General features: G+C 33.3%; 2 protein-coding genes across 3 annotated transcripts; both read right to left on the reverse strand.

Moving 5' to 3' along the window:
• Positions 1-31471: 31471 nt before the first annotated feature.
• Positions 31472-37950, reverse strand: LOC134718828 (uncharacterized). The gene is made up of 6 exons (XM_063581616.1): positions 37831-37950; positions 37139-37347; positions 36160-36366; positions 34718-35299; positions 34220-34394; positions 31472-33042 (listed from the first exon to the last, which is right to left on the reverse strand). The coding sequence occupies exons 2-6, from the start codon at positions 37334-37336 to the stop codon at positions 32354-32356; spliced, it is 1851 nt and encodes a 616-aa protein (XP_063437686.1). The 5' UTR covers positions 37337-37347; positions 37831-37950; the 3' UTR covers positions 31472-32353.
• Positions 37951-38440: 490 nt separating this feature from the next.
• Positions 38441-44144, reverse strand: LOC134718829 (uncharacterized). 2 transcript variants are annotated; one of them, XM_063581617.1, is made up of 5 exons: positions 43474-44144; positions 41081-41151; positions 39705-39797; positions 39003-39077; positions 38441-38557 (listed from the first exon to the last, which is right to left on the reverse strand). In XM_063581617.1, exons 1-5 carry the CDS (start codon positions 43820-43822, stop codon positions 38501-38503), a joined length of 645 nt encoding a protein of 214 aa, XP_063437687.1. In that variant the 5' UTR covers positions 43823-44144; the 3' UTR covers positions 38441-38500. The 2 variants fall into 2 exon arrangements, with proteins under 2 accessions (XP_063437687.1, XP_063437688.1); XM_063581618.1 differs by lacking the exon at positions 39705-39797.
• Between the last annotated feature and the right edge of the window lie 27945 nt (positions 44145-72089).

The following is a 72089-nucleotide window of genomic DNA, read 5'->3' on the forward strand; positions in this document are numbered from 1 at the left end:
GTGATTTGAGAGGAGTTGCGATAACAAACTGTTGCAGTAGTACATAAAGGTAAATAAGATCAAAGAGGCGTAACTCCTAGAAAAAACATTGAATCGCAATTTCCCGTCGATATGCACAACTACATAGTACCGTATAGCGGGTTATTTTCGCGGGGTGTAAATTTTCGCTTATTTTCGCGGATAGAACAAAATCGTCAAAGTAAATTCCGCCAATTTAAAAGTGTGCATGCACAGGTAATGTTAAAAATGTTGAATCCGCCAAAATAATAACCGCCAAAATATTTCGTATACCTTATTCAATGAAAATCGCGAAATGTTACACCCGCGAAAATAACCCGCTATACGGTATGTCCTTGTTATCTAAAAGGGTTTCGTGAAATTCTTTTGTGTGGTTTGAGAGGAGTTGTGATGACAAACTGTTGCAGTAGTACATTAAAGTAAATTAGTTCAAAGAGGCATAACTCCTAGAAAAAAAATTGAATCGCAATTTCCCGTCGATATGCACAACTACATAGTATGTCCTTATTATCTGAAAACATTTCGTGAAATTCTGTTTTGTGGTTTGAGAGGAGTTACGATGACAAGAAACAGGACTGACGGACGGACTGGCGGACGGACGGGTCAAAAACATTATACCCTCCGCAACCCGTTGCGTGGGGTATAATAACATTTATACTGGAATGGCCCATTAAGCTTGTAAAAAAATATCAATACTTGATTGGTTAAATTGTTTTTGTCCGTTATATCATTTTCTTTTCGGCTATGATGTAAGTAACTTTTTATTACGTAAAAAAAAAACAGTAATAAGAATTTACAGTATTTTGTTTTCAGTCTTTTGAAATAACACGAATACACATGATACATGTGAAGCATGCTTTCCAATATTCAACTGGTTAAACCCACTACAATTTGCACCTTAATCATTTAGTGTTCACTGTGTGATATAGGATATTGCTGAAAAAAAACACATTTTACAGTAACTTTTTCATGGATTTTTTTTTAATGTGTACATACCGTTTGAGTTAGAAATCTTCTCTTTCGGTAATTTAATAAGATCAGGAAACAGCTCACATCTGTCACACTTGATATTGTGTATGTGTTGGCATGGATTTTGTAAGAGTGCATCACTAGGGTCACTAAGTGCCAAGTTAATACAGTTGTCAGCACACTCATCATTTTGTTTTATATGTAATTTATAATCTGTTTTCATGTAAAGTTTAGAGCATTTGATTTGCAGCAAAATTTTGTCAGTTTCGTCTTTAGTCAACACAGATTTACTGGCAATATTCTTTACTAGCTCTGTTAGATCATCACAAGCTCAAGAACCATCTGCAGCAGTATTATCTAAACCTCGAAGGTTTGTTTTTGTGGCTGATGAACAGGAAGAAAGAATTTTGTAGAGTGTAGAAGAACTCAATGGAACAAATTCATTCTCTGTACAGTAAGAAATGTACATCTTTACCAAATTTGAGCTGCATGTTGATCGTACCACTTCTGGAATCATTATTTTATCACCATTCTCTAATTTAATTTCACGGGTTCCAAATGATGACAGTTGAATGAACTGTGGGTCAAAGAAAAAACTTAAGGCATGTTCCAGCTTTTCTGGTTCCATTCTTGAACGATAGAACTTTTCTGCCTTTTCGTTCATGGTACTACCTGGTCCATGTAAAGAAGCATATTGCCTAGCCTGGTCAGTCTTATATACTGTTAATCCAGGTATCATATTTTGAAGTTCTCTTTTGGTATATTTTTCAGCAATCATTGATAATAGTTGATATTTTACTGTATTATTGTTTGTATCATTGAACAAAGTGAGTATGAGTTTTGTAAGTTCTGAGTCTTTCTCTGGTTCATTCAAATTCATAATACCCTCTGAGAAAATCAATTTCTTTAAATCTGAAGATTGACCTGGTGCAATAAAATTAACGGTAACAATTTTCCTGCACCAGATGCACATTTCGGCAATACATGTCTCTTCAGTGATGCTCGTGGCCAAAATATTCAAAATCCAAAGCTTATATAAATGATGAAGAGCTATAATCCAAAAGGTCCAAAAAGTATAGCCAAACCCGTGATAGGAATCAGAGCTTTGCATGACGGAGATACATTCCTTAATTTCTAATATTTCGTAACAGAAAATTTTAATAACACAAAAAATCCGTATTTTCATGCCAGTACCTAAGTACTGGCTACTGGGCTGGTGATACCCTAGGGGACTAATAGTCCACCAGCAGAGGCATCGACCCAGTGGTAGTAATAAAATTAACGGTAACAATTTTCTTGCACCAGATGCGCATTTCGACAATACATGTCTCTCCAGTGATGCTCGTGGCCAAAATATTTAAAATCCAAAACTTATATAAATGATGAAGAGCTATAATCCAAAAGGTCCAAAATTATAGCCAATCCCGTGATAGGAATCAGAGTTTTGTATGAGGGAGATACATTCCTTAATGTATAATAATTTCTAATATTTCGTAACAGAAAATTTTAATAACACAAAAAATCCGTATTTTCATGCCAGTTCCGAAGTACTGGCTACTGGGCTGGTGATACCCTCGGGGACTAATAGTCCACCAGCAGAGGCATCGACCCAGTGGTAGTAATACAATTAACGGTAACAATTTTCTTGCACCAGATGCGCATTTCGACAATACATGTCTCTTCAGTGATGCTCGTGGCCAAAATATTTAAAATCCAAAACTTATATAAATGATGAAGAGCTATAATCCAAAAGGTCCAAAAAGTATAGCCAAACCCGTGATAGGAATCAGAGCTTTGCATGAGGGAGATGCATTCCTTAATTTATAAAAATTTCTAATATTTCGTAACAGAAAATTTTAATAACACAAAACATCCGTATTTTCATGCCAGTACCGAAGTACTGGCTGCTGGGCTGGTGATACCCTCGGGGACTAATAGTCCACCAGCAGAGGCATCGACCCAGTGGTAGTGATAAAAATAACGATAACAGTGCAATTAAATCTAACAACACATCAATTGATTCTGTTGCTTTCCTCTTGATATATCGGAGTGTACTCTCCTTAACATCATCTAAAGGTTTTGACAGCTGAAATTGTAGTGGACTAATATATCCTCTTCCAATAGTACTCAGAGCTTGATTAATTTCATGAATATTAGTTTCAAAAATATTGTAGACTTTGGTATATTAGTTTCAAAAATATTGTAGACTTTGGTATATTAGTTTCAAAAATATTGTAGACTTTGGTATATATACATGTATATTTGTAATAAATGATATATAAAGCAGAAATAAATGAAGGATCTTTTTTTGTATAAAGTAACACTTTTGGTCAGATGAACTTAAATGTATAAATGAGGTCATGATCAAATAACTGAAACCAATCCAATAGTCATGTACATCTTTAAATCTCTCCATACATGTATACCAAATAATTTAAACTTTTTGCTAACAGCATTAAGAGATTTAAACATAATCACAATAAATCAACATTACCAGTGAAGTACATGTTTATAGCAACCACTGACTTCTAAATATCCCTCAATTTGCTGACCAAACTCAAATCAATGTGCTGGTAATATGAACAACTATGAGGGGGGAAAAATATCGTCAGATATTTCACAACTTATTAATTCTCTAGTAGAAATAATTAATATTGCTTACAGCTCTGTTGAAAGAAGAACTCCCAGACAAATTTTAAGGTTGTATAATCAAACTTTCCTGTTCGCTGTATTGTCTAAATCCATCATAGGAATTCCAGTAAAGATGACACAAAGAAAATTTTACGGCAGTCATTTCCATAGCTTGGTTGTGCATCAGCCGGAGATTTATAGAATTATCAATACGAAATCTATCCTTGCCGAGCAGGAAGAACGAACTTTTGGATCACTAAGGCGTCTCGCGGAAGGTACAACTAATCGAAAACCTGGTTGGATTGTTGACAACACCATTTTAAGATTTAACTGTCAGCAAACTGACAACCGTATCTGCTCCTTCTCAAAACTGAACTCTGTGATAAGCCAACAACCAAAATTACTTTCAAAGCGGGAAAACACCATCTTTCCTAAAGAGATTTTTAGAATCAAGTCGTCTCTTTTCCAGTCACACCTTGAGCGCATTGCTGATTATTTGATTCCAGGATATAAGATTATGGTGGCACTACAATGGCACTGAATTAGTCTTTCACGACTCTGTGGATGAGCCTGAAGTCCGAAAGCAAGGTCCTGATACTGCAAACTTCAGATCAACATCTTTGAAGAAAGAAAGAGCTATCATTGATGACATTTGGCAAACCAGTGTGGACAAGGCTGCATCATCTGAACTTGTCCTTCCATTATTGCATGTCAAAACAAGGGAAGATGGAAAATTGATCTATTAATGATCAAATCTGAAGTCAGGTATGTTATACAATATATATAGTATATATATACATGTATGTTGTAATTTGAATGAAAAGAATGATACATATATATATGCATGTCAATCTGACTTTAGGGACTTCCCTACTCAGTTTCAAAAGAATTAGCTCTTCAAAACACTAGTATTTATTGATAGGTGATCATTAGTAAAGGAATCAAAAGAGCAAGAAAATATCTATGTGCTTGTTTTCGAGATATTAGCCATGGAAATTTTGGTGGGAGTTTTTACAAAACAAATTTTGAAGATCACTAAGGCGTCTCGCGGAAGGTACAACTAATCGAAAACCTGGTTGGATTGTTGACAACACCATTTTAAGATTTAACTGTCAGCAAACTGACAACCGTATCTGCTCCTTCTCAAAACTGAACTCTGTGATAAGCCAACAATCAAAATTACTTTCAAAGCGGGAAAACACCATCTTTCCTAAAGAGATTTTTGGAATCAAGTCGTCTCTTTTCCAGTCACACCTTGAGCGCATTGCTGATTATTTGATTCCAGGATATAACATATGGTGGCACTACAATGGCCTTGAATTAGTCTTTCACGACTCTGTGGATGAGCCTGAAGTCCGAATGCAAGGTCCTGATACTGCAAACTTCAGATCAACATCTTTGAAGAAAGAACGAGCTATCATTGATGACATTTGGCAAACCAGTGTGGACAAGGCTGCATCATCTGAACTTGTCCTTCCATTATTGCATGTCAAAACAAGGGAAGATGGAAAATTGATCTACAAATGATCAAATCTGAAGTCAGGTATGTTATACAATATATATATAGTATATATATACATGTATGTTGTAATTTGAATGAAAAGAATGATACATATATATATGCATGTCAATCTGACTTTAGGAACTTCCCTACTCAGTTTCAAAAGAATTAGCTCTTCAAAACACTAGTATTTATTGATAGGTGATCATTAGTAAAGGAATCAAAAGAGCAAGAAAATATCTATGTGCTTGTTTTCGAGATGTTAGCCATGGAAATTTTGGTGGGAGTTTTAACAAACAAAATTTTGAAAATGGAGGCAAATAAATTTCTTAAAATACAATACTAGATCAAGAAAATGAAACCAATATGTAAAACATTCATGCTTTTGTTTTTCAATGTTTACCGATGTTGTTTTTTTTTTTAAATACATTTGAATTTTTTTTTTCAGTCATGAAACATGCAACCAGTCCTACAAATAGCATCAGTGATCAGGATGAAACAAATGATAATCTTGAGGAAACAACTGAGAAAGAGACAAATCAAGGTAAACTCATATTGAGCATTGGTATTAACAATTAAGGAACTTCTAACGAAAAAAAAATAATTTTAGGTAACTTGAAAAGACAAGAATTATAAATAACTTATACTATTTTTTTAATTATGCACACCATAAAACATTAATTTATGAGGTTCTCATTCATACTGAATTTATACTATATACGTTTATTAAAATTAACAATTTTTCATGCATTATCAGGACGAGAACAAGTTCTTAATAAATAAAATAGGTAGGTTGATACAAGAGGCCATCTGGGATGATGGTCGGAGAAATTTGGGCTGTCACCGGAAAATAAGGGTATATTGGATAGGGAAAGAAATATTCCTTGCAACAGGCAACATACGGACCCCTCAAAGAGTTGTTGCAAGGGTTCTTAACGTGCAAAGAGCGTGGCACTCTCTTTACACGAGGCATCGGATTTTACGTCCCCCTTCTGACCGGACGTGACTGCGAACTTGATACATCTCGCACAGCCAAACGGACGCCCCACTTCGGCAAGCGTTTTCCTGCCGGTCGGGAGAAGACCAAGTGACCATATTCCTATACCCCAGTCACCCTTGGGGATACCTGTCTTTGTGATTGAAGCCAATGATATTCTTGTGTACCTTCGTACAATGTTCCGATTCGGGCTTCTTATCCTAGGAAATGACAGGTTCAGAGTTTTAAGTTCTGATTTTCTCCATTCCCTTTCTACCAGTAGTTTGCTCAAAATCAAAAGGAACAAAATGGTAAGCTGTGAATATTGAACCTCTTCTTGAATCATGATCTTATCACTTGTTCGAAATTTAACTACCAGTAAAGAAAATAAAATTTCGGTAATGCAAGTAAGGTGGATCTCTATGTTCCTCTGTAGAAGTGGTCGAAACCGTATAGAGGCAAATAGATTAACATAATTTACGACACATTAAAACAAATGTCTTAAAGATTAGCATTCCTGTCAAATTACCAGCAAAGCATGTTCCTGGTACCTCATACATTATGTTTATCTCGTCTTTAATATTTTATGGTGTACATTATTTACTAATATCTATATAATATGGTATATTTAAGGTTTCATTTAATGTAATTATCCTAAAAAAAGGTTAAATGAAATGAAAAATGTAAATTTTCAACTAAGTTGTGTTTGGTTCACGTTTATATCTTGTACAACTGTCAGTACATCTAATAAAATGATCTTGATCAAATGATCGATTTATAGCAACATCAAACACAATCATCTAAAAAATTGTCAATTTTACAGTAAAATGTAAAAAATTATCTATACACTAATTGCAGGTTTGTTGTACATTCTGTGCAATTATCCTTAGAACGTGGTCGATTAGAAGTTACATCTAATATAAGTATCCTTGAAATTTACAGTTAAATTTGAAAAATTATCAATACACTTATGGCAGGTTTTGTGCACATTCTGTACCAATATCTATAGAATATGGTCGATTCCTAAAATTATCAAAATGTTGTCAAATTGACAATCAAATCTAGAAAAAGAAATTATTAAACCAATGGCAGGTATGTTGTTATTGTCCATAGTTATCATTAGAACATGGGAGATTCAAGGTAACATCTAATATAATAGTCCTTAAATTATTTGAAAAATATAAATTCTCAACAAAGGCTGTGGTTTGTTTAAGTTTATTTTTAATACAATTGTAAAATTTTTTACCAAAATTATCTTGATCAAATAACCGATAAAAGGTAACATCAAACACAATAATAAAAAAAAAATATAAAATTTACAGTCAACTGTGAAACAGTATAAATACACCTATGGCAGGTTAAGTGTACATTCCGTACCAATATCTAAAGAATATGGTCGATTTCTAAAACTTTTAAAAGGTTGTCAAATTGACAGTGAAATGTAGAAAAAATATTATTAAACCAATAGCAGGTGTGTTCATATTGTCAATACAGTTATCTTTAGAATATGACGAATTTTAGGTTACATCTAATACAAATATCCTAAAAATGGTTGAATCAACTGAAAAATGTATTTTATTAACAAAGCTGCGGTTGGTTTAAGTTAATCTTTAATACAATTGTAAAATAATTACGAAAATTATTTTTAACAAATGACCTATTAAAGGTAACATCAAACACAATTATCCAAAAATGAGCAATGCGAAAAATATCAAAACTGAAATGACAGGTTTAGTGTATAGAATATGCCACGTCCAGTGGCAAATATTTCATCAATATTAAGGACGAGAACAAGTTCCCAAGAATACAATAGGTAGTCTTGTCACAATAGAGGCCATCTGGTATGATGTTCGGGGATATTTGAACTGCCACTGGAAAATGAGGGTATATTGGAAAGAGGAAAGAAATTTTGTCTGGCAACAGGCCTCCTATAGACCCTTCAAAGAGATGTCACAAGAACTCTTAACGTTCAAAAAGTGGGCACACTCTTTACACGAGGCCACGGATTAAAAAGTAAAATCACAAAAATACTCTTGATTCAGAAATGGCCAAAGCATTTAAAGATATTCCAAGTGCACAACCTCCAACTATAACTGTAATACCCTTTAACTTTGACATGGATAGCTGGGACAATGAAGGTGAAACACTTATTGTTAGCGGTGTGGAAAAAAATCATAAAATAGGCATCACATATCAACCCTATTTAGAGACTTATTGATTGATTGTTGGTTGCGTAACGTCAAGTGGCAAATATGTCATGCATATTCTGGACGAGAATAAGTTCACAATAAATACAATAGAGGCCATATGGGGTGATTGTCGGGGAAATTTGGGTTGCCACTAGAAAATGAGGGTATATTGAACAGGGACGGAAGTTTTGCCTTGCAACAGGCCACCTACGGACCCCTCGGAGAGTTGTCCCAAGGGTTCTTAACGTGCAAAGAGCGTGGCACTCTCTTTACACGAGGCATCGGATTTAACGTCCCCCTTCTGACAGGACGTATCTGCGAACTTGATACATCCCGCACAGCCAAACGGACGCCCCACTTCGGCAAGCGTTTTACTGCCGGTCGGGAGAAGACCAAGTGACCATATTTATATACCCTAGTCAACCTTGGGGGCGACTGCCACTGGAAAATGAGGATATATTGGATAGAGACGGACATTTTGCCTTGCAACAGGCCACCTACGGACCCCTCAAAGAGTTGTTGCAAGGGTTTTTAACGTGCAAAGAGCGTGCAGTTGCAAGGAACACATTGTGGTTCATCTTCATTTTTTAAGATATTCGTGTGTTAACTGGGGTTCACAGCGTCAAATCCTTTCCATAGTCGCCAGGTGTCTTACAGCGAATTGCATGCTTTGATATCAGATTTTGGTGGACGTTTCGTCCCCGAGGGAGTCACCAGCCCAGTAGTCAGCACCTCGGTTTTGAAATGAATATCAATTATGTGGTCATTTTTATAAATTAACTGGTTACAAAACTTAGAATTTTTCGAAAAACTTAGGATTTTCTTATCCCAGGAATAGATAACCTTAGCTGTATTTGGCATAACTATTTGGAATTTTGGATTCTCAATGCTCTTCAACTTCGTACTTGTTTGGCTTTAAAAATATTTTGATATGAGCGTCACTGATGAGTCTTATTCAGACGAAAAGCGCGTCTGGCGTACTAAATTATAATTCTGGTACCTTTGATAACTATCATTTCGTTACAATTATGGTGCAGCAAGGAAACATGCCTTATCTGTAGGATCTGGTCAAAAAGTTTCAGTAACTGAAATAACACAAGAAGGTATCACAACTGAACAGATAAATTATTTTTTTATACTTTATAATAAGTTCAGCTATTATTACAGACATAACCTTTGGTGAATCGAATCTTAAGCTTTCTAATGGATAAGTCATTCGTGTTCCTATTCACATCTTTGGCAGTGCACCCCAAGATGCTGAGACATCAAATGCACTTCTTTGTGCTAATACATTATAATTACTGGTTTTTAGAGTGTCAGAGCTGTTCATGAATGGAAAAAACATATTCTTCGCTCTGTAAATCTGGATATGGCTCGATATGGCTCGTAAATCTGTCCTAGAAAATCTGAAAGACGAAATTTGAGTCGAACGTGATTAGGCCATGAAGTTCATGCCAATGCAGTACAGAGAATCGCAATCTAATTGGTTCGATAAAAGGGGAATCAATTGGCATGTTAGTGTTGCAACTTTCAAATAAAGTCAGACATTGGCAAGGCATACTGTTACTCACATCTTTGACAGTGCACCCCAAGATGCTGATACATCAAATGCTGTTCTTGGGAACAATTTAGAGATTTTTCATCAAGTTGATTCTTGCCTGACAAATGCCTTCATTCTTTCTGATAATGCTGGACGTTTTTCATGGAGCAGCATCTGTATGTGCCATTTCTTTCATCCATTTATCAATGTAAAAGAATGGGTTTTGCAGACCCTCACCTCAAGGTGGAAAGTCCATCTGTGACAGAAAACATGTCCATGTCAAATCATACATCAGAAGATACGCCAATGAGGGCAATGATGTAAGTACAGCAGTGGATTTAAAAAATGCATTAATAAAATAAAACATGGAGAACGTGTCCGTGGTTGTTGTACTTCAGCCTCCTTAATCTGACAGCGAAAAGAAAGAACCTTCTGTTTTTAAACTGCCAAATATCACAACTGTTTATAACTTTTCGTTCAAAAATGGTGGAATGCAAGTTTGGAATAGGACAACGCTGTCATATTCCTACTGTTGATACGGCAACTACCAAAACTAACCATTATTAAAACTTGTCTAAATCAATAGACAGAAACAGAAGTTAGACAAACAGGAATCATAGAAGCTGAAGTCCCTCTTCAGGAACCTTACCTATAACACAAGAAAATGAAATTGAAGTTGAATCTTTAGTTTGGCTCATAGGTTTACCATTTACTACTGAGAGTGTATACCCTTTTATAAATTATTAGCTTCCCTATACTTAAAGATTGTGAAAATACAAAGTTAATCTTGTCCAAGATAAGTTGAATACTTACAACTGTTTCTTGCAGTAGGATGTGTTGGTACATAATCTGACATGATGCTAGTGCTGCATTGGAGATACGATTCGATCATATTTGTCCCCGCAGGTAAAGTTAGAATATATATCACAACCTCATTCTAGGAAAGTATGTGGTAGAGGTGTTATCTGGGTCACCCATGTGTACCATTTTGTGGACTGGTTTCATAGATTCAGCTCGGCTGTTAATTCAATATTCAACTTCTTCGGTACTGTTGACCTTGGCAGAGTTGTAACAAAATCATCATGCTCATCCTTAATACTTTCAGTGTCAGTATCTACTTTAGCATACGGATTAACGTGTTGAAGAAATTTATCGAGAATATTAGCTTGCGGAAGTGATTTCTTTAATTCATTGAACTCTGAACCTTGACTAGCTTTATCGATAACATATAGCTTGGCTTTGATAGCCTCTAGTTCACGTATTGTTAGTATTCTTTCCAATTCTAATTTCGCCTTTGCCTCGATTTTAATGTACTTTAATTTTGCCTTCAAGTCTGCGGCTTGCGAAGCAGTTTGTTACCGTTGTGATGCACTTGATCTTTGTGAATGAGATAAATGACTAAATATTGACCTACATGTATATGAACCTCTTGTTTCTACATTGTCTATCAATTTCCTGAACATGAGTCGTTATCCTATCATGAGATCTGCGTGATAGTTTTCACAAGTTTCGTATCGCTTAAATATCTCAGCGACACTAATTAATTCCGAATGACCATGTGACCCGCTTTCATTTTCAATAAGATTGATTAATTGTTTATAAACACTTTTTAAATGCTTCATGTTTTCAACTAATATTTTTCGATGTTCGCGAATGATATTTGTGTCTTACTAGTTATCAAAAGTACCAGGATTATAATTTTATACGCCAGACGCGCGTTTCGTCTACATAAGACTCATCAGTGACGCTCAGATCAAAATAGTTAAAAAGCCAAACAAATACAAAGTTAAAGAGCATTGAGGACCCAAAATTCCAAAATGTTGTGCCAAATACGACTAAGGTAATCTACTCCTGGGGTAAGAAAATCCTTAGTTTTTCGAATAATTCAAAGTATTGTAAACAGAAAATTTATAAAAATGACCATATAATTGATATTCATGTCAACACCGAAGTGCTGACTACTGGGCTGGTGATACCCTCGGGGACGAAACTTTGTCAACATGTTGTTGCAATCTGTAATTGTTCATTAAATGGATTCTTCAAATCTGTGTTGCAATCTTTACACGTGAGAAATGTCAATGATAAAGAGTTCTTACTGTAGCTGTGGGCGTCGCAAAGAAAATACACTGGAAGTCCTGATACTTTATTCATGTCGCAATTGTCAAATTAACATACAGTGCATTGCATACATTCGCCCCCAGTTGTCTAACATTATACAAAATTCATGGTATACGTTGTTACGCAGGTTTACGTAAGAACTGAAAGTAGATAAAAGAAAACATCAATAATTTTCAATGCAAAACCCCTGTTGCATATCAAATATAAACAAATCGCAGCATAACCTTAAACAATATTATAATGTCTATGCGAATATATCAATTATGTATATTGAAAGACATTTATTACATTATTAACGTACAAATAACCTCTTTGGATAGCATCGTGCTTCATTCACGGGAATCTGGTATATCGGGGAAAGAAACAACAATTTACTTAAAAAAGAGGGACAAAAGATACCAAAGGGACAGTCAAACTCATAAATCTAAAACAAGCTGACAACGCCATGGCTAAAAATGAAATAGACAAACAATAGTTCACATGACACAACATAGAAAACAAAAGAATAAACAACACGAACTACTTAGTTTATAATCGTAATATGTAGTAATAAGCCATCTCCACAAAGAAGATCATCTGTGCAGGCGTCTCCTGATAGAAGTCTACCATTGCAACAATCTTTGTGCATAGGTTCTTCTGTGCCACAACAACCATCTGTGAGTACAGATTCTGTAACATTAGCTAGTACAGCTACCCAACAAAGACAATCAAAAGAACTTGAAGCCAAACGTATTAGATTAAAGTGTTTAGAAACTGAGATTGAGATTCGGAAGCAAACAGCAGAGTTAGAGGCACTGTTAGAGTTGAAAAGTGCTCAAAGTGACTATCTGTTAAGTTCAGATGATCATGATCAGACTTTAGTTAAACAAATAGATTTTGATGAACGATTTCGTAGTGACACAAAGACAGATTCTAATAACAACAACCATGTAACTTTTTCATCTAGTACTCCACATGGCAAGCCTAGCCAAAAGTTCACAAGTGATAATTATGAACAACCAAGTCATATTGAACCAGTGTCAATACTTAATGCATCTGCTTCAGCATTTAAACCAAAAACAATAGATGATTCAACCTTACAATCTGCCACTGGACTAAGTCGTTTTTTGATTAAGAAAGATCTCATCTTAAATCGCCTATCGAAATTTGACGATAATCCCATGCTATATTTTTCATGGAAAATTAAGTTTTAGGGCATCATGCTAGAATTAGACACTTCTTCTACAGAAGAACTCGAGTTCAAAGATAAGAATAAAGCAGGTTACAAAACACCCCTTGTACTCACTTACCATCCATTGTTCAGAAGCATTGGAAAATCATAGAAAATGATTCAAATCTAAAAAAAAAAAAGTATTGTCATCACCACCAGTCATGGCCTTCAGAAGACCCAAAAAACATCCGTGACAAATTATTGACATCTGTATTAGCAAAGCAGCCTTCTCCATCTCCCGGTTGCTACAAGCAATGTGGTCGAAGGAATTGTTTGTGTTGTAAAGCTGCCAATAAAAGCAGTTCTTTCATCAGCTCCGTTACTACACAATGTTATACCATCTACTCAAATCCAACTGTAAAACGGAGAACTTAATTCATATATTAACATGTGACACTTGTGGCATTCAGTATGTCGGAGAAACAATGGACACATTTAAAATTCGGCTTAATAACCATCGTTCATCGTACAAAACCAACAAAAACTGTCCTCTCACAAGACATCTTCGTTCAACGAAACATCCTTTTGATAATGTTACTTTCCAACTCATAAGCGAGAAGGAGAAGGAGAAGAGAAAAAAATTTGAATCCACCAACTGCTCACTTTAGAACCTAAAGGTGTTAACGAAAAAGACGAGAAAAGAAACAGGAAAGAATGAATAAAGCATCGTCCTTTTTATCCCGTAATGTTAGCCAATGGACGTTGCTAATAACTTCAACTACCAATTATGTATTTTCAAGGCAGCTAAATCCGAGTGCAACACATACATAGAGCTGCAAAAATGTTCTTATTTTCAAGGCAACAAAATTGTAGTGCAACATAAACATTGCGCTGCAAAAGTTTCTTATCATCTACATCCAATTTCACCTGGATATTTGCACGCTTGTTAAAAAAAAGAGGGAAGAAAGACACCAAAGGGACAGTCAAACTCGTAAATCTAAAACAAACTGACAAACGCCATGGCTAAAAATGAAAAAGACAAACAAAAAAAACAATAAGCTACTTGGTCTAGCGAAATTTTGCGTATATTTTCTTTTCTTTGTCTAATATGTTCTGCTTTTTATTTGTATTGTAGTCCTGTAATATTTTGTTTTCACTTCAATGTTATATTTAACTGTGCCATTAAAGTGCGAGGTTTGGCATGCCTTAAAACTAGGTTCAACCCACCACTTTGATTCCCCTTTAAAAGTGTCCCGTACCAAGTCAGGAAGATGGCCATTGTTATAATATTGTTCGTTTCTATGTGTGTGTTGCATTTTAACGTTGAGTTGTTTCTGTTTTCTCTTATTTTTTAGATAAGACGTGGCACGGTACTTGTCTATCCCATATTCATGTATTTGGTTTTGATTGATTGATGGTTGCTTAACGTCCAGTGGCAAATATTTCATGCATATTCAGGACGAGAACAAGTTCACAATAAATACAAAAGGTAGGTAGATACGATAGAGGCCATCTGGGATAATGGTCGGGCAAATTTTAACTGCCACTGGAAAATGAGAGTATCTTGAATAGGGACAGAAATTTTGCCTTGCAACAGGCCACCTACGGACCCCTCAAAGGAGTTGTTGCAAGGGTTCTTAACGTGCAAAGAGCGTGGCGCTCTCTTTACACGAGGCATCGGTTTTAACGTTCCCTTCTGACCGGACGTGACTGCGAACTTGAAACATCCCGCACAGCCAAACGGACGCCCCACTTCGGCAAGCGTTTTACTGCCGGTCGGGAGAAGACCAAGTGACCATATTTCTATACCCCAGTCACCCTTGGGGGCTATTTGGTTTTGATGTTATATTTGTTATTCTCGTGGTGTATTGTCTGTTGCTTGGTCCGTTTCTGTGTGCTGTTGCGTTTCGGTGTTGTGTCGTTGTTCTCCTCTTATACTTAATGCGTTTCCCTCGGTTTAGGTTTGTTGCCCCGATTTTGTTTTTTGTCCATGGATTTATGAGTTTTGGACAGCGGTATACTACTGTTGCCTTTATTCATCATTGTGTAAATATTTCAAACATTCCTTGTTACATACTAATTAGTGTGTTAACATGACATTGATCCATAAATTTACTTGTGTAAGTAAATTACGCTTTGTATAGATTAATCCACATTCCCATATATTTGTATGTCATGTGCTACTTAATTCTTTTCCGTCCACAGTGCAAAACCATCAACGACAAAATTATTTTCAATCTACCTGTGTCACGTGGGATATATTTATTAGGATACCCAGGCATAACTTAGTACAGGCATCGCACATGGTCTTTATGTTGTAACTTCAATATGAATCGGACTACTAAACTTTCATTTGGTTTATCTTTTTTGTTCAAGAGAACACTTTAAACATATCAAATTATATTTTTAAAGCACTAGCGGTTAAGTTACCGGTCCGAAGTTTGAAAAAACATTAAAAAAACATTGACGTTCTCAGTTTGTTTTAGATTTACGAGTTTGACTGTCCCTTTGGTGTCTTTCGTCCCTCTTTTCGTAATCAATAATGGGGTTGGTGTGCAGTAAATATGTGTGTTGTCCTTTAATTATAACACAGTGATAACACCTTTTCGGCAACTTCATGGATTGACAGTTTCGCGTGCTTGAAAAGTGTCCATCAGGGAGTAGGAAGGTTCATCCTAAAACAATTCATTGACTTGCCATCATCAGTAGCCTTCTGTTGGTCCTGTGTAATGAGGCTCGTGTCTTCATTAAAGATATGTCCATGTTATTATTGACGAGTTGAGGAGTAATACCCCAATAATACATGAAGTCACGCGTCAGTGTACAGTGTGTGCTTATTACAATACTAAACTAATAATCCTTTGAGGTGGAGGCTAACATCCATTTGTACGGTGTGGCTGGTGTTGATGATGGTTGTTCTGTTATAGTAAACCCCTTAATTAACATCAAAACTTTTAACATGTACAGTTAGTCTTAGTCAAATGTTGTCATTGATAGGAAACGTGCTTTTCAGTGTAGTATCACTGAAAACTCAAAGCCCCTTGAGTGAGGGTGCATAGTTATAACCCCCCTTCCAAATTGGGCCATAAATATGAGGGGGTTATAAAATATTGGGGTCAAAGTCTTTTTCTTTTTAAATAAGAGGGTTATTAAATATTGGGGTGAAAGTCTTTCTTTTTAAATAAGAGGTGTTATAAATATTTTGAGGTGTCAGTTTAAGCACTTTATATATGTTCACTTTTATATTGTTTATTATTTAAATGTCACAAATTTAATGTTTAAAGTTTATATGGCAATAAATTTTTGAATATTGAATATTTTAAACACTCTAATAATACACTGATGCAATGCGAACCTCCTCAGCCTATTTTGAGTAACTGACACTCCTTATAGATTTACACTTAAAAGCATTAGCTACATAAACAGATGTTCCAACACCTGTGTGAACCCCCTCCTATACACGTTTTATCAGAAACAGGTGCCTAAGCATATGACAAACCCAATCCTTTAAAGGAACGCATTGTTTTTCTTCTTCAAGAAGCACAAGTTAAAACAGATGTCCTAAAACCTTAGCAAACCACTACTAAATGCACCCCCAAACGCATCGGTCTAATCCTTTATGTATGTATATCCAGTTGTTCTCTGAAAAAACAAATATAAAAATAAAAAGAACAAAACAGACATATATAAAACAAACACTGATCCAACAAAACAGTTATATCATTGTCTATTAATTAAAGACAAAACACGCATATTGAGGAAAAAACACCTATCCAAAAATGATTTTTACCACAAGTTATATATAATTTAGACAGATAACTCCATATTTTCCCCCCATATAAACAATGTAGTTGTGTGTATCTGTATCGTTGATGGTTACAATATCTTTTCCTTTTAATGCTTTTTTTTCTCACTTTTGCACTGTAACAACGTTCTAAGATAATAATCGATTATCAGCCAGGGAGTTGTTTTTTTCCAGCGCTTAATCTTAAAGTATCCTACCCCATTAAGGTCATATCTCGTGTTAGTTTCATATGTTTAATAAATATACTACGTGATGACATTAAATCTTGATTTTTGGTTTGTAAAAAAATGAAAAAAATATAATAAAAAAGCAACTTACCTTTTCGTCATTTTGTCATTTTCTTTATCCTCTTTTGATAATTGTCTTTCCACCCCTTTTTTGCTGAACATAAATAAACAATATATACAAAATTGATTGATTGGTTCTTGGCAAATATTTCATGTATATTAGATACAAAATAAATTAACAATAAACACACTAGATAGGTTTTGTAAAAAGGAGGTTCACGGGAGATCAGGGTCGGAGAAATTTAGACTACCACGGGAAATGAGGATATATTGCATAGGGACAGAAATTTAGCCTTGCAACAGGTCACCTACGGATCCCCTGGAAGAGTTGTTGCAAGGTTTCTTAACGTGCAATAAGCGTGACACTTTCTTTACACGAGACATCATATTAATCGGCCATATTCTGACTGGACGTAACTGCTAATTTGTACAACATAGACCGAAATTTCACATAACTAAAACTAACCTAGGTTATTTCTTTTTTTCTTCAGGTGATAATAGTAAACTCTCTTGAAGAGTTCACCTCGTAGAATCTCTTTACACCACTGCAAAATTAAACGTGAAGTTCTGAATATCAACGAATGGTTAATTTTTATGTTTATTCTTGGAATGAAAATGAACTAAAAAAATATTTTTTTCCATAAATGTTAACACATTCCCAGTTTTGTGAAGATATAATGTTGTAGTTTCACATAACAGATAGAAAATGCATTATATACATCCAATATTTATTTTTTCGAGAAAAAATATAGACTATGCAAACGTTTATACCTGCAGTTACTGACATTTTTATCTATTATTCCGAAATAGCATGGGCTTAATCATATTGAAATATCTCCTCCTTTTAAAGTCATATTGGGACATAACAATGATATTTTTGTGAAATAAGTCACGAGTTACAAAAAAATTATGTTGTTGTCGATACATTTATGTCCCAAATTCTTAATTTTCGTTTATTTAGGTACAATATTCCTACAAGAATACAAGAAGAGATGAAGAAACTTACGATATTGATTCTTCTTTAAAGACCGTCCCAAAATGAATGGGGCTGCTCTCCTCCCCTCTCTTATCTCCCCTACTCCATCGGAAGTCTTGTAAGAATAAATCAGTCTGCGAAGTAAAAAGCGATAAATCATTAATGTTTTCTTGTACTTAAACTAAAACGTGTTATAGGTAATTGAAAAGATATCAAACTTCCATTATTCAAATTAATTATTTAAATTTGTGTATGCTTGTAAAGGTATGTAACAATTTTGTATGATTTAAAACAAATGATATTTCTATCACTGACAGTCATGGATTTACTGAAAACATTTCTATGATTTGCATTTTGTAAGAACAGTGTTTACATGACATATTAGTTTGAAGATCTCTTGCTCCGATATTGATCAGCATATTCTCGGGGTTCATTTTCATTCCATTGTTTTCTATGAAATCTTCACAAATCATTGCCTCGAATAAAGTGTTGTATTGTTTCTCCCATATATAGGTGTAAATTGTCTTGGTATAATGCGCCGGAGTATTGAATCGCTCAATATCAGACAATCTGTTTTGTTGATTGGAGAAATTGATGTCTAAGAGCTGGTCTGTTCGTGTGATAGTTTGGGTTCTGGCTCTTCAATGACTTAATTCGACTTTCTTAGATTTAATGACAGGTGTATTAGCTGTAGCCTTGAAAAAAAACCCAGAGCTTTCATGAAAATGTAACATTTTGTTCAGCAAATTTGATCTCTATTGTGATAATTGTATTTGATGTTACATAAAATCGGTCATTTGTTCCATTTATCCCAGTTAATGATCTTACATGAACTGACATTTGTATGATTTTTAAACATGCGCACCTTTGTTAAAAACCCAAACCAAAAAAAACTACGGAACAAATCATTGTAACAAATTATAAACAAATCATATGATTTCTTTATGACTTGAAAGTGATAAAATTTCACATGCAAATGAGCTAACAAATCACAATAACAATTCACAAACACATTGCTTTTAATTCACTAGGAAATCACAAACAAATTACAAAGGAATCTTAAATATGCAAATGGTCAGAACAACAAATCAGAAACAAATTGCTTTCAAATCATGAGAAAATCACAAATTACACAGAAATCATAAACATGCAAATGAACAGAACAACAAATCAGAAACAAATTGCTTTCAAAACATGAGAAAATCACAAATTGTAAAGAAATTACGAACAATTGGTTTTCAAATCACACACAAATTGTACAGTTTTAGTCATTAAAAAAATTGAAACCCCACATTTTCTTATTTTCAAACAGAATATAATGGTAAAACAGTTTGCCTGCAGTAGGATTTGTCATGCCAAAATTATGAATTATGCATATAAATTGTGAGAAGCAACATCTCTTTATTATGTGATTTTATAATTTTCTATCATTAGCTGCCTTCATGTTTAATTTTGGATATTAATATCACATTAGATCTAAATTGTAAAATATGTAAAAAGCTACTAATATACAGGTTATTTGAGTGACAGTTAGTGCCCCTTTAAGGAATAACAATTTAAATTATAGACTGATCTTTTTGATTGGCTGCTGACATCTTTTCATTCAAGGCTTTTATGAAAACAGAACTGTTGCATTATAAATAAAGCTGAGCATATACTGAAAAAAAGAAAAGAAATTATTATAAAGACTTACTAAAAGAATCAAGAAAACATGTTTAGTAAGGTAAATGTATAACTAGATAAATATTAACATGTTGTGAAGTTGCATGAATATATCGACAATGCGCTGTCAGTGTATGTTGTGCTCTTATTAAATAGAAATTTAAATTCTTTTCTTAATGTGATTTTATCAGGTTTATACTCGTTTTTGACTTTTTGTTATATCTGAAGACCGTTTTTTCTGTTGAATGATGTTGATAACATGTTATGTACTGTTTTATAATGCATGAGCAGTGAGAAGTGGTTTAACATTATGACCCAATGTAATATTTGTTTGAATAAATGACATGTATTTGAATAAATCAATTTAAGTGAGAGAAAAAAAAACTAACTGCTTGTTAAAAAATAATGCATTTATTACTTACACATTAGTGATTAGAACACAGGATGATCAATGAAAGCTAAAGAACCACTTTTAACTTTCAAATCCGAATACTAAAAAAAGCCATCTATTAGGTGCTTGATAACTAACTGCTTGTTAAAAAATAATGCATCTATTACTTACACATTAGTGATTAGAACACAGGATGATCAATGAAAGCTAAAGAACCACTTTTAACTTTCAAATCCGAATACTAAAAAAAGCCATATAGTAGGTGCTTGATAACTGCAGATGGTAATTATGCCCTTTTGCCAACAATTATATAAGATTACACTTCTTATAAAGCATTTACTTGAAAATTGTTTTTAAATATAAAAGATAAGGCATACATGAATGCTATGAGGTAATTTCTTATGCTGAAATAAAATTTTAACTGAATAAAGAAAACAAGAGTGTGTCCCCAGTAAATGGATGCCCCACTTGCAGTATCATTGTTTATGTTCAGTGAACAAAAAACAAACGTACTACAAACGTAGCTTGCTCCTCTGTTTTTTGTGTCAATTTAGCAATGAATTGCAAACCGCCTTTTTCAAACGCACAAGACCTATCTTAAGTTTCTATCACCTAAACCCTATCTAAACGTCCAGATGTTGTGAATTTCATTTCATTCAGCACAAGACGACAAAGCATATTCAGATTCAGGTCCATCATCGGAAAACAAATAAAAGAAATTGGAAGTGGCGAATAACATGTTACTTTGGTCATCAATTGAGAAATACATCATGTGTGATTGTTTGGGTTTTCCTTTTGGATACACTTAAATAAAGGCAACAGTAGTATACCGCTGTTCAAAACTAATAAATCCATGGACAAAAAACAAAATCGGGGCAACAAACCAAAACCGAGGGAAACGCATTAACTAGCATAAGATTTGAACATAACTTACTGGTGGCAGATACTTGACCACAAATTTGTGTGCATGCTGTGTTAACTTCTCCTGATTCATTCTTCCCCTCGTGATATTCAAATAGCGACAGTTGCTTGTCGACAAGAATATTTTAATTGCAAACAGTGGCTATCCGGCTTTATCAACCATTTTTTCTTTGCATCATGACTGATAGTTGTGGGAACATAAAGTTGTGAACATTCAATCATTTAGTTAGTTCTTGTACTAGTATTTGTAATAAGGGTATTTCACACTTCTTTGGCCATCACCATATGTTACTGATAAAAGGTATCTTCTGCAGTTAATTCCAATTTTTAATTCATCCTTTAAAGGTAACTTCTGAAAAAGCAAACCTGAAAAATGCACTAATGTATAAAGTAATATGAAAAGCTTGAAGTTAAATTATGAATTATACCACTCATAGATGGTATCAAATCAATTCCTTAATTTTCAATCTAGTTCATATAATTGAGATTTTTATTTATATATACATTTACATCTATCGTAAATGTAAATGCTGCAGGTTTTCTGATAGAGGCGGTAATCCAACGTCCAAACGAAACAGTCTCTGTCTTATGATTGGCCTATTACGTGCAGGAAGAAAGCTTCTGCCTGCAGTGAATATATTGCTGTCTTCTCTCTGGTTAAAACTTACAATACAACATGAAACATGAAGTCGTTAACTTGACCATTTTCTTTATCAAACGATGCAGGTTCTAACTTGAATCTTTCATTTTGAGTCCAGTAATAAAAAAGATATTAGGATCAGAGCGCCTGCAAAATTCACGAAGAATTTTTCGCCATCCTTGTTTAAACTCTTTTAAGGTGAATGTGTCTTCCAACTGCCTGTGTCATGCTGAAAAACCATTCAGCATCATCTGTGGTGGATGCCCTTAGGTGTTCGGGATAATATAAGTTATTTTGTCTACGGCGTTCTTGGCTTTCGATATTGGCTGTTGTATCAATGAATGTTTCACGTGAGAATCATCTTAAGATTTTCCATTGGTCTGAAAAAATAAATAAAAAATTACTACTACTTTTCCTTGAAACAAATTTGAACAATAAATTTTCAGTAAAGCATGTGCCGATGTATGTATTAAGGATTGACACATTTGAGTGACCTACTGAGGTTAAAAAAATTATAATTTTTTTTTTGTATTTGTTTTGTATAATTTATCTTAAACAATAATGTGTCCCTTGTTCACGGATTCCCCACTCCCACTATAATTTTCTATGTTCACTGGACCGTGATATTTGGGTCACAACTCTAATTTGGCATTAAAATTAGAAAGATCATATTATAAGGAACAAATAAACTAAGTTTCAGGTTGTTTAAACTTCAACTTCACCAAAAACTACCTCGACCTAAAACTTTAACCTGAAGTTGGACAGACGAACGTATTAACGGAATGGATTAATATATTAATGTATAATATTTGAGATAATCATCACTGGTTGATGTTGCAGTTGGTGTCTTTGGTGTCTGTATGAAGCCGAAATCATCAAATGTGGATAAGGATTATTCGTAGTTGATAAAAAAAAATGGTCTTCTGCTTCATCAATGGTTGAGTAGGTAATTCTAAAATGGTTGACAATTTTTGCTCTACATGAAAATGCTGAAAAAGAAATAATACATTATATGGAAATTTACAAAATGTTGAGTCTGTTGTTTCTTGACTAGTACCGCTGCTAACAGAAACCATTCAGATACTGCTGTCAACTTTAGCAACTGATTCACATAATTCTGTGACAAGTGAAATATCTATTTTTGACGGATTGTAGAGTTTATCGTAGACCACGGATTTCCTATATGGAGATATGAAATTGTATCCACAAACAACATCATCAACTTGACTGCCTTCAAGCTTCTCACCTGTATATGCCAGGTCTGAGGCAAAGAAGTCTTCAAGATGTCAGATGGAATTGATTTTAGATTTGAAGCTTTCACGTGTGCTTAAGTGTAAGAAAGACCAGTTATATCGCCACAGTAATATCTGATTTTCCGATAGCACAGGAACTATTGCTGGACTCTAAAACAGTTTTTGAAGTTTATCAATTATATGCATAACATACCAAAAATTAATATTTGATATTAAATATATAACATGTACTTAAAATTGAGAATGGAAATGGGGACTGAATCAGAGAGACAACAACAGAAGGTCACCAACAGGTCTTTAATGCAGCGAGCGAGAAATTTACACGGCCGGAGGTGTTCTTCTGTTTGCCCTAAACAAATGTATATACTAGTTCAGTGATAATGAACGCCATACTTAACTCCAAATTGTACACAAAAAACTTAAATAAATATATACATATTAACTTTATCACCATTTATTTATTAATAATTTCAAATATTTGGTATAAGACAGGTAAAACTAAATGATATATCTTGTGCCTACTGTCATTTATAATGAAAGAAAAATATGCGGACTACATTTTTTATTTACCCCTTTTATTTACAGATTCACTTTATTGCCCTGTGAGCTCATTTGAATACGTAAGTTCCGAATTGTATAGAATGCTAAAACCAGCTTACGATCATTTTTAATGGAAAGAGGATTGACGATAGCCGACTATAATTTCCAACAGTTGAGAGAACTTGCTTTTAAAGCTGCAGAGTTGTAATTACAACACCAGATGACACTGACTCATTTTTTTCAATTTATAAATACAGTTATAGTTAATGGAGAAAACGTAACTTTTCCGACTGTCTTTCAGTGTGACTAATGGGAGTGGACAGAAGCTCTGAAAAATATTCCAATATTTAGTAAGTAGTAAAAAAAGACTACAGTTAGATGTTATATATATAAATCAACTACAGTTAGATGTTATATATAAATTAATTAATTCAGAGTTCTTGTTATATCTCTTATGCTCACTTCAGTTGATAAATTAATTGAGAGTTTACCAGCTTAAGTAATTTAGTAATCATCTATGATCTTTGAAAAGTTTAAACTTCAAATATTGCTTTTTCCTCATTTGATACTGAAATATTATTGTAGGTCAATATACAGTTCATTCTTTATGTAATACTTTCAAATAACAATTTAAATGAAAACCTTTCTCGTCCTCAACATGTTTCAAAACTGTGATGAATAATCTGTTAGAAGGAGTAGCATAAATTTTAGAGGCATTCCAACCGAAACATGGAATAGTACGGGAATTCTAGAGAGGCAAGTTTTACCGTAGGAAAATCTGATAAAAAAGCATGAATTTCGTTGTAAATTTTTGTCAATTGATAAACATTTGAATTATCGTTTGATTTTGAATAAATATCTTTTGTAGTGAGATCACACGTTTTTAGCTAATTTTAAAGTAATATTTTAGGATGTATCTCTAATTTAAGGTCCAAATTGTTTCAAATGTACTAGAATTGGTCGTTCGCGGCTGCACCAATTTAAACCACCACTGAATTTTCCTTTCTGTCTCCGAAATCTTCATTCTGTAAAAATCTTGCTTTACTAGCACTCAAAATTACCGGCGTATAATCAAAAGGAAAACTTGTCTGTGATGGCCCAAGCATATGGATATGCTTGTTAAACTGATTTTGGCTCATTGCCGTCCATTTTATCCACTTCTAGCACTAGCAGGTTTTTGCAAATATGTTTGCCAACTATATCACAAATAACAAATAATATTCATTTAAAAAGCCTTTGGAAGTCCTCCACCATGTCGTGGGCCTTAATCCTTCATAGAGCACTGTCTCCTGTAATAGTTTCTTTGTTCTTTTGCAAGCTGTACATATGCATTATATTTATCAAGCAAATAACTTTTTTCTTCTTTGGTAAGATGTCCACTGTTTGATATTTTAAAGGCTTAGTCCTGACATTTACAGCAAAGATCAGTGCATGGTATTGACACAACAATGTTTAGCAATAACTCACTCCATAACCTTTGGAAATTCTTAAATAACCTATATTTCATTTCCACTGCTAATGTTTCATATAGCTTATGAATATGAATATCAAATGCTGTCTTATCTGGCGTACTAAATTACAATCCTGGTACTTTTGTTAACTATTATCTGAAGGGAAAAGAAAATTACTGTTAGTTTAATCTCTGAGATGTTCAGGGCACATAAACGTTGAAAATATGCCGCACAGCCCTATATTCTGACCTTTGAAAATAATTGTGGTGTACTAGTAAAAGTTGTACAATTTTAGCCGTAAAAGGAGTTTTGAAATTGGCAATTATTTTTATAGTGCATGACATTTACCTCCGACCTCTTATTGTATGTGCGCCACAACACTTTTTTCTCAGGTTGCGATCATGATACATCCCGCATGACCAAAATCGTCAATTGACAGCTTATTGGAGTTATTATCCTATAAAGTCATTTTCTGTAATTTATTGGTAATATTTGTAAACTTTTTCAAAAATCTTCTGATTTTAATTTAACTACTGGGCAAAATTAAACCAAACTTGGCCTTAATCATTATTACGGTATCTAATACTATTTATTATGATGTTAACCTTATTTCACATTAGCCCCCAAGGGTGACTGGGGTATAGAAATATGGTCATTTGGTCTTCTCCCGGCCGGCAGTAAAACGCTTGCCGAAGTGGGGCGTCCGTTTGGCTGTGCGGGATGTATCAAGTTCGCAGTCACGTCCGGTCAGAAGGGGGACGTTAAATCCGATGCCTCGTGTAAAGAGAGTGTCACGCTCTTTGCACGTTAAGAACCCTTGCAACAACTCTTTGAGGGGTCCGTAGGTGGCCTGTTGCAAGGCAAAATTTCTGTCCCTATCCAATATACCCTCTTTTCCAGTGGCAGTCCAATTTTCCCCGACCATCCTAGATGACCTCTATTACAACAACCTACCTATTGTATTTATTGTTAACTTGTTCTCGTCCTGAATATGCATGAAATATTTGCCACTGGACGTTAAGCAACCAACAATCAATCAATCAATTATTTCACATTATTTCCAAACCCACAGTAGATAGAGGTGAGCGACACAGTCTATTTAGAGCCTCAAGTTAGACTTTGACATGAAATTGTTTGAACTTTATGAATCTTTTGAGGTTTTTTTTAAATATATTTTTTGTTCTTTCTTTTTCATGCAATTATACTTTTTGTTTTCAATTCCTGAGTTTAAATTTAATAGCTGTATTTTGGTCTTGTGATTAGCTTTAAAAAGTTAGCCTGCTGGAAGAAAGTGAGGCGGGCATGTAGTGAAATTTGGTGATCATTTTTTTTTTCTAAACCTCCTTAGTTTTATAAGTATTAATATTTCTCATTTCCATGAATGTTTTTTGGCCCTGAAACTTCAATCATGATTCATTGACTTTGAATGTTTTGGATTGCTTATATGTTAAAGTTGACCCTTTTAATTTTAACATTTGCATTAAACTATCCAAATACATAAAGGTGAGACATATCTCTTTATCACAGTTTATTTTTTGATTCAGTAATGTCTGATTAAATTTGAAGTAAAAAACTGAAAACTTTTCAGCGGTAAAATATATTGTATGTTTTTTTGTAGATTTATTATTGGAAGAGATTAGAAAAGATTGTGATGAAAATGGTGTAAACCAAGATGAACTACAGGTATATGAGATTTCAGATAAAAGTATGTGGTAAGAACATAGACATTGAGAGATTGTCTGATGATGTAGAAGATGTTGATGATCAACCTGCAGCTAAAACAAAAAGAGTTCGCTGGCAAAAAAATGAAATTATAGAGATGAAGAATACTTCTCAGAAAACCTCAGGACAAAAACATGCCCATCCAAATAAGAAGTTATGAAAGCAATTAACACAAGTAAAAAGAAGAAAGGAACATTGGCCAATAGATATTGGCACACATATCATAAAAAAAACCTCAAACATGAACAAAAAAAAGTAATATTTTTTGGTGTTGTTGATTAATTGTATATATTAGGTTATAGTCCGTTTCACTGCTATAAATGTGTCGAAAAAAAATCTTTTTCTCGATTTATGTTCTCTATGATTCATTATATCTGTAGTTTTGATACATTTGAAGTCTGAAAATTTCGTTCAAAAATGGCTACAGAAGGGGTCATAAACCTTAAATGAATCTTTCAAATTTATTGAAATTGTTAAGACTAATAATCAGGCCATAGAGAGAAGTTTGAAAAAAGTTAAAAAAAGATTGGGAAAAGGAGGTACAGAAGTGCATTAGGGCACAGCATTTTATACGACCGCAAATTTTGAAAAAATTTTCGTCGTATATTGCTATCACGTTGGCGTCGTCGTCGTCGTCGTCGTCGTCGTCGTCGTCCGAATACTTTTAGTTTTCGCACTCTAACTTTAGTAAAAGTGAATAGAAATCTATGAAATTTTAACACAAGGTTTATGACCATAAAAGGAAGGTTGGTATTGATTTTGGGAGTTTTGGTCCCAATATTTTAGGAATTAGGGGCCAAATAGGGCCCAAATAAGCATTTTCTTGGTTTTCGCACTATAACTTTAGTTTTAGTAAATAGAAATCAATGAAACTTAAACATAATGTTTATGACCACAAAAGGAAGATTGGTATTGATTTTGGGAGTTAAGGTCCCAACAGTTTAGGAATTGGGGGCCAAAAAGGGACCCAAATAAGCATTTTTCTTGGTTTTCGCACCATAACGTTAGTATAAGTAAATAGAAATCTATGAAAGTAAAACACAAGGTTAATGACCATAAAAGGAAAGTCGGTTTTGATTTTGGGAGTTTTGGTCCCAACAGTTAAGGAAAAAGGGGCCCAAAGGGTCCAAAATTAAACTTTGTTTGATTTCATCAAAATTGAATAATTGGGGTTCTTTGATATGCCGAATCTAACTGTGTATGTAGATTCTTCATTTTTGGTCCCGTTTTCAAATTGGCCTACATTAAGGTCCAAAGGGTCCAAAATTAAACTTAGTTTGATTTTAACAAAAATTGAATCCTTGGGGTTCTTTGATATGCTGAATCTAAAAATTAACTTAGATTTTTTATTATTGGCCCAGTTTTTAAGTTGGCCTAAATCGGGGTCCAAAATTAAACGTTTTTGATTTCATCAAAAATTGAATAAATGGGGTTCTTTGATATGCCAAATCTAACTGTGTATGTAGATTCTCCATTTTTGGTCCCGTTTTCAAATTGGCCTACATTAAGGTCCAAAGAGTCCAAAATTAAACTAAGTTTGATTTTAACAAAAATTAAATTCTTGGGCCTCTTTGATATGCTGAATCTAAACATGTACTTAGATTTTTGATTATGGGCCCAGTTTTCAAGTTGGTCCAAATCAGGATCTAAAATTATTATATTAAGTATTGTGGAATAGCAAGTCTTTTCAATTGCACAGTATTGTGCAATGGCAAGAAATATCTAATTTCACAATATTGTGAAATAGCAAATTTTTTTTTAATTAGAGTTATCTTTCTTTGTCCAAAATAGTAAGCAAGAAATATCTTATTGCAAGAATTTTTTTTAATTGGAGTTATCTTTCTTTGTCCAGAATCAACTTAAATCTTTGTTATATACAATATACAATGTATATTCACTTTTTACTACCAAGTGATAAATTTAAATAATCTTTACCATTCAGTGATAAAAAGCAGTTTTTTTACATTTTATTTACAGTTTATTTTATGATGTATTTAAATGAGTAGTTATTGTTGCAAACTCCATTAGAATATTTCAATTGAGATTAGTTTTGGAATAAGGGAAAGGGGGATGTGATTAAAAAATTGGGTTCAATTTTTCTCATTTGAAATTTCATTAATAAAAAGAAAATTTCTTCAAACATTATTTTGAGAGGATTAATATTGAACAGCATAATGAATTGCTCTAAGAGTAAACAAAAATTTTAAGTTCATTAGAACACATTCATTCTGTGTCAGAAACCTATGCTGTGTCAACTATTTAATCACAATCCAAATTTACAGCTGAATCCAGCTTGAATGTTGTGTCCATACTTGCCCCAACCGTTCAGGGTTCAACCTCTGCGGTCGTATAAAGCTACGCCCTGCGAAGCATCTGGTTAATTCTGACATTATTACATTTAGATCGTTAAACATAATGTTTATGGTAGAATTAAACATTAAAAACAACACTGTACTTAATTCAACAACGATAACTAATCTTGAATTTCGTCCAACTTTTGAATATACTTGTAACACCACTGGGTCGATAATACTGGTAATGGACGTTTCGTTCCCGATGATAATTTAAGCCCATTAGTCAGCATTTCGGTGGTGACATGAATATCAATTAAACAGTAATTTTTGAAAAAAAGTACGGTTTACAAATCTTTGAATTTTCGAAAAACTAATTTCAGAAATGGATAACCTAAGCCGTATTTGGCACAACTCAATGCTATTTAACTTTGTACTGTTTTGATCTGAGCGTCACTGATGAGTGTTCTATGGACAAAACGCGCGTCTGCCGTATTCAATTATAATGCTGATCGCTTTCATCATTTTTTAGGCAGCGAAATTCAATGTCAAATGAGCTGCAACAATTTCTTATCTGCACCAGATTTCACTGGAATAAATGGACGCTCAATGAAGCTAGTTTGTCTATCGAAATATTGCGCTTTTTGTATTATCATATACTTAGGCTCAATAACATGATTTTTACCGTAATATATAGCATTAAAATTACGTAAATTCCATATTTTTTTCGAATTGGTGTTCAGCAGGCTGATATATAATATTTAAAACATTCTTTGGAATTACCACATTCCTTTCCGTCAACACTCGGCAATTTGTTTTCAAAATGGCAGATCTAAATAACATGATTTTTTCCGTAAGCGGTGCAGACGATAGTGTTTCAAACGTAAATATTTAATGGTAAAAAGTAAAATAACAAAACTACTGAACTCAGAGGAAAATCAGTTTGGAAAGTCAGAGGAATTCAGTGAGGCTATCATTAAAAAAACACTAGACCGAACACTGCAAGTGACGGCAGTATTTTTTCAAATAAGCTTACAGCAAACAATGACCATGGAGGAAATCCCAGGGATGAACTGGACATGCTTCGTCTTTTTTCTTTATGAAGGTGACAAAATAAGACGGTACCCCATATCAACCCGGAACTGTAAAGACGTTCTCAAGATATCTGACTGATAAATTGAACATTAGCATAATAAAAGACGAAGAATTCAATGATTCTAGAGGGGTTCTCCCGGCAAATATGAAGGAACGTAAAAGCGTGTTCAAGAGAAAACCATGCACTATAGTCCGGATGCAATATTTGTCAATATCTATGAAATCTTGTTTGTATGTTAACCTTACCATGACTATTGTAAAAAAAACATCAACTTTTGATATGATTTATATATCGTGGTCGTAGGGGCCTCCCGAAAATATTGTTTAAAAACCAATAGAAAATACATAAATTAAATGTACTAATAAACATATTATCAAAAAAATAAACATGATACATGTATATATGATCCCTGACTTTACATGCAGTGATTCTAAGACAGTATATTATGTACTTTTATGACCTTCATGTGACCTTGACATTTGACCTGAAGGTCAAATAATACCATTTTTAATAACGTATTTTGGTAATAATTTTGACATTCTTGTACATCTAAATAGGTCATTGGTAGTATATAAGTGTGTATGCATGACCTTAAGATGGTGTTATGTATCATCATAAGCTTCCTTTAACCTTGGAATTTGACCTTAAAGTCATAGTTTATTATTTATTACAGTGATTTCTGGTCAGACCAATATCTTAAGTCCCTTTAAAAAAGGTTTTGAAGAACTAGAACCATAACCTTCATTTCACCTGGATCCATCAGATATAAACATCTTTATAACTCAAAACATTAGCTTTTATTGCTTTACAATGCTCCTCTAGGCTCCAGTATTGCTTATCATAAAAGTTTGTATAAAACCTCCAATATGAAAAGTCAATTTTTCCAAACTTTATAATTTGTTTATAATTGTACCTGAATTTTATGTTAAACACATCGATTGATTGACTAACAATCCTATTCAATAAAGTGCATCTGTGTGGGATTCTAAAACATCTGATAACTGACAGGCTTGCTATATATATATATATAGTGATACAGTAGTTGGACTACTAAGACCACTTGGCCATTAAGACCCCTACAACACTTTGTGTGTTCCATAAGTTGCACTATATCCACTGGTTGAAGGTAAACAGCATTATAATTGCTATATATATATATATTTTCATGCAGATTTTAATGATGTCGGAGTAAAGATCCACATGTATGAATCTTTGACTCAAAATTCTGTGGAAGTAGCACAAGCCATGTCGAATTCAAATATGTAATTTGCTGTGATGACATCGATTAAAAAAAAAAAAACTAAAAGGATAATATTTTAATACAATGAAACATGATATACATGTACAGTATATATGTATCATGGCTAGTGTTTTTTTAGGAAATGTATTAAAATAAAAATCCAAATACTTGTTCCAAAAAACGATTGATCAATGCTGTAGTGATTGAATTAGTTAAATAGATTTCTGGATAAGCACTCTTTTTTATCAGCAAATATATAACCTTAATGGAAACAAACTAAGAACCAACAGAAATGTAAAAATGATTACTATTATCATTATTTATTATGAAGACCAACATTTGACCAAAACTTGATTTTTTTTTCAATTTCAATATTGAATAGGGTAGACACTGTAAATAAAAAAAGATTATTTCCCTCAGTTTAAAGATGAATTTCGCCTTAAAGTGTTAAATTTAAGGCAACCACTTTTTTGTGAGGAAGAAAGAAAGTCCAATCTTTTAGAAAAATGTCTGCTGATAAAAAATTTACATTTTTGTGTACATTGAACTGGTATCCCATAACTTAAGTTGTTGTTTAGAGGGGCTTATTAAAGGATTTAAATCCTGAGAAATAACCTAGCTGACAAGATAAATTAGAATAATGTTAAACTTATTTTTTATTACTTTAATTTTATCACAGGTTTATCAGATATATATTTGTTTTGTTATAATTCCATTGATTTCATAACAATCTCATTAAGAATGTTGTACTTTAATCTAAAATTTGAAAAAGGTATCACCTCCTAAAAAATTTCTAAATATATGATATACTTATATAAATCATATAATAGTTGAATGTTTGTTAATTTCAAACTTTGTATTTTTGTAAAGAATGAGATTTGTATGTCATCAAGAATTTTTTTAAATTTTACATTAATAATTAATTTTAATTGATTTGATTTTAAACTTGAGAGTACAAAATGTCAACCATCAAACAATATTGACTTTTAAGATATTTTTTGCAAAATGACTTTTTTTAGATTGGATTTGTTATCCTCCTCTATGGCTGCTGTAAAGTCATTACTGTCCATTCTTTTTCTCTTCTGTACTTCCCTTGAAAAGAAGCTGGTGATCTGTTGTGCAGTCAAGTATTCATTTCTGCTGAATCTGTATTTTCCAGTGACTGTTTTTTCATTACGCATTTCATCAGCAACTACAACTGGGTCCTCCTTTCTTCCAGTTTGGTTTCCTTTGTCAAATTTTTGAATAAGATATTCTTTCTGATGAACACTGAATTGCACTTGTGATTTCCGAAGTTTCAAAGCCCACCCTTGTTCTAACTCTGATGAAGATGATTCACTTTGAGTGTTGTCAGAAGCAAGTGTGATAGAACCAGCAAAGCTTGCACTTTCTTTAACTTTTTCAGCATACATTGACTTTGCTCTGTCTGACAGAGGTTGCTTTTCCTGTCTGAAGTCACAGAATCCTAGCATAACATGCTGATCTAAGCTAGAATTCCTGCTGAATGTTCGTACACAACCTTCATTTGGACAATAAAATAAATCTTTAATAGCATTTGTCTTTGGCATGTTGATAGAAGGAAGAACAACAATGGAATTTGTCCAGTTAGCAACCGTTTTCATTTCTGTTACTTTAATATTTTCTTTGAAGATTTTAGCCCATGGGAAAACTTTTCCTAAAAAATTAAATTAACTATACAATGTTTTTTTTTATTCACTGGTATAGGTAAATTATTTCATGTTGTAGAGTTATATCCCTTTCAACATTTATGTATTTTCCATTTATACAAGTAAAAACCAAGAATGTGTCTATAGTACATGAATGTCCCACTTGCACTATCATTTTCTATGTTTAGTGGACCGTGAAATTGGAAAGATCATAACATAGGGAACATGTATACTAAGTTTCAAGTTGATTGGACTTCAACTTCATCAAAAACTACCTTGACCAAAAACTTTAACCTGAAATTAGCACTGTCATTTTCTAAGTTCATTGAACGGTGAAATTGGGTAAAAACTCTATTATTTGGCATTAAAATTAGAAAGATCATATCATAGTGCACATGTGTACTAAGTTTCAAGCTGATTGGACTTCAACTTCATCAAAAACTACCTTGACCAAAAACTTTAACCTGAAGCAGGACAGACGGACAAACGGACGGACAGAAGGAAAAACGAACGAACGGACCTTCATTGCTACAGACCAGAAAACATAATGCCCCTCTACTATTTTAGGTGGGGCATAAACAGTCTTATTTTGTTCTACTTGTGAATTTATTTTTGACTTCATTGCTCTAATATAGTGTTGATTGTGTGTCATTAAAAGATGTCTGTACTCTATACTTTTTTGGGGCTTCCTGGTAGCTGGTTGTCTGGTTTTGTAACTAGTCCCCTACCAATGTAGTTGAAGGGGACTTTAGGTTTGCACTCCATCTACCTGTCTGTCCATCTGTCAGTCAGGCAAATCAGTTTTCCATGTTCATGTTTGAAAATATTGATTTGATATTTGGTGTATTGTTTTATTATGACAAGTCACGTGCACATATATCTAGTTTACATTTTTTTAATGATCTGAAGATTTTGTGCCAAATTATGGTCCTTGGACATACAAAATTAATTTAAACATTCAATTTCAACAATTTTTTCGTTAGCTTGAAGATACCGACTTGATATTTGTTATATAGTTTACACCATTGAACAAGTTAGAATTTTGTTTCAATACAACAACTTTTCAACCGGTAGGAGACTATGTATTGCCATGCAATACTCACTGAATACTTGTTTTATCAAATATACACCCCTTCAAGTCATTATTGTCTAGTACAAACATGATTTTCATCTAATCTTGCCTACCTTTTCCAATACCATAGGCTTTCCACACAGTAACACCATCTTTGCTGAATTGAAAGTTGTGATATGATGATATTGCAGGTATTGGTTTGACAGCTGCACTCTTTTCAACATCAATAACTACATCAACCACTTTAACTTTGTATGTGCTTCCAGCAAATTGTTTGAAGTCTTTTGCCTACAAAAAAGTCAATTTGATGATACATGGGATATAATTTTGTCTCTGATAATATAAACATTCATCATTATTTCTCCTTAGTCCAATTGTAACTTTGACCTTTCAATACTACATAATATAGCACTGCAAACTTAGTTTAGTACACATTTCTCAAGGTAGTTCAACAAATTACAAATATTTGTAAGGAATGAGTACACACTTTGCCAAAAATACAATATCAAATATCCAGGATTATGTACATTTTCCTTAAACCATGAAAATACATGAAATAGGTACACACGAAAATAAATGAATCCTAAGTATTAAAAAAAAACTTTGAATACCTGCTTCATTTGCTTGGCACTAAGAACATCATTCCCTTCATTTATATACCGCTTTATTGATGATTTTATGTGTGATGATTTGCGGTCACATGGCCCTTTTCCATCCTGGGTATCACAAAAATCATAGGAAATTAAATTATTTCCTAACTGTTGATGCAGTGTTATAATTGTATTGCTGCTCTTGTAGCAGCCAGCATTATCAGACCATAAATGGAACTTGATAGCTTTAGGATGTAATTCAGCAAGCAAATCTTTGGCTACATCTTCTAACACTGCTGATGTTGTAGCTGAATCCTGTGAAGCAGGTGTATCAAAAATATGCACATATGTTGTACTTGTCAGCTGTTCATCTTCACCTTTCATATAAGCAACACTTATATGCCAATTCAAGCCACGCTTGGCAAACCAATCAGTTTGTCCTTCTCTATACCTCCGTGGCAGAAATTTCATAGCCCAATCAGCAATAATAAGGCACTCGTTATCATCCATGTCCGAAAGAATTTTGGTTCTTGCTCTATTCTGGTTTCGGGATCTGATTAAGTGCATTTTCCACTCCTGGATATCTGATACAGCCTTTTCAACCTATAAAAACAATAGATAACAATAAGATAGTAGCAGGTGTCCCTCATGTATAAATTAATTTTAGTCAATGACCCAAACAAATGTTAACAATAAAGCTGAAATAATCCTCTCTTTTTGTGCAATGCAAATACTACCTAACATGCCTCAATGACAAAATATAATTCCTATATCACTATATAACTTCATCAGTGGAGATGTGGACCTATACAAGAACTGCACCATAATTATTTAAAATTATTCAAATGTAGGTCATCATGGTCATTGTAGTTTAAAGTAATCAACACAGGGGAATTTCACTCACAAAAATTACAACTTAAAGGAGGTAATGCGTAAAGATGACTTGAATTTTTTTTCAAATGAAATTAACATGACATTTTAAAAATAAAGTTAATCTTATAACATCTAAATTTTCAAATTTAATGAAAATCATGAAAAAATACCAATTATTTTTTTGGTGAAGTATTCATGAAGTTCATGTGGAAAATTCCACCTGAGATTCACATAAATCCCGGAGCAAAATTTGTATACTTTATATTTGGTCAGGTGTATACAGATTATGTTATATTTTGCATACTATTTCTGGTAGTAAATTGTGTAGGCATACGTTTTTCAAAATTGTTGTTTCAACATTCTTATTGCAATTTTCTCTTTGAACTATATTATTCTTGGAATACTGACTGAAAATGTAAATTTATTTTTCTATAATTAAAGCAACATGTACCGGTAAACAATGTGTTACTGTATAATACATGTGTTAACATTACTGTAAAATATCAAGTTTCTTTGTACTTTCATATCATACCACAAAGCACAACCATTCAATACATGTACATATGAAATAATGGTTTAACTTAATTTACCTGGAATAAGACAGCTTCCTTATTTTCAAAGACAGCTTCATCTGCTAAGGTCTGGATTTCCTTGAATAAGCTTTCAATAGTGTCACAGTTCAAACATGTTTCAGTGTGTATGTGATTTATACAGTCCCTCCTGAAACAAGATTCTTTGTCACTCAAGGCAAAACCAATGCAGTGATCAGGTACTGGATTTTCTTCTGTTAAATGTACCTATTATGGAAAAAAAAAAAGAAATAGATATAATCAAAAAGACTCACACAGCTTAAATTCAACAGAGTTATATTTAATTACCTCTTGCCAAGAATCATATAAATTTCTTATATTTAGATTTTTGATGAAGGAAAAGCCAGAAATCCTGGCCTGGAATGTATGAAGTGTTATTCTCATTTTTGTCCATTTAAAGCTTCACATTCTAGAACTTGTAAATTACATATACAGGAGTTGTCCTTCTTTGTCTGCAATTTCTGAAGTTAATTCAATAGAGGTAATGAAAATAATTAGATGCTTACCATTTTTTTTACATTTCTAAAAATGAAAACCCACAGAAAAAAGTGGGTCTTAATGTTAAGAAACCATATTGAACTTTAGTCACTTATAGATGATATATTTTGTAAATATATATGTTTTCAATTTATACTTGTTTATACATTTGTATAAAATATATAAATATTTTAATTAAATAAAAAAAATACTCAATTGGGTAAAAAAAATCAGTATGTAAACAAATTAATATAACCCCTTGGCTGTTATGGTTTATTTTTGCCATTTTTATATCTTCGAATAAGGTCCAAGTATGGTTATTATTAATCTGAATGGCAAAACAGAGATAAACAGTTTATCATTCTTTCTTTTCTAGTCTTGATGATCATGAACATTTTATATTTCAAGAAAGGAAACCATGATAGTCTACTTTATATTTCAGAAAAGTTTATTCACACTTTGTGATTGAGTATAGAGGAAATTTCAGGATGTTGAGTAGTACCTTGAAATCTGATTTCATGTATCTTTTTGCCTCAACTAGTTTGGTCTTTAATTCTTTTGTTTTCTCTTGAGTAATTTCTACTTTGTCAAGAATCCCCTCAAGGTCATTAAAAGCCCGGCCTCCTTCAGCGATGAAATAATCTATGCCTTCAACGGACTTCCTGAAAGATGCTGCACATTCATCTAGTATCTTGTACATAGTGCTTGTTCCTACAAAAAAATAAATTCATAAAAAAATAGCACTCAATTAAAAAACAATAATCGATTGATGAATAATAGATGTTTGTGATTATTTTTAAAATAGATATAAACAATAAGCATTGACACCATATTGCATTCAACAATGAGCAAAGTACATAGTCAGCTATAAAAGGCGCAAAAATGACAAAAGTTAAACAATTCGAACAAGAAAATTGAAGGCTAAATCTATGTGTATAAAAGAATAGAGTTCCATTGTCACCGGCATTGCTCTTATCTAATATTTCGAAGGGGCATTACTCTTTTAAAAAAAGTCGATTGTCCTCAAATAAAAATCTTGTCGAATTGCTGATATCAACCTAAAACTTTATAACGGACATACAGACAGACACCTGGACACCTGGTGACATGCATATGGAAGGATGTACAGGAACATTAATATTCTAAGTCACATTTAACTGAATTCAAAATTATTTAAAGTGTTATTTTTCTTACCAAGGGGCACAATGTTTTCTTCCTCACAGTACTGTTTGTACTATCTAATTATACTTGATGGAGCAATGGCTCGGATTACATTTGGAGTTTTTATTATTTCTCCAGTTGAAAGTTTTAAAGTTTTTTCACCGAATGGGAGATCTTTTACAATGTGACTTGATGTAATAAAGTCTATAAAGTTTCCCAAAGTTCCTTCATCAATCTTCTGTCTTTTGGTATCCTTGACTAATATAGGCATCCCACATCCTTCAGATTCTTCATGATGCCGTGACATATAGTACCTATATCTAGTCAAGCCTGGGATGAGCATGGACACTTCATCAAAGCTTTTATCTTTTGATATTATGGATAACAGTTGTTGTCTCAGTGTCCATGTCTCAGCCTTGTTGAAGGAATCTGTTAATGCCATTAATAATGGATCAGCTGCTAACATTTGATTTTTCTGGCCATTTGTTGATGGAAATAATACTTCAGCTAAAATATCACCTTCACCTGGGCATATCGTGGATAGTACCAAATCAACACAGTCCTTAGCTTTTTGGATGTATCTTCTTTTGGATCTTTCACTGCAGTCTGTGAATGATGATTGAAGATACTTAACAGGACTGCAGCCAGCAGTTTGTAGAAAATCATTTAGTTTCTCAAGTTTTCCAATATTTACCACAGAGGCTTATGTTGCCTGACTAGAGAGTTCTTGGCTACTCATGTCTAAATCACTGTTTTGGCTCTACAAAGAAAAACATACATCAGCACATAGAACATTATCTCATTTAAAACAATGTTGCTACACATTATAGTTGTACACAAGGAATGGTGTAGACTATAAATATATATATAACAAAAGTGCAGATGCTGAAATGACTTTTTTGGTAACTTATCATGAATGAATTTATGTTGAAAGTCTGTTATTAAGGCAAACGTATGGCCTTCAACAATGAGCAAAGTCCATACCGTATAGTCAGCTATAAATGACACCTAAAAATTCAAACGAGAAACCTAACCGCCTTAATTTATATAAAAAAAATAAAGAAAAACAAATATGCAACACATAAACAAACAACAACCACTGAATTACAGTCTCCTGACTTGAGACAGGCACATAAGCTAATACATTTAACACATTATCCTAAACTGTTTTACAAGCTTACAAGATACACCTGTATATTACTTACATGTACCCCTGTAGTAATTGATAGATAGTTCAGTTTTCTTTTACGGGTTTGTACTCCTTCTATATTTGCATTTTTCTGAAACAGTAAAACAATAGATTGATAGAAAAACTAGATTTACACAATACCCTCCCCCTTTTTTTTTGCTTGCTGTATGCATGAGTATAGTTCCAAATATTTTGTTTTTAACATACAGTGGTGTTGGCTTAGAACTCAAAATTGTAACACTGTCTTTAAGACACAAATGATGACCCACTTGACCATAGGAAATTATAAATTTAACACTTTTTATGATGAACATCCTACAAACTATTAAAGCTGAACCTACAGATCTGTAGTAGGAGATAGCCAGATTATCTGCACTGATTTTCTAACTTGTGAGAGACATTTCTAATATAAACCTATGATATAAGTTTCATAATATTCATGGAAAAAATGTACACATGAGCATTTTGAAATTTTCCATATATTTAATATTTACAAAGGGAAATAACTGGTTTTTTTTCTAGAACATTCCTCTGAAAGCACAGATATTTCTGCCTTGTCTGAAGACAAAAAAGACAAATAAAATTATAAGATATAAACATATCTTATAATTTTATTGAGCACAGACAGGGTCACAGTGGTTTACTTCTGCTAAAAACCTATTAACGACACCTTCTATCAAGCATGTTATACATGTCAGAAACTTTTTATTTAGCTTACCAGTAGACATTTGTCTTCAGACAAGGCAGAAATATCTGTGCTTTCAGAGGGATGTTCTAGATTACAATCCATAATTTCATCAGCTGTGCATATCTAGAAAGAAAAAAAAAACATAAATAAACCTAATTAGAAATTAACATTATTGGACCAAGGTAATAAATAAATTCTTCAAATAAAATAAAAACCACATTGTAACTTTATATATACAAATGTAATTCTGTATTAGGCAAAATGTTAAGGAATGATTCCTTAATGCTCTTTAATTCATACCTTTTTGAGCCTTTTTAATATTTTTTGATTTAAGGTCATTGATAAATCTTTTGTAGATCTACTATATATATATATATACAGATTGAATTAAAAATTGGGAATGGACATGAGGGATTTGTCAAAGAGACACCAACCCGATCAAAAAGCAGGCAACGGCCAAGACCACCAATGGGTTATCAGTGCAGAAAAAAACTCCCACACCCAGAGGCGTTCTCCTGCCCCTAAACATAAATGGACTTGTTTGAAATGATAATGGACGTCATACTAAGCTTCGAAATATACACAAGAAATTAAAATAAAAAATCATACAAAACTAACAAAGGCCAGAGGCTCCTTACTTGGGACAGGCACAAAATTGCGATTGGGGTTATACATATCTTTTGAGATTTCAAACCTCCCCCTATACCTATACCTATGCGTGAACAGATCAAATCTTGTAGAAAGTTGTATTGTTTTCTGTAGTGAGGCCAATATTGCCTTGGATGAAGTTTGACCGATTTTATATCCATTTACGCTACACTGAAGTTAAAGATAGAAATAGAACCATTTAAATATGATTAATTGTACTCTAATAGCACTATTAAGTACACGGAAATCGACTAATATATTCAGTAGAAAAACGATAACGAAATAGATAAGGGATTCCGGAAACTATACTGTAGTAATTTTACCCAACATCATAAAATTACAGAAATTGTGAGATAAAGTCTTGATCTTGAATGAAAAAACAGTAACTGACGAGTTATTTGGTTTGTTCTAAAACAAAAAGAGTGCAAAAGTATTTGATAAAAATTTAATAGTAGATCCAAAAAGTTCTGAATTATGAAAAATTTCCTTTACTTGAAAAACATGTTGTAATTTCATAATTTTCAACTAATTTCTGAAATAAATGTCAATTATAAAAAAAAACGCACTGTACAATTTTGTGACGGCCGGGCAAAAATCAAAGTTAAATCATTATTCTTTCATTTAAAAAAGAAATTAGGGGTATCTTAGGTGGGTGCATTAACGTCCTTAACTAGACGTCTTTTTCAAATAATACACTCCACTATAGGCTAAATATAACATTTTAATCCTGGTATCTATGCGTTTATTTCATATCTTACCATTTGTTCTTTAATCTCTTCAGTTTCTTTACCAGTCTTTGTCAATTTCTTTCGGCAGTTTGTGCATATCACTGAAATAATATAATATAAATGAATAAGTCTAGCAAATTACCCTTAAATAACTGAATAATACCTATTACATGTATATATATATATTACAGTGTCAATGTTTCTTCGGAAGCTTCATATTTTTATCTTTTCTTTCATTATCACCCCCACATTTATTGACATAGAATGTTTTTCTCCATTCCAGAGGAAATCTGTCACATGAGACTATTTTCAACAATTTTAACAAGTTTAATTTATTTATATATTGTATATTGTGTATATTAACTTTATTTGAGATTGTTTATATTTTCTCCTTCTGTTTTTGGATAGTCTGATAGTTGTTTACCTTGAGCATTTTTTACAGATCTTAATCAGATTTTTAAATAAATCTTCCATTTCATATTTTGTATTATAGTGAAGGTTTTATTTGTAGACATTTTTTTTTTACAGTATGCACAGAGAGTTTGTAATCACGAACTCTGATCACCGATTTCGGAATGTACCATGCATACCAAGCAAGGATATTTTTTCACATTATGCATTTACTTGCTGAACATAAAGTCAGAATATATTCTTTTAACAATTGAACAGGCCAGATTTATATTTAAAAAAATAAGAACAACAAAAAAAACAGCCTCTCCAGAAAAACAAATGGTCCATGCCTAATGCAGAATACTGTTTTTGTAGCTTTTCTGGAAAATTCAGCAATGAGCATCTGACATGACAGGACACTTTTTAGAAGAAAAAAAACACAAAGCCATCCCCTCAAGATTGTTTTAATACAATTTGGCCTGGAGAACAAAACTGTACAGGTGTCAGTGATATTTTACAAGCATGGATTGTAATGGAAATGTTGCCTAAATTTGATGTCTGTAAACACCTGCCCTCCCCATTCCCATTTCACCCTAGATTTCCCAAGTCATGTAAGTTGGGTACATTCGAGGTGTCCAGTATTGCCAGTCTCAAAATTATATACATGTATATTGTCACTGTACATAGTGACAATAACTTGGTTTATATCAGGTTGATTAGTGTAACCTGTACGAACTGTGACGCCCGTATATGACACGGAAACCAGGCGTAAAAATCATACTTTATCCTGGCGACATTGCAGTGTTTACAAAATGCATGTCCAGGCGGAAACCAGGCGGAAACCAGGCGTAAATTAGGCGTAACTGAGGCGTAAACCAGGCGTAAAATTAGGCGTAATATTTAAATGAGTACGCCTGGTTCACAAAAAAATAGGCGTAATATGCAAATGAGTACGCCTGGTCCATAAATAAACCAGGCGTAATATCTTTACATAATACTACACTTATTTTAGTTCAGTGTATTAACCTTGCTGTGTACTTCTGTGTATTTGATACATACTTCTATGCTGTTGCTTTTATTTCTTATTGTTTGACAAAAAACTTGAAATATTAACCATTGAAGAAGCTTATATAGAAATAAATACTTTTTATGCAGACAATGGCTCAAATAAGTTTAAGTTTAAATAAGAATTATGACAATTAATTTTTCTTGAAATAAAATTATCATTTTAACTAAGCTGTTTTTGAAAATTATTGTCTTTTGAACTAAAATATAAATGACAATAGTGAATACTACAATTTAACTTAAAGTAAAAGATTTTAGTGTTATTATCCAAGGATAAAGGTTTTGGAATTTCAAAAATTCTGATAGAACATATAATACTAAATAACTAATAGTTATACTCACATTATTATTATTTACCATGTATTACTAACTTTCCTTTTATTTCACAATTTTCATTTATTTATTTGATTCAGTATTTCCAATTTCAGAATCTTTCAAAAAGCACAAAACAAGCAAATTATCATGCACTGAATATATGAAGCTGCCATGTGTCCAAATCTTGCAAACTAAAGAGCCTAATTTTGAAAAAAAATCCCATGATCCTTTAAACAAAGCATTATGGGTATTTTTATTTCCGCCTGTAAGAAAATTTACGCCCGTAAGAAAACTTCGTTACGCCTTGCTTATTTCAATTTACGCCAGGTGTACTGCTTTTTTCTACGCCCGTAAGGACTACAAATTTACGTTTCCTGCTCCCTTACGCTTGGATCTAGACACGTAACTACCACTTACGCCTGGTTTACGCCTTATTTCCAGGCGTAATACGCCTTATAATTTCATACGGGAGATGTGTATTCATGTGGATTTTTGTTTAAATGTACTTTAATCATTTTCTGTGCTTTATTTTGTAATTCATTTGATTGTATATAGCTCAAATTTTGGGCACCATGATTGGTTAATTAAATTATCTATCTATCTATCTAGTATGCATGTTTATATTAATAACAATGATTAAAGGTAATTCCTACCTGTTCCAATGGTTAGAACGATACCAGTATTGCTGTTCACTTTCCTCATCATATCCACTGTGACCTTTCTTTCCCCATGGACCTTTCTTCTGATGTCAACATGGGTTGACAAAAAATGTGGAACACTGCAAAGGCTCGATTTGGTTTTCAGGCGATGATCAAAATCATATTGAATTTTATGTGAAATACAAATGTTGAAATTCTCTGTAGGTTTTCCAAGTAGTAAGCCAAAAGTTGAGAGAATGGTATGCGTTTCAGTTTCAGGAAATGAGGTTATAGCAAAAAAATCATTATTACTGCAATTAATATGTGTTAAAAAAGGTTTAAAGTTACAATTATCCATGTTCATGATGTTGTGTCTGCTTGTCTCAAGTTCCCTCCATTACTATTTTCATGACTAATGATAAGAGAAGTGTGCAAAGGGAAGTAACTCATGCAAAAAGATGCTGATTTCACTAATACTGCATCCTTTTTTACAGAAAAGGGACTGCTTACCCCACTAATTTTATTTTTTGCATATCTTCACTTGTATTTAATGTAGGCATATGCGTATAGTTTGAGGTCTTTGGAGGTGGATTAAAAAAAAATCAAGAAAATTTAAATACATCATTTTTATCTTTTTTTCATCTAATTGAAAGCATTTTTTAGATTCCAAATACAATATTTCTGATATGAAGGCAACACACATAGTTCCAAAAGTTTTTGTAACAATTTCTTGCTGACAAAATTATCAAAAATCACCAAATAATGCTAATATTTTGGTTTTTGCCATTACATGCAAAAACACGGAATTTTGTCAAATAATGCCAAATTTAAATGGTTTCCATGGTAACTAGAAGAAAAAAATTGAAGAAAAAAAATTGTTGTTTTCTCTTATTAGTTTAAAAGGAACAAAGTGATTGCATTTTAAATAAAATGTATGTCCATGCGTGGCCATGTATTTTTGGTCCTTACAGAGAATTGGTGTTAATGTTTTATATAATTTTTTTTGTTTGTTGTAATGTTCGAAACTTGATCAATGAAATGAATTGTTGATAATGAAAACTTTGAATTGATGTTTGCTAGTCCAATGTTATATTTTATTTTGATGTATTGAATTATGATAATCAATTCATGGATCTTTTTTATAATTTTTACCAAACTTCCTCAGAACATGTATACTAAGTAAATGTTTTATAATTTTAAATTACAATGAATTTCTAAACTGCCATAAAATGAAGGTTTTTTAAGTGTTTTTCAGATAGCTTGTAATTTAATAATCAAATATACCCATTGTAAAATTTATATATATTTCACAACCACAGACTTTTGAATATATGTTTTATTATATTATAAAGTATAAGGTGTTGAATATCATATTGTGTCCATATACCCTTTCAGGCATATCTCTAATGAGATGTGGACAATTTGTGTGAAAAATGCAATTCCGTTAATAAATATAAAAAAAAGAATATATGGTATGATTACCAATGAGACAATTCTCCACAGGAGACCAAGTAGACAATAGAGAATATGATACAGAAATTAACAACTCTAATATCTTTTATTAAAGTATCTTACAAAAATATGGTTTTTGTTATGTGATTTAGTTATACTTTGACAACATTTCCACAAAAGGGAAGATAACTCAGATATTGAAACTGAAAAGAATCTGTAATGAATATACAAATGTACCTATTTTGTTTTGAAGAAAACAAGGAAGAAAATGAGTCCCATGACCATTACTTTTTTTTTATTATTATTAATGTGTGGTCTTCTCATATATTATACTGAACTTTTGTAGTTTTATTCTTTTTCTTTTTCACACAAAATTGGGTTTTTCATGTTTCTGGCAATTTTTGATTTTTTATTTAGATAAACTACATTTTTGGCACATAATTAAAAAAAATCAATTTTTTCAACCATTTATCTAACTTAAATTTTGAATTGTTGTTATTGAAATGGACAACTGCAATCACCAGTAAACAGTTGGGGTATTTTAAATTATTGTGTTATATATATGTTATTTAGTTTTTAGCTTACCTGGCCCAGAGGGCCAAGTGAGCTTTTCCCATCACTTGGCGTCCGTCGTCGTTGTTAACTTTTACAAAAATCTTCTCCTGAAACTATTGGGCCAAATTAATCCAAACTTGGCCAAAATCATCTTTGGGTTATCTAGTTTAAAAAATGTGTCCGGTGACCTGGCCAACAAATCAAGATTGCCGCCACGGCTAAAAATAGAACATTGGGGTAAAATGCAGGTTTTGGTTTATAACTCAAAACCAAAGCATTTAGAGCAAATCTGACATGGGGTAAATTTGTTTATCAGGTCAACATCTATCTGCCCTGAAATTTGCAGATGAATTGAACAACCCGTTGTTGGGTTGCTGCCCCTAAATCGGTAATTTTAAGGAAATTTTGCTGCTTTTGATTATTATCTTGAATATTATTATGATAGAGATAAACTGTAAACAGCAATAATGTTCAGCAAAGTAAGATTTACAAATAAGTCAACATGACCGAAATGGTCAATTGACCCCCTAAGGAGTTATTGTCCTTTATAGTCAATTTTTAACAATTTTCATAAAATTTGTAAATTTTTATTAACATTTTCCACTGAAACTCCTGGGCCAAGTTCATTATATATAGAGTTAATTGTAAGCAGCAAGACTGTTTAGTAAAGTAAGATGTACAAACACATCACCATCACCAAAACACAATTTTGTCATGAATCCATCTGCTTCCTTTGTTTAATATTCACATAAACCAAGGTGAGCGACACAGGCTCTTTAGAGCCTCTAGTTAAATTGTTTAATAATATGAAAGACAATATGAATAAGAACATGATTCATCTTTTGGTATATATGGATTATCAATATTAACTTGATTCATTGTTTTAAAAAAAAGACTCTTTAAAATTTTTTTTAATTTTTTCTAATTTTAGTAATTTCATCTGTCTCATCTGTATGTAATTATATTTTGTGATTTCCACTTTGAGGCTCTATTTGCTATGTTTATCAATAAAAATGCACATTACTTATTAAAAACACTAAAATATTGACCAAATGACATACCTTTAGTTTGTAATTTGTTATCATAACAGTGAAGGTGTGTTTGAATTAAAAAATAACAGACAGAGACCGATTTATAAGAAAATGTATTCCTTTTTAATGACAAGCCTCTACCCCTTGACATGCAAAATCTGACACCCCGAGCGACACCTCATATTTTGATGAATAATAGTTTTAAAACCAATTAATTTTAACTAAGAAACTGGTGTTTGGTAGAAGTCCATGAGAGGAATACAATTCTATATAAATAATACGAAGGGTAGTTGTGTAAAGTAGTTTTTTTATACCGAAATTTGCATATAAAGCCTCAAAATCTGCAACACAGAAAACTAGGGCAAGGTGTATGAGAAAACTGAGCACCGAAAACGACTGCATCTGCTTCCAGAAAATAGATTACGTTGCGGTTCCTTCCGTGCAATACATTTTATGGTGCTGAGAGTTCTTAAAATAAGAAATTTTGATGCTTGAACTTGCCTTGTTACTCTTTTGTCGCTTAAAAATTGCCACCCCATGTCAAACATAGCCGTCACCCCGCAAGTGGCGTTCTACACGGTGATGTTTTAGATAAGTAAAGTAGAATTTTATTGATTCTCAGCTGATCGAAATTGATCGCCATGTAAACAAAGTCACATGACGGTCTAGAGGTCTAGGAATTCGTCTCCTATGTATTTCTTTGAGATTTTAGTATTTTTGCAAGATCAGTAAACGTGGAAACATGAAATTTAATTAACAATTTCCTATTATAATTATGTATCTAAATGATATGAATGTGTCGCCCTTGTGTTATTTTTGCACTAAGCCTGTTTACAATGTGATTACGCCATTTTTGTTTCAAAGCGCTTTACCCCTTACCATGTTTTGCTTGCCCGATTAAAATTTACTTAATGTACGACGTTCTAACCTATAGTTCCGCTTTTCTTAAAGTCATAGGTAATAAAGCGCCACACCCGGGCAAGCTGTTAACTCTTAAGTAACATCAAATTCATGAAAGTTCAGGCAATTGCCTGGCATAACTTGTCCCACCATTTTTGTTTTCATTGTTTTTGGTTGGCTATTACATGTCACGTGACATATACATTTATTATAAAAGGAGCGCCGCTTTCATAATATGGCGAATAGCTGCCGTGGCGGGTAACTACAAATTCTATAAGTGACAACAGTAATAATTTTCGTAAAGAAATAACAACACAGCAGAGGTATCAATATTTATTGTAATTTTAATACCATTTTGTACTCAGCACATCAACCCACAGAATTTAAATGGAAAATAAGGATAACAACCAGCTGTCAGTTCCTACCTTGTCCAGTTACCCCAGTTTATTAATAATGTAATACTGCAGTTATTCCCCATCACATCGACCTTTCTAACCATATATAATTAACAAGGGACCATATATTAGGATCTTACTAGGATAAACTGTTACTTTCGGCCTGACATAGTTATTTACATGGATGTGCCAATTGTTGGTATTTAGATGTTCTAGTCCCAATTTGGATGTGCCATCACAATATTAAATATAGATTTTACTTACCCTGATTTATCCATGCTTCATTACCAGGCTTAGTCAAGGGTGACTTAGTTAAATAAACAATGTTAGAAGAATATATCTTGTTCCTGTATTTTACCATATTATTATATTTATGTGTTAATAAATATTTAGTCCTGTGGATTATACATTATTGTTAGTGAAATAGAAATCTCCAGTAAATGGTAAATCAACTTACAATTTCCAAATGAGCAAAGAATGGTTTCCTGACTAGGAATGGATCCTTCTGTTCATTAATCATTTTAGTGTTGGTAACTTCATAAAAGTAAGATTATACGTTTTGGGCAGTTGACTTGTGGCTGGGCAGATATTTTCCTGTTACAGGCAGGCACAATTGGTCCATAATGGCTGACCATCCAGACACATATATATACACGTTTAAAATTGGTTAATGCTGCAACCTTTACGGAGACTTACCCAAATGATATAATTATATTGAAGCCTACCCCAGGTTCCTTACAATATTTGTAATATCCCTATTACAGGAAATACAGACAAATTAGATAAATATGGAGTAGTTTTAGGAGGAGAGATTACAAAATGCCAAAAAACATCACATGTTTAGCTCAAACACCACAGGGCTAGATTTGAACATTAAGTCCCAGTCACTTGTGAACTTTAGCATGTGAAGGAAGATCTTCTATCTGTATGTTTTATTGTATTCATACTTAGTCCCTTTAGCAATTTTGTTATCACCAAGCATTCTGAGTGCAAGGACCATAACTCTCAACAAATTTCTAACTTTATCTGTTACTTGTCATGATAAATCAATATACCAAAATTTAATCAGTATCTTCAAGCTGTAAGAACAATTGTGGAAAAACTGATTAGACCAAACCCAAAACTTAAGTCATTTAAACTTTGTACTCATTTTGTTTCTTAAGTTATGCACTGTAATAGCATCAATTCTCAAGTCTTAATATTTTTTTTCATTTCAACTAAGTGCATACTTAATATTGGATTTAAAGGATTTTAAAAAAACTGAATTTATTTTAACATTGTCTTTATGTCAACTTTTTTAGAAAGCATATAAAGCCTTATTTAAAAGCGATTCATTGGAAGAGTGTGGAACTTTGTTTCACATGAAGATAGCAGTAAGGAGGAATGATGTGAAAGGAAATGTAAAATCGAACTACAAAGCCCATGAGGAACTATTTCTGCTGATTGTTAAAGCATTAATTCACCTAGCCTCAGATGAGATAAGGGATTGCAGAGAACAGAACAGAGACATTGTAGTGTCAGTTTGGAATGAGAAACCATTTTAGAACAAAACTAATCCGGCTGCGGTTAAGCGCGTCGTCTGATCAAAAACTTTGACACTCGCGTGCGGTATAGTTTAATTATCTATTATGTCATACTTGGTTGCACTATCGATTTCGGTGAATGATGTTCCGGTTACCGGAAATGTGTTAACCTGTCAAACACGGATCAACCCTACAACAAGTTCCTACCTAGAAAAAAAAAGAAACCCAGGTTGATTTCTATGGAGGAAAAAACATTGCTTGGCACATATCAGTTATAACATCTTCACAGAATTTAGGCGGAACGCCTGCAAATCCTAGTCCTAGTTGATGTTCAAACAGTTATAAAAGGTACCAGGATAATAATTTAAAAATTAATTATTTTTTTTTTAAAAACAAAAAAATAAAATTCTGTTAGGAACTTATCCCCGTCATAAATAAGAAGTACTCAAATACAGTCTATCGAGATGTTGACAATGAGACACCTCTCTTGGTATGTTATGTACGAGGTTGATATAGTCTCACCAACAACTGGAAATACACGAGTGTTTAGTGTTTAGAGAATTAGTTTGGTTTTGACCATTTTCCTGTTTTTCTAATGAGCAAAACTAAATAAGAATGATGTTTAACATAAATTCATAATACTTAACACCCATAAGTCTGTATGTAAAAACACCCATAAGTCTGTATGTAAACGTTTTAAGTGACATAAAAGAAATTGAACTAGGGGCAAAAACAGCATACGTTGGTAATATTAATAGAATCAATTGTGTGAGTGTAAAACGTTTAGACTTAATAAATAATTATTGGAATTTAAAAGCCGACAGTTAAAGACAAAAGTAGTATGCCGCTGTTCGAAATTCATAAATCGATAAATAAAAAAAAGAAATGCATTAAATGTAGGAGAACAAGGACACACCAGAAGCACAACATTAAAATGTTACACATACATAAACGAATTAAACATTTGACAAATTCAATGAGAATAACAAATATAACGTCAAAACTTAGTACATGAATTTGGGATAGGAAAGTACCGTGACACGTCTTATAGCAGTGCGAATGCACACTTAAATATAAGAGGAGAATAACGATAAAACAGAAATATAACATTATAATTTAACACACACAGGACCGAACAATAATGTACAATGGCCATTTTCCTGACTTGGTACAGGACATTTATAAAAAATAAAAATAAATGGGAGAACATTAAGAACAGAGAAACACACGAAAAATAGCTACCAAAAGGTACAAATATAACGTCAAAACTTAGTACATGAATTTGGGATAGGAAAGTACCGCGACACGTCTTATAGCAGTGCGAATGCACACTTAAATATAAGAGGAGAACATTAAGAACAGAGAAACACACGAAAAATAGCTACCAAAAGGTAAAAATATAACGTCAAAACTTAGTACATGAATTTGGGATAGGAAAGTACCGCGACACGTCTTATAGCAGTGCGAATGCACACTTAAATATAAGTGGAGAATAACGATAAAACAGAAATATAACATTATAATTTAACACACACAGGACCGAACAATAATGTACAATGGCCATTTTCCTGACTTGGTACAGGACATTTTTTTAAAAATAAAAATAAATGGGAGAACATTTAGGACAGAGAAACACACGAAAAATAGCTACCAAAAAGGTACAAATATAACGTCAAAACTTAGTACATGAATTTGGGATAGGAAAGTACCGTGACACGTCTTATAGCAATGCGAATGCCCACTTAAATATAAGAGGAGAATAACGATAAAACAGAAATATAACATTATAATTTAACACACACAGGACCGAACAATAATGTACAATGGCCATTTTCCTGACTTGGTACAGGACATTTTTTTAAAAATAAAAATAAATGGGAGAACATTTAGGACAGAGAAACACACGAAAAATAGCTACCAAAAGGTACAAATATAACGTCAAAACTTAGTACATGAATTTGGGATAGGAAAGTACCGTGACACGTCTTATAGCAGTGCGAATGCACACTTAAATATAAGAGGAAAATAACGATAAAACAGAAATATAACATTATAATTTAACACACACAGGACCGAACAATAATGTACAATGGCCATTTTCCTGACTTGGTACAGGACATTTATAAAAAATAAAAATAAATGGGAGAACATTTAGGACAGAGAAACACACGAAAAATAGCTACCAAAAAGGTACAAATATAACGTCAAAACTTAGTACATGAATTTGGGATAGGAAAGTACCGTGACACGTCTTATAGCAATGCGAATGCCCACTTAAATATAAGAGGAGAATAACGATAAAACAGAAATATAACATTATAATTTAACACACACAGGACCGAACAATAATGTACAATGGCCATTTTCCTGACTTGGTACAGGACATTTATAAAAAATAAAAATAAATGGGAGAACATTTATGACAGAGAAACACACGAAAAATAGCTACCAAAAGGTACAAATATAACGTCAAAACTTAGTACATGAATTTGGGATAGGAAAGTACCGCGACACGTCTTATAGCAGTGCGAATGCACACTTAAATATAAGAGGAGAACATTAAGAACAGAGAAACACACGAAAAATAGCTACCAAAAGGTAAAAATATAACGTCAAAACTTAGTACATGAATTTGGGATAGGAAAGTACCGCGACACGTCTTATAGCAGTGCGAATGCACACTTAAATATAAGAGGAGAATAACGATAAAACAGAAATATAACATTATAATTTAACACACACAGGACCGAACAATAATGTACAATGGCCATTTTCCTGACTTGGTACAGGACATTTTTTAAAAAATAAAAATAAATGGGAGAACATTTAGGACAGAGAAACACACGAAAAATAGCTACCAAAAGGTACAAATATAACGTCAAAACTTAGTACATGAATTCGGGATAGGAAAGTACCGTGACACGTCTTATAGCAGTGCGAATGCACACTTAAATATAAGAGGAAAATAACGATAAAACAGAAATATAACATTATAATTTAACACACACAGGACCGAACAATAATGTACAATGGCCATTTTCCTGACTTGGTACAGGACATTTATAAAAAATAAAAATAAATGGGAGAACATTTAGGACAGAGAAACACACGAAAAATAGCTACCAAAAGGTACAAATATAACGTCAAAACTTAGTACATGAATTTGGGATAGGAAAGTACCGTGACACGTCTTATAGCAATGCGAATGCCCACTTAAATATAAGAGGAGAATAACGATAAAACAGAAATATAACATTATAATTTAACACACACAGGACCGAACAATAATGTACAATGGCCATTTTCCTGACTTGGTACAGGACATTTATAAAAAATAAAAATAAATGGGAGAACATTTAGGACAGAGAAACACACGAAAAATAGCTACCAAAAACCGGTTTAAAATCTAATGCGCAAGACAAACCAGTGACGCTCAGTTATAAAAGTTCGAAAGCCAAAACAAGTACAAAGAAGAAGAGCACTGATGACCAAAAGTTGATCAAAATTCGTAAAAGTTGTGCACAATACGCCTATAGTTTTCTGCCTGGGATAAGAACATCCTTCTTATGATTTAGAGTCATTTTTACTTTTGCAAACAGTAAATTTTATAAAATGACTATATAATAGAAACATATATGATAAAACTGAAGTGGTGACTAACTAGGGGAAATTCGCTTAATTGCGGACAGTGGCGATATACGGATGGAAAACTAATTTCACACTTTTTAATAAAATTATGAAAAAAAAAACATAAAATAGATCTGAAAAAAGGTGTTTTGTTTGTTAATGACACTCTATTTTGATGAAATAAGGATACCATGTTCATTACTTACGATTTACTTGCATGTCATGTGATTAAAAGTACATGCTATAAAAAGCTTATGTTAACAAGTTTGAAAGCCCGGAAATTTTGGAAAAGATTGGAAGTCATGGTGTCAAAGTCAATACATAGTTATTCATGTTAGTATGGTAATGTATGTTTTGAAAAGAAATAGGCATTTATACTTATTAATTTCAAACGAACATTTTTCTTTACTATTTTTACTGATTTGTTTTAATATGATTACAAAATACGAGTTAAAGCAAGTGTCGGCATTTACACTACCGAAAATATTATGATAGCTGAAATGAGGGCACAAGATATTTCGGTCTTATAACACGTGCATTAGTGCAATGTCAATACCATGATGTGGAACATGGGCACACTTCTCTTAGTATGATTATATACAGAAATAATGCGAATCAGATATACATCAATAAATTTATTTCATTCTGCATATTACGAATATTGTGTGTTTACCAGTCTGATTTTCATTCCAATTGCACCCATCTTCACTAGGTCAAAAACTGAAAAACGTTCTCCTCAAACCCTCGTTTTGAAGTTAATCTATTTCTCTCTCTTAACAGAATGCATACATGTTTAGGACTTTTTGCAAGAGCAAATGAAATGAAATCAAATGTACCTAAAATCTTGCCAAACTAAAATACAACAATGTCTCGTAGACGAGATGCTGTTTATTCAAATAAACTCATCATTAAATTTATTATATACTATAATACTATTATACGCCAGACGCGCGTTTGGTCTACAAAAGATTCATCAGTGACACTCGAATCTAAAAAAGTTTAAAGGGCCAAATAAAGTACGAAGTTGAAGAGCATTGAGAACCAGAATTCCTAAAAGTTTTACCAAGAAAATATTATGTTTATCAAAACATATATATGTGTCAACACTAATGTGCGAATTTATTGGAATTGAAAAGGAAAATGAACTCACCAGCATTGTGTTTATTGCTAGACAATTGTAGAAATAAAAAACGGAAACATTACTTTAAACAACTTAATCCAGCACATAAATATACACAGCCGAGTAAGCCAAAGCCTCAACGCACAAAGTGACGTCACATCCGAAATTCGAAAAAAAGACACAAATTGAGGTCATATTTGAAATTATAAAAATATTTCCCAAAACAAGATAGAATTAGCTTTGATTCAAGAATATATTTGTAATATTGATATTACAGGTCTTAATACCAATAAAAATTACAATACTTTTTTATATCAATTTGTTGGAGTAATAAGACAGTTATTGTGTTTATGGGAGCCCATAAAGAATCAACACGACGGTTCTTTTAAATAGAAAAAAATCAACACAACTGGGCACATGTAGTTCAAAAGTGTAAGGAAGTACAAAAGGCCTGCTGACGATATGCTTCAAAATTTTCAAATGTTTCGTAACTGGAGACGATGACCGTCAAAAAATGAGATGTGAAACCGTGACCACTCCATCCAGTCCTATGAGAATGAAACCGTATCAAATATTAGTATTCCATGTGGTTCGCACAGTACCTTTAGTGGATGTGTGTTTCAGTTTTTACCACAAAATTGAATGAATTGCATATAGTGGGATAAGAATGTGTTTGGACACATATACATAAATGTTTTGTTTTGCAGATGTCTTCAGACGTGGATATCGTCTAAGATTCTCATCCACCAGATTCCCCTCCTATAAACCCGAACAAACTAAATGTTATTATGTCTAGAACTATAAAAAGGAAAGTACAACAAACGATAGAAATGGATTCATACGGTAGTGCAGACGACAGTGAATACTCAATTCAAGAAGAAAGTAAAAGCACACAACAACAAAAAAACACGTGTAAATGAATCTGTTCTTTAAATAACCAGAATTGTAATTATCAGTATATGGTCAGGTCTGCAAAATTTTACAGATGAAATTTTAACACTGCCTTATGTAAGATATTGAGGCATTTAAGGGGTACCTAACACTCTGAGTAAAATAGATTTTGCTCGTTTTATTTTCGTAAAATTTTGACGAAATATTCCTTTACCTGCTGACAAAAATATAAGAATTTCAAAAAATTTGAACAACACAATTTATGGGAACATCATTGGATAAATAGCAGTTTGACACACTACTTTTGATCATTGAGAAGCTAGAATTCTCTTTACTTATAGAATGCGATTACAACTTTCAGCTGATTTTTAAAGAGTTAACTTTCTTAGGTGTTCTGAACCCTCCTTCAGTTCTATTTTGTTTCTTGTAGGTGTGAACAGCACTTGATCTTATGATTCGTTGAAGACACTTTGTGATGAATGCCATCTAAAAAAAAAGCCAGAACAAATCACTAGTGTGGCCCTCCGAAAATATACGGCAACACTCTCACAGGTTGGTGATTTTCACAAGTACATGCTTCATTTCCACATTTTAGCGCACTTGACCCAAAGAGTTAAGTGAGCTATTCTCATCACTTAGCATCTGTCGCATCCGTCGTCGTTGTCGGTTAACTTTTAAATTTTGAACCTAGCGTCTGTTGTCTGTCGTTGTCCGTTAACTTTTCAATTTTGAACCTCTTCTATAGAACCACTGAATGGATTGAAACCAAAAATGGCATGAATGTTCCTTATGAGGTGCTGACTAAGTGTTGTTATTTTGTTGCCGATCCGATGCCGATTTGTTTAAAATAATCTGTCTTGCAAGTTTGACTGTCTCTCAATCTAGGGACTTGATAGGAAGTGCCCGATTCAACATGTAAAGTCTGCGTTCAAAAATAGATGCATAATTTCAAAAAGCATAGTAGATCCAGGTGTTTGACACCTGAATCTATAGAGCCTCTAGTTATGGATAATTTTCTTTCATTGTCATGATTGTTACATCTAGATCAGCTAGGTTGTGTCATGACAATTTTTTTTTGGGGGGGGGGGGGGGGGGGGGAGGGGGGGGGGCTGATGAGTACTGTTAAAAAAAATTAACAATTACAGATATTTATATACCTTGTATCAGGATATTTTCACATCAAATTAAGTTCAATGTTTACATGAATAGGAATTTCAGAAGCAAATCATTCCATATTTTAATTTATTATTATGTGTTCATTTAATGTTATTTATCCATGTCTAATATAGTAGATTGTACATATAACACTCTACTATGAATATAGAGAAAAAACAAAACACACAAGATGATTTGCAGTTAAAAGTCATGTTAAAAAATTATGATCATCCTGAAAGGCATAAGCATGCTTAATAAAAAGTTAAAAAAGTTGTTTGTTTGCCAATGAGACAACTATCCACCAATTTATTCCAGATTTGCATCAAGGATAACGATCGAGGATAACAATATTCCTTGTACCTTCTTGACAATATCTAATCAGCACCTTTTCTATACTCGGAAATCTTCTACAGAATATATTTAAAAAGTATATCAATCTACAACACTCTTTGAATTACAAGCTCCTGACTTTGTATAGGCACATACAGAATGTGGCAGGGTTGAACATGTTTGCAACTGCTCAATTTTCCCTTATCTGGAACAGTAGTGTAGTAAAGCACAACATTAGAACAACCTGTAAAAATCAAGACAACTTACAGTTTTTACATTTTTCAGGTCCTCAACTTAAACGATACAGAAATCCAATGGGCATGCGACCATTTGGGTCACACTAAATCCGTGCATCTCTCACATTATCGCCAAAGATCGGGATTCATTGAAAGAGTAAAAATAGCAAAGCTAATGCTTGTTCAGGATTTGAATCTAACCGAAAAATTGAATGGGAAATCCTTAGAAGATACTGAATTGAATGGTAAATGAAAAGTAGTTTAGAAGACTGAATCAAATTATATTACAAAAGTGCCAAGTGAGCTATTCTCATCACTTGGCATTTGTCTTCTGTTGTCTTTCATGTCTGTCATCCGTCGTTCTCATTGTCCGTTGACTTTAACAAAAATGTTCTCCTCTGAAACTACTGGGGCAAAGGGAACCAAACTTAGCCACAATCATCATTAGGGTACTTTGTTAAAAAAATTGTCTGATGATCTGGCCGACCATGGCTAAAAATAGAACAAAGGGGTAAAATGCAGGTTTTGGCTGATATCACTAAAACTTAGCTTTAAAAGCTAAACTGACATGTGGTAAAAGTGTTCATTGTGTTTAGATTTATCTTCCCACAAATTTTAAAACAAATCAGACAACCCATTGTTGGGTTACTGCCCCTGAATTGTAAATTTTAAGGATTTTTCACAGTTTTTGGTTATTATCTTGAATATTATAATAGATAGAGATAAGCTGTAAACAGCAAAATAGTTAAGCAAAGTCAGATCTACAAATTAGTCACATCTTCAATTGACTCTTGAGTTATTGCCCTTTAATTAAATTTTTCACAATTAAAGGAGACATGACACGATTTTTAATTTTTGTTCCAAAATGTTTATTTATACATAACTTTCCCACAAATACATCGATAGCAGTATAAGTGTCAAATAATTAGTAAAACATGTATTTTAATGCATCGATCTATTGACCTGATAAATATGCATATTCCATCCCGGAAGTCGCTTAGAAAGAGGTTGCTACGTCACTGGTTACAATCAGTCATATTGACAGTAGGGAATAGCGCAAATATTTATTTTTGATTATTTACTAAAAATATCGTTTCTCTCCCCAATCTCATGAAGTCCCTCGGACTTTGTTTACTTTGAAAGTTGTTGCCAGTTGACCTACAAATTAAAGTATTGTATGTTGATGTTTGAATCGTCGATAACAAACATAATTATGTGTAAATTTAACAAATACCATTTTTTAACGAGTGAACAATCTTTGAGAATGAGTTAAATAACCAGTGAAGGATATCCCGGCTTCTGTGTAGTGTGGTATTCCAACAATGACGTCACTATAAACTATAATGTAGGTTGGATATATTTAGAATATCTCATCATACTAATTTTTCCGGATTGTAAAAGAAACGTAAATAGTGTAAAGGAGAGCTCAATATACGATAACTCCGAGAGAAACAGAAGGGAAATGAGTAAAAACTAGAGGCTCTAAAGAGCCTGTGTCGCTCACCTTGGTCTATGTGAATATTAAACAAAGGAAGCAGATGGATTCATGACAAAATTGTGTTTTGGTGATATGTTTGTACATCTTACTTTACTGAACATTTTTGCTGCTTACAATTATCACTATCTATAATGAACTTAAACCAGTAGTTTCTGTGGAAAATGTAACCGGAAGTAAAATTTTACAAATTTTATGAAAATTGTTAAAAATTGACTATAAAGGACAATAACTCCTTAGGGGGTCAATTGACCATTTTGGTCATGTTGACTTATTTGTAAATCTTACTTTGCTGAACATTTTTGCTGTTTACAGTTTAACTCTATCTATAATAATATTCAAGATCATAACCAAAAACAGCAAAATTTTCTTAAAATTACCAATTCAGGGACAGCAACCCAACAACGGGTTCTCTGATTCAACTGAAAATTTCAGGGCAGATAGACCATGACCTGATGAACAATTCAACCCCGTGTCAGATTTGCTCTAAATGCTTTGGTTTTTGAGTTATACCCAAAAACTGCGTTTTACCCCTATGTTCTTTTTTTAGCCATTGCGGCCATCTTGGTTGGTTTGGCGGGTCACGCCACACATTTTTTAAACTAGATACCCCAATGATGATTGTGGCCAAGTTTGGATTCATTTGGCCCAGCAGTTTTAGAGGAGAAGATTTTTGTAAAAGATATATAAAATTTACGAAAAATGGTTAAAAATTGACTTTAAATGGCAATAACTTCTAAAGGGGCCAACTGACCATTTTGGTCCTGTTGACTTATTTGTAAATCTTACTTTGCTGAACATTATTGCTGTTTACAGTTTATCTCTATCTATAATAATATTCAAGATAATAACCAAAAACAGCAAAATTTCCCTTAAATTACCAATTCAGGGGCAGCAACCCAACAACCGGGTGTCTGATTCATCTGAAAATTTCAGGGCAGATAGATCTTGACCTGATAAACAAATTTACCCTTTGTCAGATTTGCTCTAAATTCTTTGGTTTTTGAGTTATAAGCCAAAAACTGCATTTTACCCCTATGTTCTATTTTTAGCCATGGCGGCCATCTTGTTTGGTTTGGCGGGTCACGCCACACATTTTTTAAACTAGATACCCCAATGATGATTGTGGCCAAGTTTGGTTTCATTTGGCCCAGTAGTTTCAGAGGAGAAGATTTTTCTAAAAGTTAACGACGACGAACGCCGGACGCCAAGTGATGAGAAAATCTCACTTGGCCCTTCGGGCCAGGTGAGCTAAAAAAGTGTTTAAAGTCAATCTTTTCATTTGTGTCTCCCCATCTCATCAATCGCAGTAAGATTTGTTGGGGGGGTTTTCCACACGATGAAAACAAAATGAATGATGAGGGAATGTCACTCTGGTGAACTCCATAGGGGATTGACGGCTTGAGACAAATAAAAGAATACTATAACACGTTATTAAGATGATAACCATCGTCAGTACGCGAAATATATACTTCAAGACCATCTTGTATTATTTGTGAAGTTGAAACGGAATATTTATCAACAACTTCTTGGTACCTTCCGATGAACTTTTCTAGAAAAAGAACGTCAAGAACGAGACGTTCTTTGACATACCTCACCAAGGGTGACTGGGGAATAGAAATATGGTCACTTGGTCTTCTTCCGACCGACAGGAAAACGCTTGCCGAAGTGGGGCGTCCGTTGGCTGTGCGAGATGTATCAAGTTCGCAGTCACGTCCGGTCAGATTGGGGACGTTAAATCCGATGCCTCATGTAAGGAGAGTGACACGCTCTTTACACGTTAAGAACCCTTGCAACATCTCTTTTGAGGGGTTCGTAGGTGACCTGTTGTCAGGCAAATTTTTTATCCCTATCCAATAACCCTCATTTTCCAGTGGCAGTCCAAATTTCCCCGACCATCATCCCAGATGGCCTCTACTATTTTAAGACCTAAAAGTATTTATTGTGAACTTGTTCTCGTCCTGAATATGCATGACATATTTGCCACTTGAGGTTAAGCAACCAACAATCAATCAATCAATCTTTGACATACCCCTGGTTCATCAACTTTCTGCTCAGACACTGGTGACATTTAACAAAGTCTGAATAGGAGCTGCAAGCTCTTGAATACCGAATAAGTTGGGAAATGTATATTCCATATGCTGGTGAAGTTGGTACAGTAAAACCTGAATAAACCGAATCTTTCGGGACTTGAAATTTTGTTCGGTTTTGGTAGGTCATCGGTTTCATCAGGTTCACAATGCATAAAATGTGATATGATTGGTCTTCAGAACCAGTTTGGATTAGACAGACTTCCGGTCTATTCAGGGTTCGGTTTAATCAGGTTTCACTGTATATTACTACTAAGGTAATTTCAAAATTAAAATAGTCTCGTTTGTCATACATTCTAGTACTGAGATGACTGTGTATGTCAAATTCGTGGTATAAGTCTTAAAACGAGGCGGAGGAAGCCGTGTCTGTTGTCTCTTTTAAAATGTCAAAAATAGGGGTACAGGAGTCAGTCAACGTTGTGTTATCATCTTAATCACTATATAAACAGTACGTCTAAACACCACCTCGGTCGCCTTGGTGCACTAAGGCCATGATTGACCAGGCAAGTAAGCACCAAGGTCATTCAGTACTATACAGATTTGAATAAAGAGCATATATTTAAATTTTGGTGTAAATATATTCAGAAATAAAAGAGTTATTAACATTTTCTATGGCACGCGCCGATTTTGTGTAATGTGTCCAGTTGTCATATTGTTGATTAAAACCAATGAAGCTTGACGTATTTATAAATACTGCATTAAGGATATGAAGCAAAGGTTAAATATGCCCCAAGATCATTTATCGAAGATAAATCATTATATTAAAAAATATATGTTACGAGTTGGTTCGATGACATAAAGAGATTTAAATGTTATTAACATTGTTAACGTGACACGCGCTCTACTTGTGTAATGCATGTCTGACCACTTTGTTAATTGATCCAATCAATTCTGAGGGATTACCTTTTACTTGTAAATTATTTTCTTTGTTCCTAATTAGTAATGATAAATTGGCTGTTTTCTGTGATGTGAGAAAAAAATATTAGGAAAAACGGTTTGTTTGCGCTTTTCGAAATAAAAAGTTTGCGGAAATAATAGTAAAAACAATAGAAATTGGCTATTACTCAAAACGGAGTATATTGTAGTATATTTCTTTCTTTCTATTCTTCCCCATTTTATGTTTCAATATTTGCACGAATAGACACAAATTATAATACAGACTTATTTCAAATATAAGAGTTAAAATGTGGCGTCCTTGGGGTTCAATGCAACCCATTTTCAAGTATGACAGACCGCTTGAAATTCTACAAGAGGTATACTTTATCAAATGTATAGTTCATGTAAATAGATAGTTATGGTATTATTGCCAATAAGACAACTAACCACACCACTGTCCAGAGATGGAATGACGAAGAGATAAAAGCAAATAAAGGTCGAGCAATACAACCTTAAACAATGAAAAAACGCATACCGTTTAGTCAATTTTATTTTTCAGATTTAGCAAAAAAGTTTTAATCAAAATTATATTGTAGAAAAAAATCGTTTCTTGATTAATAGTTATGTTTTTACAGAACTGAAATATTTAAGGTTATTTAGTTATATGGTTTTACAAAATTGCTGTTTTATTAAATGTTTCATGATATGATAATGATTATATTGCAAGTGTACAGACTTTAATAAAATATTGAATCTGAATATGAATCTTTTAAAGAAGAATTGTCATAACATGCTATAGGTAATTTCTGTATATGTATATTAAGATCAAGGATCAGTAAATGACCAATCCATAAAAAAAATTCAAATTAAGAACTCAATTAGATATTGAAAATATACATCAGGAAATGAAGAAGAAAAAAAAGTAAATGTCACCGACTCTGTTTTCAAGAAAAAGCCGTTTTTTTTAAAATGTTCCGATAGGGTACTAAATTACATTGAATATATAGGGAAAATCTAATGAAATCTACAATATATTGTTTCTTTATAATTTCAGATGGAACAACCATAAGAACAAGCAGTAGGACAGAGAAAAATTCTACTTCTACAAATTTCCAAAATGAAAAAAAAAGGATCTCAGAAAAAAGAATATGGGATTTGGCAGCCAACAAAAAATTTAAGATTTGAAGCCGATTAAAAATATATTCAACATATCATATATCAACAATATCATAGATGGACGAAAGAGACCAGAGGGACTGTCAAACTAATAGATTGAAAATAAAAGACAAATAATAGTACAGAAGACACAACATACAATACTATAGACTAAGGCCAAGTTCACTTCAAACTATCGGGTTAACTTGATTGACGTGAAAAACTAACTGTAAATAAAGGTAACAGTAGTATATCGCTGTTCAAAACTCGCAAATCTATGAACAAAAACAATATCGGGGTAACAAACTAAAACTGAGAGAAACGCATTAAATAGAAAAAGGCAACGACTCAACATTAAAATGTAAGACACACAGAAACGGACTAAGCAATAGACAAAATCCGATGAGAATAACAAATATAACATCAAAACCAAATGCATGAATTTGGAATAGAAAAGTACCGTGACACGTCTTATAGTAAAGGGAATTAACACTCAAATAAAAGATAAAATAAACAACACAAAGTTGAAATATAAAACACACATAAACGAACAATAATATAACAATGGCCATATTCCTGACTTGGTACAGGACATTTATAAAGACAAATATGGTGGGTTGAACCTGGTTTTATGGCATGCCACTCACACTTTAATGGCAATGTTAAATATAACATTGAAATGACAACATAATATTACAGGAATAAAATACACATAAATAGGAGAACATATATATATATATATACTATTGGTTACCTGCGCACGCAGATGTGAAAGTGAACGGAATACTCCGGTATGAGTAAAGATAACCCTGGTGAACAAGTTAGTGGTCGGTTACGTATTATTTGATGAAGACAAAGATAATACACTTAAAACCCTGTTTGTAACAAACAAAAGCATGATTGAAATTATGTTCCTTTTGATGCTGACAAGACGACCAATACTGCCTCGAATCCAAGGATATACATAGAAAGTCCTCCTAACATAGATAATGCATTAAACGTGACACTTCATAAAAAACTGAATGAAAGTAAAAGTTTTGCCTTTGAATCATATCTTTCCATATATTTCTTTCTCATCTTAACTGAGAGTGATCATTTTGTTAAGGTCAAATATACAAGATTTGTGGTAAAAGTTACAATGTACCTGATGCCTAAATCTCAACCTTTTTGTTTTGTCATATTTGCAGTAAATAATACTTGTCTAGTAATTGATTTAGAATAATTTTCTTCCAAAATGTTTGCGAGAACAAAGAAACCGTACAAGCTTTCCCATGATTTTCTTCAGAATAATTATCTTTTCAAATGCTTGTTCCCCAAAGGGTGACTGGGGAATAGAAATATGGTCACTTGGTCTTCTTCCGACTGGCAGTAAAACGCTTGCCGAAGTGGGGCGTCTATTTGGCTGTGCGTGATGTATCAAGTTCGCAGTCACGTCCGGTCAGATTGGGGACATTAAATCCGATGCCTCGTTCCAGGAGAAAACCAAACCATTTGTACTCGGAAAAAAAGTTCTATGATCTATGTAACTTTTCAAAGTCCTTTCCTTTTGCTGGTGATCATAATAAATAGGAACAAAATGTTTTTAAAAACGCGTATATTTTATTTCAGAGAGTATGTAACAAGAAAAGAATTCAAGGAGTTACATAAAAAGTACAAAAGTTTCAGAGAACGCAGATCATACTTGAAGAAACTCCAGAACCTACAGCTGAACACATAGCTGAAGTAGAGTCAGTGTCACGACACACAACATCAACTGATCACTTATTTAACGGGAAATCTTAGCTGAAGTAGAGTCATTGTCAAGACACACAACATCCACTGATCACTTATTTAACGGGAAATCTTAGCTGAAGTAGAGTCATTGTCAAGACACATAAAATCCACTGATCACTTATTTAACGGGAAATCTTAGCTGAAGTAGAGTCATTGTCACGACACACAACATCCACTGATCACTTATTTAACGGGAAATCTTACAATCAGTTAGAGGACTCATTCTGACAGCCTGTTTGCATGTGTTCATTATTTATTACTACAACTGTTTACAATTGATTACATACTTAGCCACAGTGTAAGTGGCCAGGCTTCAAATAGCAATTGTATGGCCAAACCAAAATATGATGCCAGACTTAATGACACCTTGGTGTCAATAGTTCTAAAAAAAATTTCAAAAAGCAACTAAATATGAAATAACAAAAAGAGTACAAGCTGTTTAAAAAAAGTCCTTGCTAAAAGAGAAAAAGTTAGAGAATAAAAAAAATAATTGTTTATACTTTTTTCTTCTTTTCTTTAAGGTCTCTGAGACTACTGAATGTTGACTGTTAGAATCATGATGTTTCAGATTTATCAATGTTATAACCAATTGAGATTGTGGCAGACTATAAATTATACCATGATTACGATTCCTATTGTAAAACTAAAAAGGCCGAAAGATTTCAGAGTAGACAATGTCCATTTGAACACGAACAGAAGCATTAAAACATGTACAATTCAGCTATTTGCGAACGAATTGTTCATTCGACATAGGTTTTGGCATATTGTCATTTTTATTTCAGAGACTTATTTAATCATATTGTAATGCCTGTCGTCATGATAAGGCAAAATGTCCGTTATGCAAATTAGCAAATCACACCAAATTTGCCATATGATGAAAGATGGGACAGCATATTTTACAGGCAAAGCTTTTCGGTTATAATGTAAGTGATCAAAAGAGACATGAATAAGAATCTAAATATAGTTCATATGACAGTAGAAATCTAGGGAATGATATAGATTTGCAAATGTATTGAATTTTTTTTTCTGCTACTAAGGCAGTATCTTTGACTTTGAGCATGTCAGAACAAACTTTTTTAATTTGTTTCGGGCATTTGTTCAGCTACAGCTGTGACTCTAGTGTTCGTAGCTGAAGGTCTGGTCTTCTGTGTGGTGTATGTTCCTACTAAATCATCAAAATCCTTATAGTGATTCTTATCATGTTTCTAAAATATTGGATCGGGAACCCATGCATAATCATACGCTGCCCGTCGTCTTGGTAAACAATATAGAACATGCTTATATGTCCTTATCCGTAAAATGTATGATCGTTGTGTACAGTGGTCTTGTAGAAACTTCTGGTAACTGTAAAACACAAACTACAAATCATAAGCAAGTTCAACTAGTATTTTTTTTTCATGATGATATTTCACCACAAATCTACACTTAAACAAGAGACTGTCCCAACGACAGCAAACCGGATTTATTAATATTTATTTGTGTCCTGGCAATATCACAAGAACCATAACTGATGAATGGTGAAAGTGAAATCGTCAATATCAAATTTGACCTCTATTTTGTCATCAGTATCAACATATTAAAATTTGAAAATCTTACATTGAATGGATCATGAGTAAATGCAACAACGTAAATGGAAACACCATTTTACAATATTTCAAGAACCATAACTCTTGAACGGTAAAAGTCAAAATCGTCATTATTGAAATTGACCACTTTTTTGCCACTGCTGGTGGACGTTTCGTCCCCGAGGGTATCACCAGCCCAGTAGTCAGCACTTCGGTGTTGACATGAATATCAATTATATGGTCATTTTTATAAATTTTCTGTTTTAAAAAACTTTGCATTTTTCAAAAAACTAAGGATTTTCTTACCCCAGGAGTAGATTACCTTAGCCGTATTTAGCACAACTTTTTTGGAATTTTGGGTCCTCAATGCTCTTCAACTTTGTATTTGTTTTGTTTTTTAACCAGTTTGATCTGAGCGTCACTGATGAGTCTTTTGTAGACGAAACGCGCGTCTGGCGTATAAAATTATAATCCTGGTACTTTTGATAACTATTTTGTCTTCAGAAACAACATATAAAATTTCAAAAGCTTTGGTTGAATGGTTCATGAGAAAATGCACGGATACGACTGAAAGCACCATTTTTCAATCTTTGAAGGACCAGAACTCCTGAACGGTAAAAGTCAAAATCGTCATTATTGAACTTGACCTCTATTTTGTAATCAGTAACAACATATTAAAATTTGGGAAGCTTTGGTAGAACAGTTCATGCGTAAATGCACGGACACAACTGAAAACTCCATTTTTCAATCTTTCATTGATTGATTGATTGTTTAAGTTTAAAAATATTTATTTATAGTGGATTGGGAAACAAGTTTTGCAACTTATATTAATCCCTCTCCACTTTGCGGGTGCGAGTGCTGCCTTGTAGCGGCATTAGCCTACTCTTTTTCGAAATCTACAAGGGTGTCTTTAACGTGCAAGAGATATGGCTCTCTCTTAACACGGTTCAGCCATTTATCGTCCCCGTCCGACGGACTATCATCGTTTCCTCAAAACCATACTCGCAAATGGTGTCAAGGGAGAGCCGAAAATTGAGTTCCTGAAATTGTCATCCCAAACGGGAATCGAACCAGGAACCTTTGTGCTAGTAGTCCGATGCACTTACCACTACACCACGGCTCTCGTTGATTGTTGGTTGCTTAACGTCCAGTGGCAAATATTTCATGCATATTCAGGACGAAAACAAGTTAACAATAAGTACAACAGGTAGGTTGATTTAATAGAGGCCATCTGGAATGATGGTCGTGTAAATTTGGACTGCCACTGGAAAATAAGGGTATATTGGATAGGGACCGGACGTGACTGCGAACTTGATACATCCCGCACAGCCAAACGGACGCCCCACTTCGGCAAGCGTTGTACTGCCGGTCGGGAGAAGACCAAGTGACCATATTTCTATACCCCAGTCACCATTGGAGGATTCAATCTTTCAAAAACCATAACTCCTGAACGGTAAAAGTCAAAATCGTCATTATTGAACTTGACCTCCATTTTGTCATCAGTAACAACATATTAAAATTTGGGAAGCTTTGGTAGAACACTTTATGCGTAAATGCACAGACACGACTGGAAACTCCATTTTTCAATCTTTCAAGAACCATAACTCCTGAACGGTAAAAGTCAAAATCGCCATTATTGAACTTGACCTTCATTTAGTTGTCAGTAAAAACATATTAAAATGTTGAAAGCTTTGGTTGAACGGTTCATGAGTTAATGCACAGACAACATTTGATTGCCGCCCGCCCGACCGACCGCCAGCCGTACATCCCCAATTCAATAACCGACATTTTTGTCACAAAAATCCGGTTAAAAAGCACTGCAAAAACATATATGAAGTAAATTTCTAGTAAGAGCAAATGTTTCATATATTAATCAACAACATAACATATGAATAAACCTAGGTGCTGAGGAAGAGTAATTAAGAGTTGCTTTTAAATGCTTACATCAACTTCATTTGATCTTTGGCTGGATAGTTGTCTCATTCCACATCTCCTTATTTTTATATTGTCCAAAAATGAACGCCTTTAATATTTTACCGGTTTTCGAACAAAGGAACCTGAGAAAATACTTTGTAATGGTCTTCTGACCAGTATATACAATATGAAAAATAATATACCAATGCATTATCCAAAAGAATTATGATTTATCATTGTCCTGGTTTATTAATTCAGATAGTATATTATGTAGAAGGCACTATCAGGAATGGAAGTATATGTCCACGTAAATACCAAATAGCTACTTGATCTTTTTAGCTGGTTCTCGACTGACTACTACACTTTGTTCATAGACAGCCGGTGATATCCGATGTACTGTATGTTTTGATTAGCCAATCTAATTGCCTGTACTTTAATATTGCACTTCCCGCTGTAAACATGGAAAAATTCAATTATTTGCTACAATCCAAGAAAGTCGTATCGCAAATCAACATCTGCAGATTGAAAAAGTATTCTTTTTTTAAATCATCTCAGCTTAAATGTCTGAAAAGTGCTTTAGTTGGAGATACTGTGTGTACCGACTGGATATGGTAAATCGTTGATTAATGAAGCTTTGCCTTTCTTCAGTAACGGAGTTGTAATTGAAGTGTCGCCCCTGAATTCGAGTCTGTAGGAAAAGTTAGACCGGCATAGAGACCTTGCCAATCATTTTAATGAACTTTTGTAAAAGAGCTGTGGAGCTAAGATACCTTTAAAAGTCAAATATGTGATCGGACATCCAGAACAAATTGTTAACAAAGAAGCTTTTCAACTTCTTAAATGTGAATTAAGAGATAGAACCAAACATATTGTAGTTGATGAAGCATAGTGTGTGGTACAATGGGGAAATGGTTTCCATGAACAATTTCAAGAACTAATCAAGCTTCGGTCATTGTTTCTTAGTGCCAAGATTTTGGCATTGACTGCTACAGCAACCAAAGAAATAGTGAAAAGGTTAGGAATGAAGCAGGAAACTATAGTTGGAAACATGGAAATAGCTGATATTAAGTTGGTGGTTTCAGCAAGACCAGCAGGGTGTGGTAGAAAAACTCGTGTTGAGGACTCTTATGACTATATTTACAGTCCATTGTGTGCTGAACTTGGCAATATGAAGGAGTTATTCCATAAGACCGTGGTATACACAAAACTCGAGTGGTGTGGATATGGCCAGGAATTATTTATCCGAATGGATCCCGAGCTTAAGGAATATGTAGCTCAGTACCATAGCCCGTGTACTCCACATGTTTGTGCAATTGTTTATTATAGTATATAGAAATTTGTAAGTTGGAATTTACAACATGTAATATGCCAATATAAAACTCTCCACAAGAACAAATGATGAAGAATTTTAAATAACAAAAATAGGTCTGAAACTGTATGACCTTCAACAAAGAGCAAGCCCATACTAAAATAGTATTGTGTAGAAAAGAAAGAGTCCATCTACATTAACACTTCTTATTTGAAGTCAATTATGCATGTCACATTCTGTAACCATTCTGTAAAACACTGTTAAACCATAACCTTGTGCTGACAGTCATATGAACAATGTAACGACCAGTGGCGGATCCAGAAATTTTTATAAGTGGGGGCCCACTGACTGCTTCGATGGGGCCGCTCCATTCAGGCTTCAGTGAAGCCCTATATAAGCAACCAATTGTTTTCCAAATTGGCAGCTAAATCTGATTCTGAAGACTTAAAAAATAATGTTTATTCTTTTTGTAAACCAATGCACGTACTTAACATAAACCTATGTGTTCTGTGCACGATCTTATATTTTACACAAACAGATTGTATTGTCATTTTGTTTTTCTCTGTCTATTACGTGTATAACAAGTACACTCATGTAACAGTGTATTTCAATGACAGATGAAGGTTTGCGAAGCAAACAATCAAAAACAATAAACTTTCTCTTACTGTGGACAAATCAAAGAATTTTCTTCAGCCAATAGTATATGTACATATGTTTTGTAATGAAAACTAATCCATTTGGTTTTAAAAAAAATATTCATATTTTTTTTTAATTTGGGGTTTCATATGACTTTAAAGATAACTTTAAAACTACATGTACATGTATACATTTTGAAAAAGAATCTTAGATATCTGATTTTTTTTTAATTGAAATGGAAATATATTTGTATCTTTAAGATGAAATCCAAGGTACTGAGCAGCATGGCACAGAAGGACAGCAGTATTCGTTTGATGTTTGCAACAGAGGCCTACAGCATGGGTACAGATGCACCAGACATTAGACGGGTTATTCATGCTGGGGTACCATCGACAATGAAAAGTATGTTATTGTAAAGTTGTGTGTAGATTTATACTACATGTATACATTTTGAAGGCCAAACTAATTAGATCTTGTGTTTCTTCTATCAAAATAAGGAATAGCACATACATGTGAAACAGTTGAAAATATAATTATTGTAATTTTTTAACAAAAACATTAATATCATAGCCATTTTAGCAGTAAATGATTGACAACATGTACAAAGGAATCATAATTTAAAAGAGTTAGAATAAGTGCAGATCTGGATCTTAGCGACAGAACTGACACGATTTCAGCTAATTCTACTGGTGATAAATTATCATATTGTTGTGGTTTGACTATTATTTTTTTCAAACTTTTCACTGCTAATGTCTCTTCTTCTTTGGGTAACGTTTCTTTTGTAGACTTAATTTTTAATCTCTTCCTGGGTGTACTAACAGCACTATAGATGTGATCATGACATTCAGCATTTATAGGTGTATCCTTAAATAATTCTTTACTACATGTAACTGTACTATTTAATTTGTTTTTCCTATTTAGACTATTTGTTTCAATTTCAATTTCAGGTGTAGAAAGTAATATCCCAGAATCGTTAAGCGTATCATGCTAGGTTCTGATTGGCATGCATGTAATATTTGATATGTCCCCAAGCTGTTTTCTCACAGTGTTACAGTTTTGTGGTGTTGAAATATTACTGGAAGTTGACATGTGGGTTGATTTCGGTGATGAAGGTGTGGGATTATCAGCATTTTCTCCATTGTTACTAAGAGTTTTGCAGGGATTGTATTTTCATCTGTAAGACAACGTTTGGAGGATATCAAATGCATTTAAATTCGCAGGCGCTATTGTCAAGACTTGACAACTTTCGCTCGCATTGTTTGCATATGGCACCGTCAACCACATCAATTTCTCCATATTTCAATAACAGATGTGCAATTCTTTTCTTTTGTCTATGACTTGAGTCTATCAATCTCCATTCGATTTTTTTCTCTTTTTGTCTTTTACAAATAAAGGCAACATACCACGCATATGATATGATCAGGATTGTTTTTCGTGGTAACGGCATTTTTTTAGAGACAAAGTACGATTATGATATTTCATAACATAAGAGTTATACATAGTATGCATCAGTATCAATTTCTACTGTTTTTAGTATATTTACAGTGTCAGTTCATTATTTTTCTGTGGTCTGAATTTCATTATAAGCAATACTAGTATTTATCGAAAACATCGTGTCGTCTGTTTGTTTACATTTTCTCCTTTAATTACTAAATGTTGCGTATATTGAAGTTGATTTGAAAAATGTTTACATGTAATAATTATACCCCCGCTTTAAAAAAGAGGGTATACTGTTTTACCTCTGTCTGTCAGTCCGTCCGTCCGTTTTATGAAACTTTCGTCACATTTTTCTCAGGAACTACACATCCACCCTTTCTGTAATTTGGTATCAACATTTATATATGTCAGCCATACCGTGTGATGCGTTTTCAGATTCATCATTCATCGACTTCCTGTTTACCGAACACTTGTATGATTTTACACATGATAGCCAAGTTGAAAATTTTTGTCACATTTTTCTCAAAAACTACATTACAAGGATTTCTGAAATTTGGTTTCAGGGTTTATCTAAGTCAGCTATACCCTGTGACGCGTTTTCAGATTGATCACTTGATAACTTCCTGTTTACCGAACACTTGTATGATTTTACACATGATAGCCAAGTTGAAAATGTTCGTCACATTTTTCTCAGGAACTAAAATACAAGGATTTCTGAAATTTGGTTTCAGGATTTATATAAGTGTGATGCGTTTTCAGATTCATCACTCGACAACTTCCTGTTTATCGAACACTTGCATATTTTTACACTATTAATAGTATCCACTTGCGGCGGGGGTATCATCAATGAGCAGTAGCTCACAGTTTCACTTGTTTCTTCTGCTTCTATCTTTACAATGGGGTATCTAGTTTTTAAAAAAAATTGTTTACAAAACTTTGAATTTTTCGAAAAACTAAGGATTTCTTATTCCAGGCATAGATTAACGTAGCCGTATTTGGCATAACTGTTTGTAATTTTGGATTATCAATACTCTTTAACTTTGTACTTGTTTGTCTCTATATTTATTTTGATATGAGCGTCACTGATGAGTCTAATGTAGACGAACAAACCTTAAAAAATATATGAAAAAAAAACAAGAATTTTTTCCCCTTTTGTCCCCCTAATA

The sequence above is a fragment of the Mytilus trossulus genome, chromosome 5 (genome assembly GCF_036588685.1).
Source record: "Mytilus trossulus isolate FHL-02 chromosome 5, PNRI_Mtr1.1.1.hap1, whole genome shotgun sequence".
NCBI classification, from domain to species: Eukaryota; Metazoa; Mollusca; class Bivalvia; order Mytilida; family Mytilidae; genus Mytilus; species Mytilus trossulus.

Coding starts and splice junctions, on each gene's coding strand:
- LOC134718828 (XM_063581616.1), bottom strand. CDS start 37,336: ATGTACAAGATACTAGATGAATGTGCAGCATCTTTCAGGAAGTCCGTT. Junction 36,367..37,138: donor ACATGAAATCAGATTTCAAG/GTACTACTCAAC, acceptor TTTCCATAATAG/GTACATTTAACAGAAGAAAA. Junction 33,043..34,219: donor AGCCTATGGTATTGGAAAAG/GTAGGCAAGATT, acceptor TTAATTTTTTAG/GAAAAGTTTTCCCATGGGCT.
- LOC134718829 (XM_063581617.1), bottom strand. CDS start 43,822: ATGAACATGGATAATTGTAACTTTAAACCTTTTTTAACACATATTAAT. Junction 41,152..43,473: donor CGTTCTAACCATTGGAACAG/GTAGGAATTACC, acceptor ATATTATTTCAG/TGATATGCACAAACTGCCGA. Junction 39,798..41,080: donor AAGAGATTAAAGAACAAATG/GTAAGATATGAA, acceptor TTTTCTTTCTAG/ATATGCACAGCTGATGAAAT.